Source organism: Anarhichas minor, unplaced genomic scaffold (assembly GCF_050575085.1).
Source record: "Anarhichas minor isolate MPS153535 unplaced genomic scaffold, ASM5057508v1 ptg000023l, whole genome shotgun sequence".
NCBI lineage: Eukaryota > Metazoa > Chordata > Actinopteri > Perciformes > Anarhichadidae > Anarhichas > Anarhichas minor.
Genome location: NW_027466469.1, coordinates 1,670,118 through 1,742,206, shown reverse-complemented (window position 1 = coordinate 1,742,206; position 72,089 = coordinate 1,670,118). Strand labels below are relative to the sequence as shown.

Sequence of the window (72,089 nt, the reverse complement as noted above, 5' to 3'; positions counted from 1 at the left end):
TTCAGTAAAAGGGATGCTATTTGCATTTTTTGGGGATATCAAGTACAGGTGTTTCACTTTTCTCTCTTCAGACTTCACTTTAACAGAGGCAACGGCAAAAACGACCTGCTGTTAGCTCAGAGTGGCTAAGGACGCTGCTCCTGTGAAAGCTTTCCAACGGGCACGAACAGAACTGACCTCTCAGCGGGGAGATGTGAGGGCAAGTGTGCATGGCTGAGTTAAGACGTAGCGCTGGATATCCATCAGTGTTGGAGAGTGGGAGAGAGACAGAGAGACTGGAGGGTGGAGATATTCTCTGTTCTCAGTGTCTTACTGGGTTTAGTTGCTAATCTCGCCGGGTTAGTCTGTGAATCCCGATCAAATTCCCTTTTATCAATAGCATCGGCAACATCTGTGGGTTATGAGAAAATCGATATGAGGTTCCCCACTGAGAAGGGATCTGACAATTCTCTACTGGTGTAGAGTGGTTTACTGGCGTTTTGGCCACGCTTATGCCACGGCTCCATGGATGGAAATGTTGGTTGGTCCGTTGAGATTTCTCAACATTTATTGGATGTATCACCATGAAATTTGGAACAGACCATCATAGATTATAGGTGATGTTTAGCAATGACTTCGGTCAAAGCTTTCACTCATTCTGTGATTTATCTTCCCGATGGATTGGCACAAAAAGTGTTGTACATTCACGGCCCTGTAACGATGAATCCTAATGGCTGTGACTCTAGCGCCACTATAAGGTTCATATTTGTGGTTTAGGGTGGAATATTCTTGACAAAGACGAAGGGATTGCCGTAAAATTTTGGTGATCCCGTCTTTTTATCCAGCGCCATCATCAGGTCAAAATTCAAACCAGTACTTTGTTTTATGACTGAATATTTGCTGAATCATTCTTAAGTGTACTTTAAGTTTTATGCAAATGATAGCATTCTAACATGCTGAGCTAAGATGAACATGGTAAACATACCCACTATACATCAGCATTAGTTTCAAGGTTTGAATAAGTTTTTGATAACCTGCAGATGCCTTTGAACAAGATGCATTGTTGTGACAATGCGAAATAGAGAGCGATCAATCCCGAGCGGGACATTCCAGCATTGTTGCCATGAATTCTCACCTTCAAAAACTGCTTATCAGCGCTGTTATTACAGCCTTTATTCTGCATCCTTTTCAAAAGAAAACTATGTTGTGTTTTTTTGGTCTGGTGTGATAAGAGATCGCTTGTTCTTTCCTGGCGTCACGTGCCACAACAACCGCTGCCGGCCACGTAAGGATAAAGATACATTTAACAGATAAATACAGCATGCTGGAAAGATCCAAATCAAAACCGTGGAATCCAGCTGCAGTTCATTCACTTGTACTTACACACGAGAAACGATGGCATGAAAGAGGTGTGTGCGTGTGTCTGTGTCATGCAAGTGTGTGCTCACCTGCAGTGTATTTATATATGCACGTGAGTACACGTATGTGTATGCATTTGTATGTATGTACGGAGGGGTAAAAGTTTGTGTTGAAGCCAGAGGCACGCAGGACTTCCTGTGTTAGGTTACTGCTCTCTGTGCTGCTCTCAGTGAAAACAATGGGCACAGCTCTGTGTTTCTGAATTTCCCTTCAGGGGGGGATGATGACAATGGCCACTGATGCAGTTGTTAGTTGTTAGTAGCACTGTTTTTATTGCTGTATGATGATTTTTTTTTTAAACATGTAAATTCAATCTAATATCTAAATTATGCACCGTGTTTTATCAAAGGTACGTGGGGAGAAAATGAAGGAGGGACACATTTGAATTCAGAGGGAAGAAAAGGACAATGGGGAATAAGAGGAGAGCAGCTGGAGCGAGCACTTCTGATGGAGCTCACCGGCCCCTTAATTACTCCACAGATAATGCTGACAGTTCACAGGCAGGTCACTTTCAGCATAACACCACCATGATAGCTGTTCTTGACAAGCTCCATATCCAGAGAGTACCGGAGATATATGGCCTAATGATAGTAATGATATTGGCAGTCATGAATCAATCAGACATGCTTGATAAATTCAGCTGAGGGTCAAGAAATTTATTCTCAGGGAAGTGATGCTGTAAGACAAGCCACTTCCATTATTAGACGGCGAAAGATTAAGAGCACACAACGAGAATAAAGACATTAATGACTGTTCATAGTTGAGAGGACATCTGGCTATAAAAGAGGAGTTTGCATGTCGTCGAGGTGCAAAATACTACAGGATCTTTTTAAGTCATTCTTTTATGTAAACAATGTGTTGTTAGGGTTAAATCTGCCTTCATCTTTAGATACACAGCGCTTAGCCAAAGGCTTTTAGGCTTTTTAACTTTGGTATATCAAAGAATTGAGAGAGTAGGAATCTTTGCTTTCCTTAAAAATAGACCCTGCCCTCGACTCTATATTGAGCACATTTTTAGAAGCAATTTGACTTGTTGCTGGAGTAAAAGGCAAGATGGCACTCTAGTATTCAGTCCTAGCTTCAGTCATGACTACCTCCGGTTTACAAGGTGACATCACAGGAGGTTTTTTTTCTTTTCTTTCTTTTAGCCTTGACTTACCTGCTTGTTCTTATTTTTTAGAAAGAGAGCATGGTGTTATTGTTTTGTGCACACCAAATGTTATTTCTTTATCTCGGAAATCTCAGTCAGTCATAACTATAAAAGTGAAAACGAGCAACTCCTCAGAGAAGCAAGACCTGGCAACACGATCGCTCATATGGCAGTAAAAAAAGAAAAGTCAGTGAATTGTCATTAAGTGAATAGAAATGTTCCTGGAAAAAGGGTTGAATACCTTTAATTAGTAGAGAGCTGACTAACTAAAATCTTCGTCAAAAAATGTATTTAAGCTAAGAACAATACAGTGGAAAGCAGTCTCTCTCAAACTCTGATAAAGTCAACTTTTGCTCATTTCTAACAAGAGCTGAGTCGTTCAATCAAAAACCATTACATCCATGAATGAGACAGTAACCGATGATGGGTTTTCCAATGCCACCTTGGGCGCATATTGACTGGCAAGAAGCGAGCAACAGAAATTTCTGAGATAAGCTGAGAGACACTTGATTGCAAAGAGAACTTCCCGATAGAAACAATTTGGGATACACGAGGCAGTTTCCTAAACGCTTCCGAGGCTGGACAAGAAGTGATTTGTGAAGCTTCTCTCCTCTCGGCTTGCTGGTATAATCTTCCACGATCATTATGGATAAAACTGCACATTCATTCTGGATTAATCATGTACAAGTGCTGAACTGAAGGGTTTTTAGATTGTTCATGCTTCTCCTAATGAGAAGACAGACAGAGAATGTGTGAGGAGGAGGACTGAGAGGCTGCACAGCACACATGCATGACAGTTTAAACTCAGAAATCCATTAGACGACTCTGTCTTCTGGAGCTAGGCTGAATATTGTAATTTTCAGCATTTTGGCAGAGAGCTGTAGCCTATAGGCTAACTATAGTGTGAACCAACATTTCGCATTACTTCCATCTGGTCGGAGATACAGAACACTTAAACGGAGAAGAACTCGCTTCAGCAGGAGTTTTGTTCCTTCTGCAATAGCAGCCCTTAGCAACTTTTCTTGAATAACTTTATTTTTACCAAATGAGAAGCCTTGAACAATCTGCATTGCTGACACTGTTGCAAGCTGGGTAATTTAATTTACGTACATTCAGATTTTGGGTAGCCCTACTGTCTATATCTGTAATTTCCCATATAGCCTTAATTTGTCTGTGAAAACATATATCCCTGGAACAATAAATTTGACCAAAAAAAAGAAGGTTGCATGCCTTCAATTTATGCCTTTTTTGTCCAATTATTATCCTAAAAAATAGATTTGGGTAATCTTCACAAAATGCAACACCCACCAACAAAATGTCCATTCAGCTATTGTTTAACGATTCTTTAAGGAAAATAAATGTTATTTTGTGTGGTTACAGTATCTCTTTTTTGCTTGGTGTCTGTACAGTATACTATTAATATGTAGCTATATTAAAACGATATCTATCACATACCATTTTAATACACCCAAATATGTGATTTAAAGGCAGCTAAACCTCACAAATGCCATGAATTCCACCAGAGTCGAACCCTGAGATGTTACTTTGCGGCTAAACTAGCTATGTTAGCTTAAGCAGAAAGCTAACATAGCTTTTTTCTCCTTTCATCATCATGATTGGATTTAGCTAATGCTTAACTTAGTTATGTCGAATAAAACACAGAATTATCAACATGTCAGTTTATCAAAATTGATGACATCAGTTCATCAAAAATAGATAACAAATGTAGTTTTACCGTTAGCTAAGGCTAGCCCCTAAGGTTAGCTTTCACTAGATATATAGCTAAGAGTGCAGTTACTGCCTTAAGGCTTGGTTTTTAGCTGTTTTGTATTTACTGCCAATTTATCATGCTGTTTTCAAAGAATCTATACATTTCCACGGAATAATATATTTATTAAAACAGATGTCACATGGTTAGCTTCTCATCTCAAGTCACTTTTTGAGCGAATATAGTTGCTAAAAAGCATAGTTCTAAGAGTGGTGCGGAAATAACTGTTAACCTTCAAACACATTTCCAGCTTAAAAGGATAACTGTGTGTGCATGTTGTTTTAGAATAGAAATCAAACAAAACTGGGTCAAGAAGTGCAAGAAATCAGGTAAAGGCAAGTAAAACATCAGGCTACACGAACACATGCAGAATGAGCTTTAGACAAAAAAGGAAAGAAAATACAATTTTCTTGCAACAAAATAAGAAAGGTAAAAAAATAATCTTTGTGGTGGCACATCAGATATGGGACAGGGACAGTCATTAAAGGCAGACATTTTCAACTACTTTAATATGCATGTATGGATAAGAACCATATGTTTGAGATGATGAGGACCCTGATAAAATATTCAAGTCCTTAAGTTGGAGGTGAGGTTACATGAAATATTCATCAAGGCAAGTTATTCTAAATTTAGACTTTCAGAATTGGAGAAAAACAAAAACACACTCCACTTCAGCTTCTAAAAATGACCTTTTACTGTCAGTATGCACAATTGTGACCACAAACAGCTCTTCTTTCTAACAGAACAAAACAAGAAAGTTGCTTCAAAATGAGTCAAAATGAATTATAGACAAACAGTAAACTACAAACAGTATCCAATAATTCTGTAAAACAAACACTATTTAATGGCGAAAAACAAACTCACCTCCAGCTCCATTTAGTAGCTGTTCTGAAGCTATCGCGTGATATTTATCAGACGTTTTGCCCATTTAAGATGAAATTGTACATTTAAGCACTTATAAGTTGAGCATCATAGTTAAAACGTTAAAAATCCCATTGGAAAACAAAAAATAGTGAGATTTATTTGGAGTAAACCCTCAGGCAAATCATTTGAGTACTGCGAGACAGAAACCATGAAAACTTTACAGAATGTAGTTGTCTAGAGTTTAATTGGACTTATAAGCAATATAAATACTAAATAAAAAATATAAATATTTACTGATGAATATATTTTCATATAATATTTTACATAAACTCTAAAATGTGTGTTTAAAATAAAGGTGGGGCGTTTGTTTTGGGTGATTTTTGGTTCAGTAAAATCTATTAAACTCAATAGATTGTTCTGACACATCTCTTTTTAACGTCTTATTTCACACCAGTATTTATAATCGTTTCACTAAACAGTTGTGCAACTTCTTTGCCTGTCCTTTTGACTTCATGAAACTCAGCTGTGAAGTACAAAATACTCAAAGGCTGATAAATGAATATTTAACACGGCTATTTATAAAACATGGCGACGCACAACGCAGTGGAGCAGGTGAAGGAGAATCACTGTCAGCGTGCACAGAGCGTACAGCTGGCCGGTGGGAGGTCGCTGCGGGGCGGGCTAAAGACAGTCCATACTGAAGTAGGGTGGCTAACCATGTTATGTGCGCTCAAAATGTTCACCCAATGGCAGCGAGTGACTAATTCTTACAGTCACATATAGACTTTTAGCTGATGGCATGTTGTTATCTCGCTCGAGGACACTTCGGCAGGCTGTCGTGTGCTTGCCTGTGGCGATTGAACCTTTTTCATTGCAGTACAGTAAAGCCTTCATCCGCCACCCCGCTATGTTACACTGTGTCGACAGTAAATCAAATCCTGTGAGAAATAATAATGCCATCTTTCTTCCTGGTCACTTACAAGGCCACTAATCAAATTAGCCTTAATTCATTAATTTGCTTTGCAGCCGGGGCGTTGCATTTCAACGTCTCAGTGGAAGAGAATAATGATAATAAAGAGTCTTTTTGCATTTTAACTGACGCAAAGTACCTTACAAAATGCACATATAAGGCTTCAACACATACAGCTGTGTTTTGTAGGTTCGTGAGAGATTAGACGTATAAGCTTTGCTTTGTTTTCTCAGAGCCTGTACATCTGTATCGGCCCTGCAGGCCCATGGGAGCCCCTGCTGGCCAACACAGCCACTGTTTGAAACAAGCAGATTCAAGAGGCTCTCCCTAAGGCCAATGAAAATGAATATTGATCTGGAGCCATGACTAAATGGATTAAATTACAGGGTAGTGTTGGTAGCAGGGCCAGCAGAGAGAAGGAGACGAGAGGAAGGATGAGGTGGAATAGAGGCAGAGGGAGAGACAAAAGGGAGGAGGAAAAGGAGAGGCAGGGGGTATTGAAAGATTCCACTAAAGTCTTCGCCTTGCAGCCGGCCCTTCTTTCTCTCCGATTCTTTTCATCAATAGCCCACCCAGCAGCCCTGCGCAATCATGCCGTCTACTCCTCAGCATCATCCTGGTCTTTATGCAGTTTTGAGCCAATTGGCTTTGGGGGAATCAACAGTCGGGGGGATTATCATTTTCCATTCAACCGAGGCTGTTGAGTGGTACGAATGCCAACTGCATGTCGGTAGCAAAAAGAAGATGCATCATCTTGAATACAAAAGTCAAATGATACTTCGGAGAATGTAAATCTGGGCGGATGCGGCCCGGCCAGCGGTCGCAGTCGAACCTGTTCGGTATAAACAGTTAATCAATCAGCTGTCCTCCTCAGGCCCCCTCTCCTCCACCGCCTCGCTGATGGGTCCGGGCGCTGCAGAGAATAGCTTTGTGAGTGGCTCTCCTGTGAGCCCTGGCAGTTGATATTCGGGACATTAATGCGTTCACTTGTACGACAGGAATATCAAAGAGGTGAGTGTGAGCTGAACTGTAAAAAACACTAAAATAAAGAGAGTGAGGTTTCACAAGTTCTGTCTGCATCCGATTTAGAATTGTCATTTCTCTTCGCTTGTTCCAAGTGTTCAGTACACGAAGAAGTCTTAGACTCAGAATTTTAAAACTGAATCATCGTTTTCACTGAGTCTGTTTACTTAACCCTCCTGGTTAAAAACTTACTGGAAGACCGCAACAGCCACGTAAATGACGTTATGCTCGGTTGCAAATAAGTGGCTGCTGAGCTTTTATAGGATAGATACACAAATAGAAGTTTGGCTTTCAAATGATCAGCTAAAGGTATTCGGTTTCATCAGCCTGAGTTAGTAAAATCAAGTAGGAGGGAATAACAACACAAAGAGGCAATTTCAAAATTGTAAAAAAGCAGTAACTTTGGGAGATGTGGATCATTTCTATGAAGGTATATTTGTGTCTTTATTACGCAAAACAAAAACAAATGTTTTAAAAGCAAATTTCTCGCACTGCAATCAAAAATCAAGTTTGTAAGTGAAAATATATAAACTGAGAATAATAACTGGCCAGCCAGCGTTTCTCAGATTGGAGTGAGACGAGGAGAAAAGGTGATGTCGTGATCTTCACAATAGAACATCTTTGATGTGTCGAGTCTTGGTCAATCAGGTTCAGATGTCTACAGCGTCTTCATTTCCCTCCTTACAGTTTAAGTTCCGTTATGTTCCGTTACCGTTCAGACTTGCTGGGTTAAGTTAACGTCCACTGCATGCGGAACTTTGTCGACTGTTAACGTTCGTCATTATCACGATTTAGGAGGAAAAAACGTAACGTGATGAAACATGCAGCCCCCCCGTGTTCCGGTTCAGTTCACGCGGTCACTCATTAACGTTAAACACCGGCGCATCTGCTGGCAGGTTTTTTTTTTAAACTCAAAGTAGAATGAGATTTCGTGGTCAGAATAACGTTTAAGATAACGAAACATGAGGCCCAGATACTGATGAGATGATGAGGTCAAAGAGCTTCATGAAGAGGAGGCTGGTTGTGTAGCGCAGCTTGACGCAGGGCTGAGATGTGGGTGGAGCTGGGCCTGGATAAAGGTGGAGCTGGGCCTGGATAAAGGTGGAGCTGGGCCTGGATAAAGGTGGAGGTCTAAACAGACGCGAGTACAGCTTCCCGCTGTCACAGTGTTTTAAACACATTGATAAGGCAGGTATGCTAAATGCAGCCTCTGCTCCAATGAGATGAACTACAGCAACAAGGGCTCACATGTCCTCTCATCACACTGACAGACATGTTCACTGTAATGACCACAGCCAGTGTACTAACAGTCCCAACAGTCCCACGTTGCTCCCAAGAACCCTGAAGTAATGAGGTGTTAAGGAGCCTGTACCTTCATTTCAGCGGGTTGCTAATGCAGAGGTGTGTATAGATCACAGCTATTATTTTACTCTTGATAAGCTACCTTAGCCAGAGCAGATTATCATTTTCATTTAAATAATTTAACTGGATTGAATGCATATTAATTGCAAATAGAAGATAGGCCACAATTCTACCAGCTGTACAGTAACAGTGGAAGTTAATATTAAGCCGTACAGTAACAGGGTTCAATGAAAACTAATCACTTTATTTTGTACAGGCGATGGTTCTTGCTACTCTTGCATATCTCTGTTTTTATGACTAAAACTTTTGAAAATGAGACCTCGGTCTCAATTGATTTTGTCTAAATAAAGGTTAATAATAATAATAATAATAATAATAATATTGATTTAAAAAAAAAAAGAAGCTACCTAGCCAGCTGTTCAACTAGAGCTGAAATACTGATTAATCACTGAATAATAAATTAGTTTTTTTGCTTAAAGTAAATATTGTCTGATCACTTAATTTTATTCTCAGAGTACATCAGAATGCTACATTTTAAAGCTCATATTTAAAATAACCCCCCCCCCCCCCCTTCAGGGTTTCGACCTTTTTCACCTCTCATGATATTAAACACAATCACGTTAAATTAGCATCGGTTGCTCATTAACCGTTTTCTCCTGGCATCGATATGATTGGCAGAGACGTTGGGGTATTTCTTTACTATGATCTACTTCAGATAGTCTAAAATGACAATATTTTTGCAGTAAATACCAACATTAGGGTTAATTTACAGAGGCAGGGTCCTATGTCTGGAGGAGGGACTTAATACACATTTGGTGAACTGTCTTCATCCACAGCAATATTTAACACTCACTAAACCCACAAGTGTCAACATTTTTTAAAGTAACTACATAGATAACTTATGTTAGCTTAGTTAGTGATATCATGTAGTGAAGCTGAGGCACACGTTATTCATAATTTGCTTGGTGTTTTCAATCAAATAATTACACTCAAACATTACATTGATACTGTCATGGTAATACTTACTTTTTTTCTTTTAATGTCAGAATGGAAACCAACAACAAACACGACCTCAGGTAATTGCATAATTTGTTTCGATACTGCCTGTGTGACAGTAATGCATTACACTGTAACGTCCTTTTACCGTGTCCATACATCTAAAAGCCCTTTCCAGTATGATGCACGTGAAGCCACGGAGGCTGCACGACATCTCCTGTCTCTGATTTCAAGGGCCATACCTGAAGAACCTCAGGGACAAAGGCAGGGACAGAGTCAGGTTATGGAGAGATCCTCAGTGCAAACTGAAATGGCCAGGTAGACAGGCATGCACTCATGTCAATGAGCCAGTTAAATGTGTCATTAGTCTGGTTTTTACCATGATGGCAGCAGTACAATTACGCAACTGTCATATAACATTAATTATGCCTTTATTTACCCAAATCAGTGTTGTTGAGCTTTTTAGAAAGTTATCTGGTTAAGGGCAACTGTTGTGTTCTTTACTCTGGTATACTTGGATGTGGTGCGCTTGGTTGAGAAGTACAACAATTCAAAAGTAATATTATTCTTCTAAAATCATACAGGTCCTTCCCTGGATTCTTTAGGGGCAAGAAACGACTTCAACCCAGAGGTCACATGCCTGCAAAGGTTTTGAAAATGTGGAAGCTTTTTGAGCTGACTTTTTTTTTTAATGGCATCAAAAGTTGAAATGACTCCGTCCTCAGCGGATGAGTTGACGTTCATGCAGGCAGGCTTGGGAAAGAGGACTTTGTCAGTGACATCTGACTTTACACATGCAGAGGTATTTTATAGGCTGAAGCAGGCACAATGCCTAATGTGTTGTCAAGAGTAAGAATTTTGTCTAATGTTTTTCACGTGATAAAACTGTCCCAAATTGTTTTTATTTTAATGTAGTTGTCCAGTCTACTAAAAACCAACTTTCCAAAGATGGCACATCTCGAGGACAGATGGCTACTTTACAAAGCATCAGGTTCATAATTACTGTACTTAAATTGAAACATATTTTATGTTTATTGTACCTACAACCAAAAGAGGAGGAATACATCATGCTTTGGGGTCATCCCCAAAATCAGTCGTTTTAATTTGTTTGTGTTTTCACAGGTGGAAATGGAAGGAGAAAACTCTCTGCTGTTCCTCTGGAGGCTGAGGGCTACACTGGGTCCATACTGAGATGTTCCTCTACTGCAGGAAAGACCATGCTCTATATTGTTCCTCTCCAAGATGAACTACAGCTAACACCTCTTCCTGCAAGTGCACCAGAGTTTGCACTGATGCCGAAAGCAGTAGAACTTTAGTCCTTGATAAAAGTTTTTAACAGACTTTAATACAACTAGAATTGTAAACGTGCCTGCACTATTTCACATTCAGGATGAAGATTTGGTGTTTGTTGAGGAAGTGACATCTGGACCTGTTTCAATATCTGCTGGATCTGCTTCATCATCCAGTGAAGACCACTGCCCTCAGAAGGTAGAGTAGTTAAGATTAAGATTAGCCATCTTTGATGTTACAGTTATTGCCCATAACTTTGGTATAAGTCCGTATTTCATATGTCCGCATGTAGGAAGAAGAGGTCCAATGCCCGATATGCACCCATGTCTTTCCTGTCTCAGACATCGAGGGACATGCAAGCTGTTGTGGACAACGGTAATTGTTTTTGACTGGTTTGACAATTTTTCCTACTCTGAAGATAAGCCATATAAATTGGTTTGTGTCATGTCGATTTATTGCATTTACTATATTTAGGCATAGATGGCAAGATGCAAAAGTCTGGTTTACACACCCATTGACAGCAGTGTTATCATGCAAGATTTGTGTGTGAAGATGAATAACTATTGCCTTTATTCTTATAGTAGTGAGGACAGAACCTGTCAAAGAGACACACTTCATACTGATATGGATCTTATTTCATGGTAAATTATTTCATGGTATATTCATTTATTATGAAATACTGTATTTATATGTTGGTATTAAATACATTCCAATGTGAGGCTAATTTCAAGATTTTAAACTTTTTACAGCGAGGAAGATGTTATCAAGTGGGTAAGATCACAGGTGGACTCCAGCAAGACGTTTGAGATTTGTGTATCCAGAGACAACATGGTGGAAAGAGGTCTGAAGTTATGGAAGCGTCAAAAAAATGGCAGTCCTGTGAATCCCTTGAGGATCACATTCCTGGGAGTACCAGGGATCGATACGGGGGCCCTGAAGAAGGAGTTTCTGTCAAGTGAGTAGTTGAGCATCACCCTAATAAATAAAATGCAATATAAGTGTGAAGGACACAGTGAAGTTACTTGGTAAGTAAAGTAAAAACCAAATAAATTTAAAAAACTACATTTTGATCACAAAAAAAACCTTCCTCCTGGTTTCTTTTCTGATGTTGTAAACTGTTAACTGTTAATATAAAAGCTTTCGTTCAATACTGCTTTGATTTTATTTCCTTTATTCATTCATTAAGCTTTATATTTCAATTCAAACTATCAAGTTATCTACATCAGTTATATTTGTAAATTAATTTACTGTATACGCAGTATACAGTATACGTTTTTAGTAGACTGGACAACTACATTAAAATAAAAACAATTTGGGACAGTTTTATCACGTGAAAAACATTAGACAAAATTCTTACTCTTGACAACACATTAGGCATTGTGCCTGCTTCAGCCTATAAAATACCTCTGCATGTGTAAAGTCAGATGTCACTGACAAAGTCCTCTTTCCCAAGCCTGCCTGCATGAACGTCATTCTAGTTTCATAAGCAAAACTAACAAATAAATTATTCTCAGTTGATAGGTCTAACAGACAGTGGTTTTCATTGGCTGGAAATGAGAGCGAAGCGTCTTGACATTCCTGATCTTTGGCTTCCAATAGCAACTGGATTGTGTTGTACCGCTTCATGTGCTAACAGAGTATTTCATTGGATGTTACCGCACGGTCCAGCCCGTGGGTTCCGCGTGTACTTTGAACAGTGATGGGGCGTTGGAGGTAACCCCCTGTTCCCTCGTTGTTATCATTTTTTCCAAATATGGCATTACATTAAACTAACTAATAAACAATTTTTATATCAGGCAAGGATCACCCTACCTAATTTTACTGAAATCTAGTAAATTCTGAGCTGCAAGGGCTGAACAACAACTTTAGCTTGATTCAGTGATTTAGTGAGTACACTGTAAAATCTAATTAGTTAACCTTACTTAAAAAAACCATGCAAACCGATTGCCTTGAAAAAAGCAAGTAAAGTAAGGTACTCATTTCATTCAAGTATAAGTATACTTACACTCGAGTTTCAGTAACTAAAAAAAACGAGTGAAGAGTACTTGAAACTTTACTTAAGATGTACTCTTGACTTAGTAAAGCCTACTCAGAATTACTATTTCAAACAACTAAATAATTTCAAGTGAACTATACTTTGTGTGTATTCCAAGCAACACATTTATTTAAGTCAGGCTAACTTATGTGACATTTACTTCTACTTAATATTTCTCAGTTGTATTTACTTGAACACTAAAATCATTTACTTGGTAAAACCATGCAAACCGATTGCCTTAAAACAACCAAGTTCATGTTACTCGTCTAACTTAAGTATGTCAAACATCCTTTAAACAATAATGAAAAACAGGTTCCATTGTCTTCAAACAATCACATTTACACATAATAAATCAAGGTAGTGACAGTTCAAAGTTCTAGTATATGATTTTTTTATTTTAACATTTGGATTTGGTTCAGATAAAAACATTTAGTAAAATGTACAATTTGATCATCAAATAGACATGTACTGGAGGTTCTATATTTCACAGAGGAACAACTTTTTCACAATAGCAATTTAAAACACCAAATGCTCAGCTATGTTACACTGCTTTGCCAACTCACTGCTATAGGAGTATTGTGAACAATGGAGTCTGCTGGACTGTTTTTTTTTCCCCCATCAGCCTACATATGCCAGCATCAAAATCAGTGATGGTACAGTTATCTGCCATCAATACTTGCCAGCTGTAGTATAAATTGGGCTTTATAAAAATAAATGCAATTATAATACTGAAAAAGAAAAATCCAACCCTGATCTTTAACCTAACATACAGTCCTGAAACAACAACGTTAATACTGTAATAGCTATAAAACGTTGTTGATAGACCAAACTTGGTAAAGAACCAACGGGCTGACAACTACAAAGTGGCTTCATTCAGTTAGCAGAACAGTATGAAAGAGAAAGGACTCTGGCATTGGATCACACACTTTTTTAACATACACTGGCACACCGGCAGCCTCTGGACATGACTTGCTGATGAATCCATGGGCTAACTATTTGAAACGAGTGCCTTAATATAGTTAACGTAACAAAAAGCAACTGAATCTAATGCCAAACGTCAACACCTTTATACAGTAATTTACGTTCTAACTATTTTTAAGAGTTTGCAGTTTTGGTGGGAGTTTGTCTTGTGCCAAGCGTCACTCTTTGAATGAAGTTGAAAGTGTTTTTCATGGCTTTAGGGTATTCAGTCCAAGTGTAAAGAAAATGACAACCCAAACAAGAGGCAAAGTGCTTGAGGTAGATTCAGGAGATCACCCATTACAATACCTTCCTCAACAATGGTGGAAGTAGACACTGGGTCAAGGTGGAGTTGATTTGGAGAGAGGGACATCTTCACTGATGTTCGTCAGCACCCCAACAGATACTTGTGCCCAGGCATCATCCCTGTCAGAATCCTGTGTAAGACCAAACGGAAACAACATTACAACAAGGAAATATAAATTGTCACTGTGTCATATGTCCCGTCTACGCTGCCTTCCAGCCTTGCCCATAACGTTTTCCTTTCACACACCTGCATTTAGTAGTTGTATCCACATTAGTGAGCCTAAAACAGTTTTGACCAGTTTACAGATGTCCAGTAAAGAAGATGAAAGAAATTAAGTATTGAAGTCTTCCTCACACTAAATATTCTTTGCCATCCTCGTTAGATTGTATTAGCTAATGTATTCGAGGGAGAGATATGATCTACCTCTTGTGCATTATACACAACCGGAGATGGCAAGCAGGCTTAGCACCGTTGAGCTGAGCAGTGCAACCCGGTGGCATGGACTGCGAACGGAGTTAGTTCAATATATGGCTGCTTCACCTTATGGGTGATGCTACCAGTCTAGCTCATGTGAAGCCAGGAAAATACACCTTTATCCATATGCATTAAAAAAAAATGTTAACACATTTTTGGGGGGCATTTCTGCATTAACAGTAGACAGTAACAGTAGAGAGACAGAAAAGGCAGGGATGAGAGAGGCGATGACATGCAGCGAAGGCCTCCATCCAAATCAACTTCCGGCCGCTGTGGTTGGGACTCAGCCTTGCTGGTCTATTAATTCTAATAAAATTGTAGCATTAACGCTTTGTCAAAAACTGCTCTACCGCTGATTATAACTCCTTAAGCCTAAATATCCTCCAAATTATAGGCTACTGGCATCTCACCTTTAGTGAACCGGCATCCAGTGTTGACGAAGCAGCTCTTTAAGAGCCCTCAGGCAGTTACCGTGAGCACTTCTTCTGAAAAGGACAAAGAATATTTAAGTTAAAAGGAAGTTGTACTTATATGTTGTTATTTAGAGACAAATCCCTTGATAAATGCATGCTTTACCGGCATCACAGGAATAAACATTTGATTTTGTTAAACTAATCTTTTTGACACAGGTGAAAGAAGCTAGCTAAGACCACCAATATCCCTGACAGACAAAATAAATGACTGGGTCATAACGTATACAAGCCTCCTCGATATAATTGTGGGATTTTTTTGTTTTAAGTTACCATAAAAAGGAGATTGAGATGATTTCTCCTTCATTATCAGTCTCAGACAGCTTAATGTAGCTGACAGCTCGAGAGGGGGAAGGAAAGGTCGTTAATTTGCGCATTCAGTGAGGCTAAAGAGCGGTGTGCGCGCGCAGCTGCAGCTTTTAAGCACTTTCACTGGAATCGAATTAACGTTGAATGAAGCCGATGGCTACTCGCGTCCATGTGAAAAACTATGGGTGTGTTGGAAAGACTCTGTTACAACGGCACTAGTCATTAAATACACAGACGTAGCATAGCCTACCCTAACTGTTGCGTTCACTCCCGTGATATTATCGTTTCCTTCAACCACGCTTTGCATGATATATAAAAACATGTCCGCTAACGTCATACACCCATCACGTGACGTAAAATAATATAACTAGACCGCTAACGAAACAAACAGTACTGTTAAATAGTCTTCTAGTTGTCTACCTAACGCGGCTGCAAACTGCACGTTTCAACAACACCGTGTTTAACGTCGCTCTCAAAGCACGGTTCATGCTGCATTCACTTGTAACTCGGAATTTCCAAGTTGTAATGTCGTGCGACCTGCGACCAAAATACGTTGGCTGTGTCAACTCGAAGAAAACCGAACAATTAAAATGTACATCGGACTTTCCACTTTCGTTATGGAAAAATTAAAATATGTTTTCAGGCGAACCTGGAGCAGTGGTGGGAACAGCTAACGTTAGTCTTTAGGCTACCGCTAAAACATGCCTGAACAAGTTTAGCTAAGCTGATGTGCAGTGACTGTTAGCTAAGTCAGCTAGCGTTGGCTAGTTAACAATTAAAATATGTTTGCAGGCGAACCTGGGGCAGTGGTGGGAAAAGCTAGTCTTTAGGCTACCGCCAAGACACGCCTGAATAAGTCTAGCTAATAGACGAAATGTGCAGTGAGTGTTAGCTAAGTCAGCTAGCGTCGGCTAGTTAACGATTAGCAAGCGTTAGCTCACGCTAGCTAACATTGGCAGCAGTCAGAAACATAAACATTTTACACACAGTTACTGTTTGCTTGATGACTTACCTTAATATTCTCCAAAAGACAAAATGAATCTTCACAAAAGCCAAGTGGTTTGTCTTTCTTGCCTCAGCTACCGAGTCCGCCGATCCACCATCTTGAGCGCACACATGGACTGAATGTGGGCTTCTGCGCATGCTCAGACCTCAGACGTTTTTTGTTACTTGAGTGTTTGAAGTTAGCTTAACTCCAAACAATAAAGTAAATAGTTTTTTTCCACCCGCAATTAACGCTGACTTAGTAAAATCTAGTAAGAAGTCATATTTTGGATGACAAAGTAAAGTTAACTAATTAAATGTAAGTCTGGACAACTATTACATTTTACAGTGTAGAAAGGTACTCGTTAGCATATAAGATACAAAAATATGTATTTATTTTATTGTAGGTATGCCTATATACACTTCCTGCATAATTCAATCACACATTTTTACAAATTGGTTGGACTTTTTATATGTCAACCTTGTCTGCTGACGGACCTCATGAGATGACTGTGATCATAGCTCCCAAATAATAAAACTAGTGTATTCCCTTGTTGCATTTGTTGGCTCAAACACTTTCCCAGGGCACTCGGAAGTTCCCAGTTTGGCATATTGAGCACATGTGTCATCTGAATGAAGTAATTCACAGCCAGATGCTGACTGGCTATGGCCTCGCTGCCTTCATCACAACAAGACCACTGTTCTCACACTGGCTCTCTGCTCTATGTGATCTCCCTCTCTCTCTGTCTGTCTAACACACACACACACACACACACACACACACACACACACTCACACACACACATATGATGAATAAATAATCTGTTCACCTGATTTTTAAACTATAACTTGAGTTCCATTTATCTTTTAGAGACAGGAGGAGAAGAGAGAGGGAGGGGAGAGGAGAGGAGGACAGAAGGAGAGAGGAGGTTTGGGTTTTCAAATTCCCTTAATTGATCCAGGAGACACCAGATCACTGTCACATCATCAATTAAAAATAAATAAATAATAAAACAACTCATCTGAGGACAGAAACATATAAACGTATCATAAATAAACAATCAGCTCTCCCTTCTCCCCCACGGAGCATGACACCGCCCCAACAGCCCAAATGCGGCTGAAAACCTGCACATTGTCCATCATCTGATAGTAAGTGTATTCCACACTCAGTCGGGCCTTCAGCAGTCCCTCCAGAACCGGTACCAGCTCCACACTGCCCGCACTCTGAGCCCGGTTCCTGCGTGTTAGCCAAATGGCCAACTTAGCAATACCAGACAAAAAGTTCATCAAAGTGTGTACAGTGTTCATCCTAGCAGAGTATTTCGGACCAAAGAACCCATTCGTGCACATTACTAACTTTGCTTCTTCCCACAAGTACTTGTTAAACAACTAATTTAACATGTGCATACATGCCACTATGCACAATATCAATTAGTAAAGTTACATCAAGTTTCTACTTTAACAAAACAAAATGGATCAAAGAGAGTAATACAGGTGTGATGCAGGGGTGTGTAAATGTAATGTCTCTGGAGAGACATTTGTCCAACGATGGCCCAAAGACAGACAGGATGTGGACGAGTAAACAAACCTCAGAAAATATGTTTTCATTTTATTTCAAACTGATGTTTGTGTCACTTATTTTGAAAATCTGGCTTCCTGTCTCTAATATATCACAACAATGCAGGAAACCTGTGAAAACAGCAGGTCCACGTGCTGTCAATCTGTGGACACTGGAGGACCACATAGGAACAAGGACAGGGTCCAACCTGACACCCTCAAACCTCCATGCAAACATGCATCTCTATATTATTGGACATTATATGAGACCGTGTTTTTTAAATAGGCCTGAGTGGAGACTTAATGTGTGGTTAACCCCTGGGCATGTCACGTGACTCTCAAACGCGACAGGAGAGTAGTTGTATTATTTGAGCTCACGTGGATATGGATATTCCTCTTAAAGTTGTATTTAATGTCTGTTTGTGCAGCGGAGGACTTTTGAGGACCTGATGGAGACTCTGAGGTGAGAACTAGCTGTTCTCAGCAGGGACCTGAACGTTCCATCGTTACCATGTTCACCAAATTTTTCTAAATTCAGTCTGTTCCAAGTTGATCAGTCAGAAAAAGCAGAAATATCTACTTTCACTCGACGAAATCTCCCAAGAAACACCTTCAAACCAGGATTTATTTGCATCGCTCACTTCCTGATAAAGGTTTGAACAAATTTGCAGGAAAAAAAATTTATATACTTTTTCCACCACTGTTTTTTGTGTTTCTCTATGTATTTATAGACTTTCTGAACCGATGTTTATCCTAATATTGATAATATTTTCAGTTATCAGTGTATATTAATCCACAAGGACTGACTTTTGACTGTTGAGACCAAGTTTAAACAAGTTTATCTGAACCAAAGCTGCTTTCTTCGTTAGCTAACGTTAGCTTCATAGACCCGACCGTCCAGCGTTAGCTTGAACTGAGAAATGCTAATAGAAATATTGTTTCTTTATATTTATATAACTTCTAGGTGATACGGATCACAAGTGATGCACGCATGATAATATATTTAATCCATATTAACTCACAATTCACACATTTCCTACATACTTGTGATATTTTTCATATATAAGGCTATTTTACACGTAAAGTTGTTCATAAATGTGTCAATTTTATGTCTTCGTGCCCTGAATATTAACACGATGAACAGCAGAGAGTGAAACAACCACTAAAAGATATTTTCTATAGAAAAAGTGCTGATATGTTTCTGACTTTTAGTCAATCAGCAAGACAGCTCTGGCGTAAACCTCGCTGTGTAAAATGTATCTGAGTGTAGATGTACTCTGTGTAAACTGTAATAAAGCTTCCAGACTGATAGTAATTATATACACACGTTTACAATAAACAGCTGATAGAAATCAGTACAATACACAGCCTAATCCATGTGCTCATGAATTATGAAAACAAAATGGTGGTGTGAATATCAGAGCAGGTCAGGTGTCATTTTAATCATGTGACGGTAAACTGTGTTGTGTTCAGTGAAACTGTATCAGTGGTGACTGTGTTCATGCAGCATGTAGACATATGGAAGGCCTCCTGCAGTAACAACACTGAAACAAATGCAAACATGTTGCACTGTACTGGGTTTGTTTCTGCTAATACTTTTGCGAGCGTATCATTTATTGTATGACATTTACTTTCTATCTAGTCACACTGCTTTGTGCTACTGATCCTTTCAATGTGATATGTGATGTGAGAAATGACTATGATATGGATCAGTGGTCTGAGGGTTGTCTGTGTTTTTACCCTCAGATGGCATTACGGTGCACCTACGTCCAGGTCCAGGTCCCGGACCCTTACCGGCCCGGCGTCTTACGGACCATCCTCAGGATCAGAGATCTGATGAGCTCCTCACCTAGTCCCCCACCAGACTACAACCCTGGCAGCACGGACACAGTCCCTCCAACCGGGAGCACGGTAAGAACAAAGAACCTGAACGTCACACAGTTATTTTAACACTTTGATAAGTTTCTTCATCATCTCCCATTGAGACTCATATTCCGAATGTGCTGTGTATGTCCAAAGAAGAAGAAAACGGTTTGCTCATCTTTATTGTTTTTGGACGGTGTGTTTGGCTAACAGCTAACAGAACTGCCTGCAGAGACAGAGTTATTCTGAGCCTTTTTATCGGGCATCAACATCACGTTTACTTCTGTATTGTCAAAAGAAATAGACTTGAAGTCTCGGTTACGAGCACAGAGCTGATTCACACGTCTGCGTAGATTAAATTGCGATTTAAAACGCGTCTGATACACAATTTTGGGTTGTATTTATTCAATCAAAAATTACAGCAGTGGTCGTTGCACACACACCTGGGAGAGATCTATTACTGCATAGGGGCACTGATCCTCCTTAATTCAATATGTGATGTGAGAAAGTCTATATGATGTAACAGTCCTTGGTTTGTTTCCATGATGTGGAGCAGTGGTCTGATGGTTGTATTTTGTTTTTTTAAACCTTCAGGCGGGACGACGCTTCACGTGGAGGACTTTCCTCGTCCCGGACCCCAACCTCCCCGACGCCCCACGGTTCATCCTCCGTAGGATCCCAGCCTCACAACGCAGGACTCCTTCCTCCTCTTCTGTCTTCTCCACTCCTATCTCCTCTCCCTCTTCTTCTAGCTCCTCCTCTCCCTCTTCTTCTAGCTCCTCCTCTCCCTCTTCTTCTAGCTCCTCTTCTCCCTCTTCTTCTAGCTCCTCTTCTCCCTCCTCTTCTAGCTCCTCCTCTAGTTCCTCTTCTAGCTCCTCCTCTCCCTCTTCTTCTAGCTCCTCCTCTCCCTCTTCTTCTAGCTCCTCCTCTAGTTCTTCCTGTACCATCCCCCCAAGTTCCCCTCAAGGAAAGAGAAGGTACGTTTATTATTATTCAGCACATTTCTGCAACAAGGCCATTCAAAGTTTTCTAAACAAGACATCAAAAGCATTGAGACAAAAGTAACACGACACACAATGACATTTAAATACAATTAAAAGCATTAAAGAGCCAAGACAACAGGAAAGTAAGAAAAGCTAAAATAGAATAAGAGGAATAGAAAACAAGACTAAAGACAGCGGTGAATAGAAAGACTTCAGCCTTGATTTAAAAGAAGTGACAGTTGTAGCCGACTGGTAGTTTATACCAGATAAATTAAGTTTTTATAAATCCTGCTGAGACATCAATCTTAAATCCTTGAGATATTCTTATGGTGCTAGTAGGCCGACTTTGTGGTTGTCTTCATGTGAGTCCATGACTACACCTAGATTTCTGTCTTGGTCTCTGGTTTTCAACATTGTCGATCTAAGCAGAGCGCTGACTTCTACTTTTTACTCTAAAACAACTACACCAGTGTTGTCTTTGTTTAATTGAAGAAGAATCTACCACATTCAATTGTTGATTGGTCCAATGCACTCACTCTGTGCTTGTACTGGACAATAGTCTCCTGGTGATATGGTTATGTAACATTGTGTGTTATCTGCATAATTTTGGTAACTTATTTTGTTGTTTTTCCAAAGCTCCTCTAATCAACCTCAGGGACCAGGTGAGCCTTTGAAGGTAAGTCCAGGTAAGCGTCAGCTAGTATGTGACCACCTTGAGTCGGAAGAGGTAAGGAACAGGAGGCTTAATCCTGCGTGGAGGAACCAGTTTAACAGCTGGTGGTGCCACACTGGACCTCCAGGTGGGTCTATCAAGGTAAGTCCCCCTAAACCGACTCAGGGACCCGGTGAGGCTTTAGAGGTAAGTCCCGGTGAGTTACGGCCGTTAGAGGACCATCCTGAGCCGGAGTGGGCGAGGAACATGAGGCTGTATCTGGAGTGGAGAGACCCGGTTGACAGTTGGTGGCGCAACAGACACACAGCACCTCCAGGTAACCACCATCACACACACAAGCACCATTATTCATTTGAGTTAAATTTAGGTGACTTTGAAGTTACTTATTTAGAGTCTTGAACTGTTGAGGAGGAGAGTGTGTTACGTTTTATTAGATTGTGTTAAGTTTTATTTGAGTGTATTAAGTTTTATTAGATTGTGTTAAGTTTTATTTGATTGTATTGTCACTGCACCGAGACTCAGGCAGGGTGTCTGCACACAGCGAGTGGTCTGGGGGGAATAGCGTGAACCTCCAACGTGTTTCGACCCTCCAGGGAAGCTCCTCTGTGCAGAGAATTAATAGGATGTCCACAGCATATCAAGGGGGTTCACATGTCTGTCGACGCCCACCCTTAGTCCGACAAGAGTCCTCAGTGACAAGGAGAGGAGGAGAGTGTTAAGTTTTATTAGATTGTGTTTTATTAGATTGTGTTTAGTTGTATTAGATTGTGTTTTATTAGATTGTGTTTTATTAGATTGTGTTTTGTTGTATTAGATTGTGTTTTATTAGATTGTGTTGTATTAGATTGTGTTTTATTAGATTGTGTTTAGTTGTATTAGATTGTGTTTTATTAGATTGTGTTTAGTTGTATTAGATTGTGTTTTATTAGATTGTGTTTTATTAGATTGTGTTACGTTGTGTTAGATTGTGTTTTATTAGATTGTGTTACGTTGTGTTAGATTGTGTTTTATTAGATTGTGTTTAGTTGTATTAGATTGTGTTTTATTAGATTGTGTTTTGTTGTATTAGATTGTGTTTAGTTGTATTAGATTGTGTTTTATTAGATTGTGTTTTGTTAGATTGTGTTACGTTGTATTAGATTGTGTTTTATTAGATTGTGTTTTGTTGTATTAGATTGTGTTTTATTAGATTGTGTTTTGTTGTATTAGATTGTGTTTTATTAGATTGTGTTTAGTTGTATTAGATTGTGTTTTATTAGATTGTGTTTTATTAGATTGTATTGTGTTGTATTAGATTGTGTTTTATTAGATTGTGTTACGTTGTATTAGATTGTGTTTTATTAGATTGTGTTTTGTTGTATTAGATTGTGTTTAGTTGCATTAGAGTGTGTTAAGTTGTATTAGATTGTGTTTTATTAGATTGTGTTACGTTATATTAGATTGTGTTGTATTAGATTGTGTTACGTTATATTAGATTGTGTTACGTTATATTAGATTGTGTTTTATTAGATTGTGTTTTGTTAGATTGTGTTTTGTTGTATTAGATTGTGTTAAGTTGTATTAGATTGTGTTTTATTAGATTGTGTTTTATTAGATTGTGTTTAGTTGTATTAGATTGTGTTTTATTAGATTGTGTTTTATTAGATTGTGTTTTGTTGTATTAGATTGTGTTAAGTTGTATTAGATTGTGTTTTATTAGATTGTGTTTTATTAGATTGTGTTACGTTATATTAGATTGTGTTGTATTAGATTGTGTTTTATTAGATTGTGTTACGTTGTATTAGATTGTGTTTTATTAGATTGTGTTTTGTTGTATTAGATTGTGTTTAGTTGTATTAGATTGTGTTTTATTAGATTGTGTTACGTTATATTAGATTGTGTTGTATTAGATTGTGTTACGTTATATTAGATTGTGTTACGTTATATTAGATTGTGTTTTATTAGATTGTGTTTTGTTAGATTGTGTTTTGTTGTATTAGATTGTGTTAAGTTGTATTAGATTGTGTTTTATTAGATTGTGTTTTATTAGATTGTGTTACGTTATATTAGATTGTGTTTTATTAGATTGTGTTTTGTTAGATTGTGTTTTGTTGTATTAGATTGTGTTAAGTTGTATTAGATTGTGTTTTATTAGATTGTGTTTTATTAGATTGTGTTACGTTATATTAGATTGTGTTTTATTAGATTGTGTTTTGTTAGATTGTGTTAAGTTGTATTAGATTGTGTTTTATTAGATTGTGTTTTATTAGATTGTGTTACGTTATGTTAGATTGTGTTGTATTAGATTGTGTTTTATTAGATTGTGTTTTGTTGTATTAGATTGTGTTAAGTTGTATTAGATTGTGTTTTATTAGATTGTGTTTTATTAGATTGTGTTACGTTATATTAGATTGTGTTGTATTAGATTGTGTTTTGTTGTATTAGATTGTGTTAAGTTGTATTAGATTGTGTTGTATTAGATTGTGTTAAGTTGTATTAGATTGTGTTGTATTAGATTGTGTTTTGTTGTATTAGATTGTGTTGTATTAGATTGTGTTTTGTTGTGTTAGATTGTGTTTTGTTGTATTAGATTGTGTTAAGTTGTATTAGATTGTGTTAAGTTGTGTTAGATTGTGTTTTGTTGTATTAGATTGTGTTAAGTTGTATTAGATTGTGTTAAGTTGTATTAGATTGTGTTTTGTTGTGTTAGATTGTGTTTTGTTGTATTAGATTGTGTTGTATTAGATTGTGTTTTGTTGTGTTAGATAGTCTCCTCCGCGAATCGCCACCTTAACGTGGTGGAGGAGTTTGAGTGGCTCAGTGATCCTGGGAGCTATGTTGCCCGGGGCATTAGCCCCTGGTAGGGTCTCCCAAGGCAAACAGGTTTCAGGGGAGAGCCCAGACTAAGAGCGGTTCAAAACGACCCTTATGATAAGTAGCCCACGGACTTTAGCCACCTCGCCCGGACCAGGGAAGATTTATTTGATTGTATTTTATTAGATTGTGTTTTATTAGATTGTGTTAAGTTGTATTTGATTGTGTTTTATTAGATTGTGTTAAGTTGTATTAGATTGTGTTAAGTTGTATTTGATTGTGTTAAGTTGTATTTGATTGTGTTAAGTTGTATTAGATTGTGTTGTATTAGATTGTGTTAAGTTGTATTAGATTGTGTTTTGTTGTATTTGATTGTGTTTTTTATTAGATTGTTTTCCAAAGCTCCTCTAATCAACCTCAGGGACCAGGTGAGCCTTTGAAGGTAAGTCCAGGTAAGCGTCGGCTAGTATGTGACCACCTTGAGTCGGAAGAGGTAAGGAACAGGAGGCTTAATCCTGCGTGGAGGAACCAGTTTAACAGCTGGTGGTGCCACACTGGACCTCCAGGTGGGTCTATCAAGGTAAGTCCCCCTAAACCGACTCAGGGACCCTGTGAGGCTTTAGAGGTAAGTCCTGGTGAGTTACGGCCGTTAGATGACCATCCTGAGCCGGAGTGGGCGAGGAACATGAGGCTTTATCTGGAGTGGAGAGACCCGGTTGACAGTTGGTGGCGCAACAGACACACAGCACCTCCAGGTAATGTGAAGCACCACAATCCAGACAAGCACCATTATTCATTTGAATTAAATTTAGGTGACTTTGAAATGACTTATTTAGAGTCTTGAACTGTTGAGGAGGAGAGTGTGTTAAGTTTTATTAGATTGTGTTAAGTTTTATTTGATTGTGTTAAGTTTTATTAGATTGTGTTAAGTTTTATTTGATTGTGTTAAGTTTTATTTGATTGTGTTAAGTTTTATTAGATTGTGTTAAGTTTTATTAGATTGTGTTAAGTTTTATTAGATTGTGTTAAGTTTTTATTAGATTGTGTTAAGTTTTATTTGATTGTGTTAAGTTTTATTTGATTGTGTTAAGTTTTATTAGATTGTGTTAAGTTGTATTTGATTGTGTTAAGTTTTATTTGATTATATTGTCACTGCACCGAGACTCAGGCAGGGTGTCTGCACACAGCGAGTGGTCTGGGGGGAATAGCGTGAACCTCCAACGTGTTTCGACCCTCCAGGGAAGCTCCTCTGTGCAGAGAATTAATAGGATGTCCACAGCATATCAAGGGGGTTCACATGTCTGTCGATGCCCACCCTTAGTCCGACAAGAGTCCTCAGTGACAAGGAGAGGAGGGAGTGTTACGTTTTATTAGATTGTGTTTAGTTGTATTAGATTGTGTTTTATTAGATTGTGTTACGTTGTATTAGATTGTGTTTAGTTGTATTAGATTGTGTTTTATTAGATTGTGTTTTATTAGATTGTGTTACGTTATATTAGATTGTGTTGTATTAGATTGTGTTTTGTTGTATTAGATTGTGTTTTATTAGATTGTGTTACGTTGTATTAGATTGTGTTTTATTAGATTGTGTTACGTTATATTAGATTGTGTTACGTTATATTAGATTGTGTTTTATTAGATTGTGTTTTGTTAGATTGTGTTTTGTTGTATTAGATTGTGTTAAGTTGTATTAGATTGTGTTTTATTAGATTGTGTTTTATTAGATTGTGTTACGTTATGTTAGATTGTGTTGTATTAGATTGTGTTTTATTAGATTGTGTTTTGTTGTATTAGATTGTGTTAAGTTGTATTAGATTGTGTTTTATTAGATTGTGTTTTATTAGATTGTGTTTTATTAGATTGTGTTACGTTATATTAGATTGTGTTGTATTAGATTGTGTTAAGTTATATTAGATTGTGTTGTATTAGATTGTGTTAAGTTGTATTAGATTGTGTTGTATTAGATTGTGTTTTGTTGTATTAGATTGTGTTGTATTAGATTGTGTTTTGTTGTGTTAGATTGTGTTTTGTTGTATTAGATTGTGTTAAGTTGTATTAGATTGTGTTAAGTTGTATTAGATTGTGTTTTGTTGTGTTAGATTGTGTTTTGTTGTATTAGATTGTGTTGTATTAGATTGTGTTTTGTTGTGTTAGATAGTCTCCTCCGCGAATCGCCACCTTAACGTGGTGGAGGAGTTTGAGTGGCTCAGTGATCCTGGGAGCTATGTTGCCCGGGGCATTAGCCCCTGGTAGGGTCTCCCAAGGCAAACAGGTTTCAGGGGAGAGCCCAGACTAAGAGCGGTTCAAAACGACCCTTATGATAAGTAGCCCACGGACTTTAGCCACCTCGCCCGGACCAGGGAAGATTTATTTGATTGTATTTTATTAGATTGTGTTTTATTAGATTGTGTTAAGTTGTATTTGATTGTGTTTTATTAGATTGTGTTAAGTTGTATTAGATTGTGTTAAGTTGTATTTGATTGTGTTAAGTTGTATTTGATTGTGTTAAGTTGTATTTGATTGTGTTAAGTTGTATTAGATTGTGTTTTATTAGATTGTGTTAAGTTGTATTAGATTGTGTTTTGTTGTATTTGATTGTGTTTTTTATTAGATTGTTTTCCAAAGCTCCTCTAATCAACCTCAGGGACCAGGTGAGCCTTTGAAGGTAAGTCCAGGTAAGCGTCGGCTAGTATGTGACCACCTTGAGTCGGAAGAGGTAAGGAACAGAAGGCTTAATCCTGCGTGGAGGAACCAGTTTAACAGCTGGTGGTGCCACACTGGACCTCCAGGTGGGTCTATCAAGGTAAGTCCCCCTAAACCGACTCAGGGACCCTGTGAGGCTTTAGAGGTAAGTCCTGGTGAGTTACGGCCGTTAGATGACCATCCTGAGCCGGAGTGGGCGAGGAACATGAGGCTTTATCTGGAGTGGAGAGACCCGGTTGACAGTTGGTGGCGCAACAGACACACAGCACCTCCAGGTAATGTGAAGCACCACAATCCAGACAAGCACCATTATTCATTTGAATTAAATTTAGGTGACTTTGAAATGACTTATTTAGAGTCTTGAACTGTTGAGGAGGAGAGTGTGTTAAGTTTTATTAGATTGTGTTAAGTTTTATTTGATTGTGTTAAGTTTTATTAGATTGTGTTAAGTTTTATTTGATTGTGTTAAGTTTTATTTGATTGTGTTAAGTTTTATTTGATTGTGTTAAGTTTTATTAGATTGTGTTAAGTTTTATTAGATTGTGTTAAGTTTTTATTAGATTGTGTTAAGTTTTATTTGATTGTGTTAAGTTTTATTAGATTGTGTTAAGTTTTATTTGATTGTGTTAAGTTTTATTAGATTGTGTTAAGTTGTATTTGATTGTGTTAAGTTTTATTTGATTATATTGTCACTGCACCGAGACTCAGGCAGGGTGTCTGCACACAGCGAGTGGTCTGGGGGGAATAGCGTGAACCTCCAACGTGTTTCGACCCTCCAGGGAAGCTCCTCTGTGCAGAGAATTAATAGGATGTCCACAGCATATCAAGGGGGTTCACATGTCTGTCGATGTCCACCCTTAGTCCGACAAGAGTCCTCAGTGACAAGGAGAGGAGGGAGTGTTACGTTTTATTAGATTGTGTTTAGTTGTATTAGATTGTGTTTTATTAGATTGTGTTACGTTGTATTAGATTGTGTTTAGTTGTATTAGATTGTGTTTTATTAGATTGTGTTGTATTAGATTGTGTTACGTTGTATTAGATTGTGTTTAGTTGTATTAGATTGTGTTGTATTAGATTGTGTTTAGTTGTATTAGATTGTGTTGTATTAGATTGTGTTAAGTTGTATTAGATTGTGTTTAGTTGTATTAGATTGTGTTGTATTAGATTGTGTTAAGTTGTATTAGATTGTGTTTAGTTGTATTAGATTGTGTTAAGTTTTATTAGATTGTGTTTTATTAGATTGTTTTATTAGATTGTCTTTTATTAGATTGTGTTACGTTGTATTAGATTGTGTTAAGTTTTATTAGATTGTGTTTTATTAGATTGTCTTTTATTAGATTGTGTTACGTTGTATTAGATTGTGTTTAGTTGTATTAGATTGTGTTACGTTGTATTAGATTGTGTTACGTTGTATTAGATTGTGTTTAGTTGTATTAGAGTGTGTTAAGTTGTATTAGAGTGTGTTAAGTTGTATTAGAGTGTGTTAAGTTGTATTAGATTGTGTTTAGTTGTATTAGATTGTGTTTTATTAGATTGTGTTTCGTTGTATTAGATTGTGTTTTATTAGATTGTGTTTTATTAGATTGTGTTGTATTAGATTGTGTTACGTTGTATTAGATTGTGTTGTATTAGATTGTGTTTAGTTGTATTAGATTGTGTTTAGTTGTATTAGATTGTGTTTAGTTGTATTAGAGTGTGTTAAGTTGTATTAGAGTGTGTTAAGTTGTATTAGATTGTGTTAAGTTGTATTAGATTGTGTTACGTTGTATTAGATTGTGTTTAGTTGTATTAGAGTGTGTTAAGTTGTATTAGAGTGTGTTAAGTTGTATTAGATTGTGTTTAGTTGTATTAGATTGTGTTTAGTTGTATTAGATTGTGTTTTATTAGATTGTGTTACGTTGTATTAGATTGTGTTTTATTAGATTGTGTTTTATTAGATTGTGTTGTATTAGATTGTGTTACGTTGTATTAGATTGTGTTGTATTAGATTGTGTTTAGTTGTATTAGATTGTGTTTAGTTGTATTAGATTGTGTTGTATTAGATTGTGTTTAGTTGTATTAGATTGTGTTGTATTAGATTGTGTTTTGTTGTATTAGATTGTGTTTAGTTGTATTAGAGTGTGTTAAGTTGTATTGGATTGTGTTTTATTAGATTGTGTTTAGTTGTATTAGATTGTGTTTAGTTGTATTAGATTGTGTTTAGTTGTATTAGATTGTGTTGTATTAGAGTGTGTTAAGTTGTATTAGATTGTGTTTAGTTGTATTAGATTGTGTTTAGTTGTATTAGATTGTGTTTAGTTGTATTAGATTGTGTTTAGTTGTATTAGATTGTGTTAAGTTGTATTAGATTGTGTTAAGTTGTATTAGATTGTGTTTTATTAGATTGCGTTTTATTAGATTGTGTTGTATTAGATTGTGTTTTGTTGTATTAGATTGTGTTGTATTAGATTGTGTTTTGTTGTGTTAGATTGTGTTTTGTTGTATTAGATTGTGTTTTGTTTTATTAGATTGTGTTGTATTAGATTGTGTTGTATTAGATTGTGTTTAGTTGTATTAGTATGTTTTGTTGTATTAGATTGTGTTGTATTAGATTGTGTTGTATTAGATTGTGTTGTATTAGATTGTGTTTTGTTGTGTTAGATTGTGTTTTGTTTTATTAGATTGTGTTGTATTAGATTGTGTTTTATTAGATTGTGTTGTGTTGTATTAGATTGTGTTGTATTAGATTGTGTTTTGTTGTGTTAGATAGTCTCCTCCGCGAATCGCCACCTTAACGTGGTGGAGGAGTTTGAGTGGCTCAGTGATCCTGGGAGCTATGTTGCCCGGGGCATTAGCCCCTGGTAGGGTCTCCCAAGGCAAACAGGTTTCAGGGGAGAGCCCAGACTAAGAGCGGTTCAAAACGACCCTTATGATAAGTAGCCCACGGACTTTAGCCACCTCGCCCGGACCAGGGAAGATTTATTTGATTGTGTTTTATTTGATTGCGTTAAGTGGTATTTGATTGCGTTTTTTATTAGATTGTTTTCCAAAGCTCCTCTAATCAACCTCAGGGACCAGGTGAGCCTTTGACGGTGAGTCCAGGTAAGCGTCGGCTAGTATGTGACCACCTTGAGTCGGAAGAGGTAAGGAACAGACAGGTTAGTGTGAACCCTCCCATATAACAGGTAACTATTAACTTTCATAATTTCATCGTTACTGATGGATAACTTATATGATCACCTTTATTCTGTGAAGATTTTAACTCCACTTCCTCTTGTCTGTATTTGTTTTTATAGAGAGGAGGAGAGGTGGAGGGCAAGTGTGAATCCTCTCATAAAACAGGTAAATGTTAATTTTCATATTTTTTTTCTGATACTGATGGATAATTTATATGTTCACCTTTATTCTTTAAAGATGTTAGGTCTACTTCCTGTTGTCTATTTGTTTTCATGAAGAGAGGGGTGTGAACCTTTTTATGCAAAAGGATCACATAAGTATCATTTCTTATTTTCAGATAAGATAACTTGTGTTCCATTTGTCTTTTAGGGAGAGGAGGTTTTCAAATGCCCTTTATTGATCCAGGAGACACCAGATCACCGTCACATCATCAATTCAAAAAAATAAAAATAAAACTCATCCGAGCCCTGACTTTTTCATGCTGTTTTACTTCACATTAAAAAGGGCTTTATTTTGAAAATAAATTTACCCGGAAGTCGCTGTATTCTGACATCGGCTTGACGTTGGTAAATCCTCTGTCCTGTGGAATAATTAGAGTGGCATTCAAGCTGATGTGATTAATCCTTGCGACTACTGGGAAGCCCGTCGACCCAAACGGGTACCATGCTGATAATAGTAGGAATAGAGTGTGCATGCCCGGCATCGTAATTCAATGTGTAACGTTCACCATGCAGGCTGCGTTAACAGGGACTGACTGATCTCACTGGGAGTCTTTAACGTGACAGACATATTGCTGTAGATTTTTTTTTAATTATTAGAAACAAATTGAGCATGTCTATATTCCTGCACCATTAATGGCATGTCTCTTTATATATCTTCACTTACAAACTTGATTTTTGATTGCAGTGCGAGAAATTTGCTTTTAAAACGTTTTTTTGTTTGCGTAATAAAGACACAAATATACCTTCATACATTTCGAGCTGCATAAGCCTCAAATCAACCTCAGATAAACTTTGGAATATATTTGTGTACAGACCTTCGGAGCTTACAGTATGAACAAGAGGAATGATAACAGCAAGCGATCATTTTAACACCAATACTTTGCATGCTGGGAAGTATTTCCCAATAAGAAAGCAACACTCCTGAGGAATTTAATTTGTAAGTGAACGAATTTTAGTTTCTGAAATGATAACACAATGAGGGCTGATTTGAAACTTACAAACCTATCTAATTACACTGATTTAATGATAAAAGATTGAAGAGAAAAGATAAAAGAAAAGATAAAAAAAACAAGTAAACATCTGAACATTTTGACTTTATAATGAATCCCTGATAAAGACTAAGTTATCAGGTTAAGTTATGTTATATTTGTACGTCTCAACAATAAAAAATCGTAGAGATTTTACAGTGCAGCACACATGCAGCAATAGCAACATCAAGGGATGCTGTTTGCTCCTAAAGGTCACTTCTCCTGCAATTGTTTTTTTGTTTCAAAACCAAATTTTCCTCATCTAACATTCAACATATCTGATCACGCCCTACAGTGTCCATTCACGAGCAGTCTCCCTCCTGTTAAATGTATTATAATACATATTTCTCATGATCAAGGCTTATTTCCTCAACTCCTGAGCTCTAATCATAAACACTTTCCTCCACTCCACTTCACTCCCTTCAGGGCACCGTTCCACTTCATGGCTAGATGGAATATTCATAAAGACTCTTCAGACTCCAGCTGACACACACGGACATCCGCATATGCTCGACATATGCATAAAATGTGCATTAGCATGGTTTTATTCCTGTCTTGCTGATGTGGGGAGTGGATGTTTACAGGGCTTTTAATGGAATCCATCCTTTAGAGTGGCCATCACATTGCATGTAATCTCCCAAAGTCTCTTTGAAGATCACAATTTACAACCCGCGTGACTGACAGCTACCCAAATTTATCTGATGCACAGCAGCAGAACAGTTTTGGATCGTCTTTGCAGAGCTTTCCGTCCGGTCTGCAAGTATATAAATTGGCAAACACGGCGTGAAGCATATGCCCCCCCCCCCCCCCCAACAAATGTGTTTCTTTTTTGTATGTGGCCTAGAAATTTCATAAACCATAAAGCCACAAAAATGTCCTCTGGGAGTGTGAGATACAAGGGAATTTGACAGTTCATGGAAGCACATAATCAGTCATCGCACATCATTCCAGTGTCTTGGCTCTCAATCGCAAAACATGACGACTCTCTAGCTCCATCTGTTGAGACGTTCTCATCACTATGGACAGGACGCCAGTGATTATGGATACAGAAGTTACAATCCAGCTAGAGGAGAGTGCTGAATTCTTGCAAGGCATTGAAGAACACAAATGTCAGCTGAGATAATGATTCACTTGCAGCCACAGATTCTTACGTAAGAGCAGTAATTCTTCAAACACGCTCGACTGGATAAACTAATGAGGGCCGGGTCAACGTTCTCATTTGTCTCTCGTGAAACGAGATTTAAAAAATTTTACTATCTGTATAATTCATGGTCTGGACAGGGTGATGCGCATCCCAGAATGCAGTGGGCAGGACGCAGAGTTCACCCTGAATAGGTCACCAGTAGGTTACAGTGTTAACACACTAAACCACAGTCACACCTTGAGGCAGAGAGGACATGTCGGGTCCACTCAGGAGAAGCTCAGGTGGCTGTTTTGGGTTTAAATCAAGGCTGTGCAGCGACAGAGCGAAGCTTAATTACTTATCTTAGGTTTGACAACTTGAATCTTTTTTTTTTTTTTAAATCAAATGCCAGGTACAAATAATAGGCCTAATGTTTTTAAGAATGTTTAATAAGTCTGTTTGTCATTTTGCTTGTAGTCTCTCAAATGGGAGAATTTGATGCTTTTCCTTGTCACAAGTGATAGTTAACTGAAGGGGTCCCCCTGGGCTGTGGAGAATTATAAAGGGCATCTTTCTCTCTATTGTCTCGATCCAGAAAATAAACATCAGATGAATTGCTAATGGGAAGAAGCATTAACTGCATCCCTATTGTGAAAACACTTGAACGAGCACACCTTCCACACCGTGTCATTTTCTTCAGCAGATACACTGATATGCTTTGTCATATAACTTTAATATATTACCTTATTAAGTTTATGTGTCAAACCTGTAAACAAACAACGGTCTTATGCATCCAGGAGATACAAAGCAACGTAAGCATGAAGTTAGTTGTGGATCTTTCCATGCGATGGATGAGAGTCCTGTTCTCTCTTCTTCTGAGTCTGTTGTGCCAAGTTGCACCATGGCTCTCTCGCAGACTTTTTGAGCCTGTTTTTCAGCAAGTCTGCATTTCTGCAGTCTGCGCCTGAGGGACTTACCCACAATTCATAGTGTTGTGACGCTAAACACAAGGCTTAAAAAAAACGAATAAGGTAAACAAAGAACTGGAACACGAGTGTTCAGCACATACATATATTGGGGTAAAGAGTACCACTTGACAATTACCATTTGGCTCTCTCTCATCCCAATCCCACAACTGTATACAGGTGCTGGTCATATAATTAGAATATCATCAAAAAGTTGATTTATTTCACTAATTCCATTCAAAAAGTGAAACTTGTCTATTATATTCATTCATTACACACAGACTGATATATTTCAAATGTTTATTTATTTTCATTTTGATGATTATAACTGACAACTAAGGAAAATCCCAAATTCAGTATCTCAGAAAATTAGAATATTGTGAAAAGGTTCAATATTGAAGACACCTGGTGCCACACTCTAATCAGCTAATTAACTCAAAACACCTGCAAAGGCCTTTAAATGGTCTCTCAGTCTAGTTCTGTAGGCTACACAATCATGGGGAAGACTGCTGACTTGACAGTTGTCCAAAAGACGACCATTGACACCTTGCACAAGGAGGGCAAGACACAAAAGGTCATTGCAAAAGAGGCTGGCTGTTCACAGAGCTCTGTGTCCAAGCACATTAATAGAGAGGCGAAGGGAAGGAAAAGATGTGGTAGAAAAAAGTGTACAAGCAATCGGGATAACCGCACCCGGGAGAGGATTGTGAAACAAAACCGATTCAAAAATGTGGGGGAGATTCAGAAAGAGTGGACTGCAGCAGGAGTCAGTGCTTCAAGAACCACTACACACAGACGTATGCAAGACATGGGTTTCAGCTGACGCATTCCTTGTGTCAAGCCACTCTTGAACAAGAGACAGCGTCAGAAGCGTCTCGCCTGGGCTAAAGACAAAAAGGACTGGACTGCTGCTGAGTGGTCCAAAGTTATGTTCTCTGATGAAAGTAAATTTTGCATTTCCTTTGGAAATCAGGGTCCCAGAGTCTGGAGGAAGAGAGGAGAGACACACAATCCACGTTGCTTGAGGTCCAGTGTAAAGTTTCCACAGTCAGTGATGGTTTGGGGTGCCATGTCATCTGCTGGTGTTGGTCCACTGTGTTTTCTGAGGTCCAAGGTCAACGCAGCCGTATACCAGGAAGTTTTAGAGCACTTCATGCTTCCTGCTGCTGACCAATTTTATGGAGATGCAGATTTCATTTTCCAACAGGACTTGGCACCTGCACACAGTGCCAAAGCAACCAGTACCTGGTTTAAGGACCATGGTATCCCTGTTCTTAATTGGCCAGCAAACTCGCCTGACCTTAACCCCATAGAAAATCTATGGGGTATTGTGAAGAGGATGATGCGAAATGCCAGACCCAACAATGCAGAAGAGCTGAAGGCCACTATCAGAGCAACCTGGGCTCTCATAACACCTGAGCAGTGCCACAGACTGATCGACTCCATGCCACGCCGCATTGCTGCAGTAATTCAGGCAAAAGGAGCCCCAACTAAGTATTGAGTGCTGTACATGCTCATACTTTTCATGTTCATACTTTTCAGTTGGCCAAGATTTCTAAAAATCCTTTCTTTGTATTGGTCTTCAGTAATATTCTAATTTTCTGAGATACTGAATTTGGGATTTTCCTTGTCAGTTATAATCATCAAAATTAAAAGAAATAAACATTTGAAATATATCAGTCTGTGTGTAATGAATGAATATAATAGACAAGTTTCACTTTTTGAATGGAATTAGTGAAATAAATCAACTTTTTGATGATATTCTAATTATATGACCAGCACCTGTATATTGTACGTTTTGGCGTAGTATCGGTAACGTGTCCCTTTCCTATTTTGTACAATTTGGAGCCCTTGCAGCCTCCTACACTCAAGCGCATTCACCAGGTGACGTTGACAACGTCCCTGAAACTTCAGGGTTGAGGGCAGACATTGGGCCTCTCATTTTGTCCCTGTGATGTTTGATGCAGAGCTGGACGTGTAAAGTGTCTTATCAGCTGGAATAATTGAAAAAGACGCCTTTAACACATGAAATATGAGCTTTGTTGATAAGGATACAATCTACAAAATACATTGGTTTGAAATCACCGTTTTATTTCTCAAAGCATTGCAATGAAATACAACAAAAATATGTAAAAACCCTAAAACAAAAAAGTAAAAATATACCAACAAATATTGTCTTATCGAACACGCTCTTGTGTGCTGAACAGTTTTGTCAAAGTGAGACGAGATATTTCAAACTTGAAACAGGGATGTAAAATCAATTCTAATGGGAGGCGTTTAGTAATAAATACCAGCACAAGAAAATGAAGTAATTATACAAAGTTGACATAATTACATCGGGGACTTCAGGTTTGAGGTTGAAGAAATTAGACTTTTGAAAATTTAAAAAAGGCGCAAGGAAGAATCCAAGTGTTGAGCCAAGTGTCCTCAGTCGACAGTGTCTGTTCGTGGCAACAAAGAGTGGAGAAAATGCAGCCGGTCTTATCTGTCCGGTCGCATCATGCCCGGCCTGACTGGCATCATCATCGGTCGAGGGTGACGCATCATGTGTGGTGGTCCGGGCATCATCTGCATGGGTCCTCCCATCGGCGGCCTCATGCCTCCTAAGAGTGACAGTGAAGAGATGCACAGCATCGGGTATTAATTCATAACAACGGCTTTACATAAAAGAGTCGTGAAGACTTCACAAGTCATTTAGAACGACCTGGTTAAGAACAGTCTAGCAGAAATAGGCTCACGCCTGCAGTACATTAATGTTGAAAGTAAGTCTAACTTACATTATTGAATAATATGTTAATTATTATTAAGATATTTCATTTTGTTTCAGACCCACAGTACATTTAAAACAAAATACATGTAAAAAATATGAATTAGGAAGGGGGCGTTTCCTTTTATTTTATTGTTTTAAAGACAGACTGTTACCGTTATATCAGGCGAACAGGATTATTCATGCAACTTCTTTATTTGTGACGACATAAGAACAGATGAAACCCAGTTAACCCTTTAATGGCCGACTGAACTGCTGCGAGCACTTTAAATGCTACACAACGTTAGGAACGAGTGAAGCGTCGTCATAGAAACACGTGTCTTACCGGGTCCACCGGGCATCATCCCATGTGGGGGGGGCCCCATCATGGGCATCATAGGAGGACCTCCCATGGGGGGCGTTGGGAGCATGCCTGGCCGAGGAGGACCGCCTGTATTACAAACAGCAAATGTTAGTGTTTGATCAGATTCACATGCATCACATTTTGTATTTTAGCTTTATTTGTATTGACTTCTGACTGAACTGAAAACATGCACCTGTGTTACTTACTACTCTAAATTATTACGCAATGTAACTGTATTTATCGTGTAAACACTATACGTGACAAAATGACACCACTTTAATGATTTTTGGCATGGTCATCATCATTTGAGACAACCCCACCTGACACTAAATAAACCAAGTTGCCAGTTTATTAGGCACACCTAGCTACAACTAAAGCCATGAAATAAATCCTACCACCATGAAGCGTCAACTTTTTGTTCCCTTTGGAGGTCTGTGGAGCTGAACTGCGTTACACAGAGAGGTGTTTCCGTTATTTAGCTCACCCTCACTCATATAAACGGGCTGGACAAAATATTAGAAACAGTAGGATGCAACATCATTTAACAGCACCATCAACACCTCTCTCTCAGTTTCAACAAAACACATCATGAAGGAAGGATTTATTGCAGGACTGTTGAACATCTGCAAATGTGGCCACAAGCGATTTGGCCATCTGTTGTTTCCTTTAGAAACACCACAGTGCTGAAGGCAAGACCTCTTTTATTACTTACAATTGCTGTTACTTTGTAAAAAAAAAAGTGGATAATTTGCTAGTCACATTTACAAATGTGCTACATGATCTCTCTCTCTTTCACACTCTCTCTCTCACACACACACACGCAGTGGTGTGCTCATTTTATTAATTTGAATTAGCTGTAATCCCACAGGAACAGCAGCTTCACGGCCTCTGTTGATTGATAATTCTAATAAGATTTATCTCAATAATCCCTGATGAGAAGCGAAATGCTGACAGCCGTTCCCCATTGACTATGAATCTACCTACCAAGAGCCAGAGTCTCCAGTAAGGGTTAGTGACTCAAATTACTGCAGAGCTGAAACGGACTCACCTGGGGGGGGGCCACCAGGGAACGGCGTGGGAGGAATCTTTCCCTGCTGAAAGGCGGCCGCTGTCGGGAGAGAAGACAAAACATTAGGCACAAAGAAGAAGAATGAAACACACACCTCCGCGTTCAGCACTCAAACTAGTCTTTGCTTTTCTCGTGTTCAGAAAGAATGAACTGAAGCCTGTTTCATACGCAACGCAAAGAACGACACAAAGTGCACATTTCTGCACAGCAGAATACACTACTCTGTTTAAAGTTCATGCTGCAATGCTGCTGTCCAATGCAACAATGAGTGTTTGGGGTAGCATGCTAAATAATAAACAGAATAAAAACACTACTAATAAAGCAGTCTACTTTATTAAAATAAAAAACATGTATCATAGCCTCTTTGTGTTTCAAAGGATAATTTAGCCTCTAAAAACATGTTCCTCCACAGTGGACAATACTGCATCTCTCATGTGGATTAGCGGTTTGTAATCTCAGAGGGGGCCCAAATAAACTGGTGTACAGTGCACTATTTAAGCAACGAGCTTGGCGGTCCCACACGCATGCATAAGCATGTCTTGTGTGGGATACGAAGCAGGCTTTACTCCAACGCCTACTTTTATTTTCTATACAAGGATATTAAATATGGAGATGAAAAATCATGCTGTATCATGAGTGTGAAAGATCAAATAACTCATCAATAATGCGTTAGTAACCACTAGAGGTTCAGTTAAAGAGCAGACACTTTGTGTTTTACTCGATTAAAAAAAACATCGTCAGACATGCAGGTTAGAGGATATTTAGCACTCGAGCGGTTTAGGAAACGAGTTTTGTCCGAGTGGCAAAGTGTCTTAAACAGTTAACAGCGAGTGCAGTTGCTTGGTTCTTCTAGAGTCACTCAGCCGTGTTCTCGGGATAATTGAGCCAATGATCCGCTTACTTGTTTTATCGATGAGGCTCTGAGCCTGCTCCTCCATCCATTTCTGGTAGTAATCTTTCACATTTTCCTTGTGCTTTCGGCCGCTGCAGTGGGTCTTCCTCACTGATGGCTACAACAGATTTGTGGAAAAATATTTAACCGGCGTGAAATACAACAAAAAAGAGATTACCTCATGCTTTTCAACAATTTGATTTGGTGCCGCACAAGCACAACTTACCGAATCATGAGTAAGGTAGGTATCACAGTAATCACAGTAAAACCTGTTGGGGGGGGGGGGGGGGGGGGGGGAGTTTGAGGTAAACACGAAAAGTTCAGAGCTGTAGACATGACTTGTCCCAAAGCTGTATACTTTAAATTGGAGCTGCGAAATATTAAATCACTGTAGAACTAAAAAGGGCAAATTATAGTTCACGCTGACACATAACCAAAAAGATGGTCTTTGTCTGGTTTAACAAGCTGCAATATAGATATACAATTGTGTTAACTACGGTTTGGTCTGTAAACGCTTTTATTTAGCCATAGTGCTAATATTGCCTTTAAAAATAAATCCCAACAAATATGTTTCAGTCGTGAGTTGGAGTCCTGCAGGAATTGTAGCATGCATATTGTACAGATGTTACTAAATGTGCTGCAGGAAAGGTATCACACACTGTAGTTCACTGCTCAACAGGACTTCTGTGCCGTGTGCAGAACAGGTCAGCACACTGTCTTGTATACATTTTCACCCTGAACACGGATAACCTCGGTTTAGATCACAGTCGTAATAAAATAACGAAGCAATACTTGGTTTTATTAGCATCATACTCGTTATTAGTAGTGTGTAGCCACTTATTTGAGGACGAGTTGTTCTCTGCAGCTTCTCCACTTTACAGAGATGTGTCGACGTTCACCCCGGAGCTATCTGAACGTTACTGTGAGATAGATGACGTTTTAGAACTTGCTACACCATCAGTATAATCAGCTCCTATTTCTGAAAATTGAATTGATTTAACCTGGTAAAAAAAATAAATAAAAAAAACCACATTACAGACTCATTCAGATCCGGCGTAAACGTCACCAACTCATATCTAACAACAAAAAGAAAAGGCTTCATGTTGAAATCGACGTGGGTGGCAAGTCCTAAAAATAGCCAGAATCGTGGATTTTATCAGATTAATTGATTGTATATCGCGGCGTTGCGATTGTCTTTTGCTGGTCTCTGTTAGCTCTGTTCACATCGAGGCTGAGTCCAGCAAATAGACACAGCCCACACAAAGCGTACCGCGTCCATCTGGAAACACACTGGTCCGTTTCACTATCTATCAGAGGAGGCTTTGTATTACCATCGTTCGTTGCTTAATTCAAACACCAACTAAGTTCGTTGAAACGTGGATATTATAGATTAAGCATGAAAGGGAATTAATATCTATACTTACTTAGGCATGTTTCCCGGCAATCTCCGTCTTCCGGTGTTCCCAATAAGTGTTCCTAACCGATATAAGACCTATCGACAGTTAGTTCCGCCTGAAAGTGACCGCCACTCGAAAGATACCTGTAAATAAAATTAAAATATTATGTATATATATATATATATATATATATATATATATATATACTGTATTTGTCCCAGTAGCATAAAATAGAAACACGCTAGAACAATACCCACAAACTTGTATACTTGTCACCACCCAAGTATACAAATGAAATCTAAACCAAAAACAATCAAACTCAACAACAGCAAATACAATCTACAGCACATCCAAACAAATAAAAAAATATGACTTCTAGTACATAACAAAAGAAAATTGCAGACAAAGCATTGTACTTACTTTACAAGAGCATCTACATAGTTATATATATTTTACAAACTTCTTCATTTATGTCCACATGTACACACATCAAAAAAGAAAAGGAAATACCCGACCAATTTCTTCTTCACTTTCTATACAAATAATATGTGTCTTTATAGTAGGTGTAAAGTTGTTGATACCAACAGTTACATGATTCTTGTAAAAATGTGAGAAAGGGGTTTGAATATTATTCTGAAGGGTTTTGTAGTTTTTATGAATACCAATACATCTCAACGGACTTTAGAAAAACTGTCAAGCCATTTTAAATTTAATGAAATGCTTAAGATAGCCCACAGGAAGAGATTCTTTAAACAATGGAATTCTAAATTTAGATTTTCCAGTTCACGAGTACATTGTTCAAGAAAAACCTTCGGAAAATCTACAGCTATAAAATTAGTGTGTTCTAATAATAAAGTTACAATGTTACAAGGTTCCTGTCATTTTACAACACAGGGTTGCACATATACAATTTAAAAAATCATGCAAACAGTAATTTCCATACAAATCCTTATATAATTATAAAGAGTTTGGTTCATAGTGGGAATGCCGGTAGTACTAAAGGAAATAGCCCAAACAATTGAGCAAATATTACATCCACTATCAAACATATGATGTAGGTTATCTACTGAGCTACTAAATGAGCAAAATTAATATAAACTAAATGATAAATGATGATTTGTTTTAATAATCCTGGATTTAAAGCTATATGAATTGGTTGTGCCCTAGGTCTATTCTAAGAAAAATGTATACTGGTGCTATCTGGTACTGCACTTCATAAGGAGCAGAGACGATTCATTGATAAACCAATGAAAAGGTGGCTGCAAATAGCAACAGATGACGTCGACGCCCACTCCGTGATTGGCGAAGGTGACGCGCGGGCTGTTGCAACGTCAAACATCGTCCCCCTGGTCGTGCCATGCGCACTGACGGTTGTTGTTGTTGAGCTGGTTGTTATGGCTGGACAAGGCCTCGGACTAAACTGAGAGTGGTCCCCCCCTCCCCGCACCACCCCGTCTCCGCTACGGGACACCCGCCACCCATGGAGGGCACCGACATGGACGTGGACCCGGAGCTCATGCAGAAGTTTAGCTGCATGGGAACCACGGACAAGGACGTCCTTATTTCTGAGTTCCAGAGGCTGCTGGGATTCCAGCTCAACCCGGCCGGCTGCGCCTTCTTCCTGGACATGACCAACTGGTGAGTTCGGGGATCCGAGGGGCCTGTTGTCGGACAGCAACATTATGCTAACATAGACTGTATAATTAGCTAGTTAGCATACGATAAACTGCTAAAAAAATGGAGGCAGACACACACGGTTCTAAGTTAGCGTTGTTCAAACCCAAGGAGATAATTACACCATTCCTTCACGGGAAATGGCAGTTATAGTTAACGTAACTCCTGACGATCGTTGCGGGGGCAAGCGGAAGTGAAACGGTAAAGTTTAGCCCCAGCTATGAGTTATAATAATATTAAATTACTTTTAAAAAGCAAAGAGCAAGCTGGCTAACTAGCTAGCAGGCTAATTTAAGCACAGGGAACTCTCGTGTAGATTATCTGCCATATTACATAAGAGTGTTTCACAGCCAGTTACACCGAGCTGCTCCGGGAAGACACAACTCACGTTAGTCTGATGACGTAACCAGTCGTGATCTATCGACGGTGGACAATAAGTAGTCTTTGATCAATTCATTTTAAGCTTTTAGTTAATCAATTGTTAGTGGCCGTGATCACATCATTATTTTAAAGGGAGGACCCAACCAGAAACACAATCTTGTTCAAGTTTCATTTTGGAGTCTGGAATTCGTCACGGTATACAAGGTGACATCATCACGTGACAGTTGCTGGGATTTGACCACTGAAACTAGTTCACTTGTAACATCACTGTGTAGTTTTATTTTAATCCAGAGTTTATAATTTCCCATGATTATTTTAGGATATCTTGTCCAACTTCAGTATAACCCTTTTTTGTACATGATCAGGATTTCCCCCAAGATATTCTAAGGGGATAAAAATAGCTCCATAACTAGCTCCTGATGCAGTTTGTCTCATAATGAGTTAGCAGATGACACAAAAGTCACTTTCATTAAAGGGTTTTCACCAATTCTACACATGAATATCTGTTTGATAGTCATAGCATGTACGGTTTAGCCTGAGGGAACAGTTGTATTGTGTCTTCAGTGGCTCTGGAAGCGTTTTCTCAAGGCTGAGCATGCCAGGGATGTCATCAACTTGGATACTAGAATTGATATCAATACGTTTGCAAACTGTGGGTGTGGAGCTTTACAGACATGGATGGCAAGAGGGTCTAGTGAAAGACGTTATTGAGTGGCATTATGATTCAGTGTCTTTGCATGACCCATACCGGGGATTAAACCGGTGTGTTTTACACGTATTCAGATATTTATTTAAACAGATATCTTCCTCTGCCTTATGGCCTCTTGTCAACACACAAACAGAGTTTTAGGTCACCAAAACGGATATTTCTGAAAATAATAAAATCTAAAAAAAAATCTACACTGAAACAGAGGTGTCTCATGCGCCCAATGTTATTTGGTCCACCTCAGCTATTGCTTTACTATGGTTTACTATTTGTTGACAAAGGGAAATAAACCCTAACCCTACGCATGCTCACAACCGTGTTCTCGGGTATTTGACGTATCGATGACGTAGCCTACTGGCCCGGTGAGCGCTTGGAGTCGTTTTTACGCTCTAATGTGGACGGAGATATTTTTTTAAACAAGGGTCGTGTGGACAGAATTCTATTTTTAAAAGTAGAGGAAAATATCTGTTTTAAAAAAACAAATCCGTATACAGACAGGGCCTAAACCAAAGTGCTTGTTGTAACCAGCGTTTGAATCCCCCTCCTCCTCCCACGTCTTTCCGATGTTTGATTTGTCAAGTGTCCGACGATTCTTGTAACTTTCCAAACTGCCACCTGACAAGTATGCCCACTTTTCACGACATGTGGCCAGGTGTGCTGATGTGAGCATGTAATTACGGTTTTCACCTCTCTCAAGCTCTTTTAAAAGAAATGTCCACACAACTACTTCCGTCACTTTTGTGTATTCTGTAAAGCAGAGTCTCTGCTTCATAAAAGTGTATTCAAAATGGCCATTCCCAGAGGCCTAGTTGAATATTTAAATGACTTGTTGTGTTCCACCAACAGTCCAAAGCCCAAAAATATTCTGTTTTGTATCATGGAAGTCCAAGAAAAAAATCGAATCATTAAATTTTAGAAACTGGATTCAGTAATAAATAAAAGTAAGCATATTTATTTAGAAAATGACCTAAACAATTAATCAGTTTTCTGTATGATTCCACAGATTAATTTTCTTTTTGGTTCAGCTTTAGTATGAAGCGCTTCACACACAAATGGAAGAAAATGGTTCAATGAAAGAGATGAGAGATGCTCTATTGACGTCTGAGCAGTTCCAGTACGTCTCTTGATGCACGGATTAAAAAGAGTCATGATAATTGTAAGGGAGTTACACAGTCTGTGAATCCTATTTTAGGAGTGATCCTCTTTTGTAATTGTCAGTATCAGATTGGTGGATTGTCACATTTGATTAAATAGTTTGTGAGGCAGGGATTAGAAAGACAAATATCTTTTATTATTGTGCATTGAGAAAAGTATTCTAAAAACAGCACAACGTACACAAAAAACAAATGTTTTTCTTGATTAATTAGCTTACATTCTAACTGTCAGGGTCGCATGTTTAATGTCCACTCCTGTTAACACCTTGCTCTTCCTTTTTGTGTTGGAACAGGAACCTGCAGGCTGCTATTGGTGCATATTATGACTTTGAAAGTCCCAACGTCAACACGCCTTCCATGTCCTTCGTTGAGGACGTGACGATTGGGGAAGGAGAGTCTGTTCCTCCAGATACACCGTTCACAAAGACCTGGAGAATACAGAACACAGGTGCAGAGCACGTCACCGCATTCACATGTGTAGCTTTCACAGTATGAGTAGCGTTTCTGAATCTGCATGCAAGAAGACCGAATGTCATTTACCACGTCATGGTTTTGTCGTTGAGCTGTGTTTTGACTGCACTCCTCTTTGTGTACTGTAGGTGCAGAGTCGTGGCCACCCGGGGTTTGTCTCAAATACATCGGCGGGGATCAGTTTGGGCACGTAAACACAGTAATGGTGAAGTCACTAGACCCCCAGGAAATATCAGATGTGAGCGTGCAGATGCGAAGTCCCACAGCTCCAGGCATGTACCAGGGCCAGTGGAGGATGTGTACAGCCAGCGGATTATTCTACGGAGGTAGGAAATCACCAAAGATTTCTGTATGATCAGGACATTTATTAGAGCTACCATGGAGCCCACACTGTCACTAACTACAACTCCATGAACTGCTATTATTGGGAAAGCAGAGAAGGCGATGTCAGAGAGAAGTAGACCGAAGGGTCTCTAGACTACTCGTCTGAAGGATACGTCCAGAATGTTACATTGATTCAGCAGCGAGAACGGGTTAACAAGATAAAGGTAGAAACTAAAGGCTACAGATCACGACGTAGAAGTGAAACCACCACATCACCTGGTGGTCATGACAGAAAACAATTAAATAAAGCAACTTAAGATCTTTATTCACTGTTACTGCTTTTGCCTTTCAATGAATGTATGTGTATACATTCAGTAGCTCCTGAGCATCGAAGTGCTAACGTGCTCCGCTAATGTTAGCTCCACAGGCTAATGTTAGCTCCACAGGCTAATGTTAGCTCCACAGGCTAATGTTAGCTCCACAGGCTAATGTTAGCTCCACAGGTTTTTATGTAGAAACATAACGTTTTAGAAAAGTATATCCCCTTCCAACCTCTCCGGGTGACTAGTATCACTATTACACAACATTTAATCATGACCAGCTCCAAATCCACAATGCCAGCCTGATAATGAAGAACATATGGAACAATTGCATGAGAGTCTATGGAGCTGGCCAATGCCATGCAATGATTGGCCAGTCTGCTTTTTAGGGGAGGTACCTGGTGAAGCGTCAATTCACAATGATACACTGCAATAAGCGTTCTGTGTCTGCGAATGCTTCTTTTCTCCTCAGATGTGATCTGGGTGATTCTCAGCGTAGAGGTCGGCGGTCTCCTCGGCGTGACCCAGCAGCTGTCATCTTTCGAGACGGAATTCAACACCCAACCCCAACGCAACGTGCAGGGGGACTTCAACCCCTTCGCCTCGCCACAGAAGAACAAGCACGACGCCACCGACGACAGCTTCAGAGATCCTGGCGGAGCGTGGGAACGCACACAGGAGCCAATCCAGCAAGATCAAAATGGACTGTCTCATAATGCTGTAAATAGGGCGTCTAATGGTCTCCAAACCAATCTTTCCGTGGTGACTTATGGTCAGGTATGTATGCATCAAACTTAGGGTTTTGCACTTCACAAAACTGCCACTTTAAACCCGTAAGAACTCATTTCACTACATAGATGAGTTTAGCTCATTTAAGTCTCCTTTCGGATTTATTGTGAGGGTTCATCTGCAAAATACAGTTTCCATTAAGCCTGCAATATGACAGTGGGACTCTGGTGTGGTGTATATGAAGTGCTTCTGTAAGAGCGTGTATTGAGCATGAAGGAAAAGAGTCTTCCAGTTAGTGTTTGACAAACTGTACTTTGCCGTGGACCAAAGTGTTGGTCAGAGAACGGTCACATCTGTACCAGTTTTCATGGCAGCTTGGTCTGCTGCTGTTGAGATATCTCTGAGATATCAGGTTCTGGACAGTTGGGGGTAGTATCCAGTGTTGAGGTTGCAGCGATACAACATTGTTGTGTTCACACTGTTGAACAAACTGGTTTAACTGCAATAGTTTCACGGCTTGGTTAGTTATTGCTCAGCCATGCTAGAGACGTGGCTCTTGGTCCTTTGAACCAGAGTGAAATATCAGGACAGCTGTTTGATGGATTGCCATGACGCTTAGTACCTGACTTATCTCAATTTGTCTTACAACTCAGTTTTAGATTGTCAATATATGGCATTTATATTGATATAGCCTTTCCTTTGGCTGCACACTCAGGCCACACTCAATTTTTGTTTTGCCCTGCTAGTGGTATTTTAGGAAGTTGTCAATTTTTTTTTTTTTTCACCGGTGTATAATGATCATTACAGCCCAAGGTGGCGGCTGCCATGGCTTTCAGTTTTGCTAAATAGTATATCAAAGATGATATTAATGTGAAGGATGTACTGTGACTAAAGGTGTGATGATGGAGTATGAGACGAGTCCCTCACGTGAGTATTAATGATATCCATTTGTGAATTGCTTCTGTTGCAAATTCATTGAGCTACAGCTTCTTTAAACGTACTTTTTAGTTTGCGTAAAGGAAAAGTCCATCATCAGGGCACCTAGCTGTTAGTTAGTAACAACTCACCTGTGTGTCTCAGGTGGGGCCACATCAGTGTAGACACACGTATCGCCTCATAGCTGAGCCAGTTTCAGCTAACAGCCTCTCCTGGGTCATCGTCATTTACATTTACATTGACTGAGCTTCTTTCATGTAATGCCGCTTTTGTTTCCGCCCTGAAACCGATGATACCATCAGAGAGCGGTGGTGTGTGTGTGTGTGTGTGTGTGTGTGTGTGTGTGTGTGTGTGTGTGTGTGTGTGTGTGTGTGTGTGTGTGTGTGTGTGTGTGTGTGTGTGTGTGTGTGTGTGTGTGTGTGTGTGTGTGTGTGTGTGTGTGTGTGTGTGTGTGTGTGTGTTGATTCGGTTTTAAATGACTTATCTTCACATATATTCATTCTCATTCCGTATAAACTACTCTTAATTCCCTTTCTCTCATTTTTTTCCCCAGGGTATTCACGGACCCTATCCATTTGGACAGAGCTAGAATGTCAAAGACTCCCCTCCCCCCTCCATCATCGTGGATGATGAGCTCAACACCCTGGGAGTCCTTAAATGCAGAGGAGTCAGAAGGGGGGGGAGGAACTGTTGTTTTATATTGACTCATGACAACCTTCTCCCCAACCCCCCGAGGCCCTTTCCACAGAGACACAAACTACAGTGAGGTGATGGATTACATCCGCTACAGCGAAGCATCCCACCTGACATCAACACCCGGATTCGCATGTGTGAATGCTTCATTTAAGAGTGCTATAAATCCGTGAGAATAGAAACACGACCATTTTTATTTCCACTGTAAAACACGCCTAATTAAAAAGGGAAAATCAACCCTCAACAATCTACATACAATTTGGTACAATTGGATACTTTGTCTCTTTTGGGGTTCCTACACGGGGGCTGGAAATGTTTGGAAAACTGCTGAGAATAGCACAAAACTAAATGTGATCATTAATTCACGAAAAGACCATTACTGAACCACAGACTAATGCCGCGTTCACTTCATATGGGACGGATGGTGGCGAGAGATTCCCATGTTTACATCTTGTGAGCGTTCACATGTTCGGACAACTTTAAAACGGTTGTATGTTTACAGATTTTGCCGTGTGAGGGTTAAATATATCCAGTAAAATTTGGGTTTAATCACCTTAAAACATCTGACTTTGACCAACGGTGTATTTAAGTGTAGAGAAGTTTCCAGGTGCAATAACAAGGTTGATGTTGATGTGAATGCTATTTGCAAATTGGGAACTGTGAATCTATAAAAGAATATGAGTCAGGTTTAGCATTACACGCACCTACCTGGTGTTATTTTCTTTATTCAATCCGTTCAACAGCTCGAGCTTAAAAATACTTTGAGAACATGTGACGTACTGTCAGGTTTCAAGTATTTTTGTGATGGAGAATAGTTTTATTTATGGCAGAGAGTATTAAAAGTTACCACCTATGTCTGGTTATGTATTACATTTATCATTTAAAAGTTATAAACAGTGTTCACCTATTACGGTTAAACTGAGCAGTTTTTGACCCTCCTTGAACCCAATGCTTAGCCGGATCAGATAACACATGTGGACCCCAAGAAAAATATATCTACTTTTTACTCTCGTAAAGAAAAACAACCAGAATAAACAAAACAATTGTTATTCGACACATTAGACCTTTTTTGACATAAACTCACCGTCTGTAACTTTAAATAATCTATGACACATTTAAAATGATGTCACATTATAACATTAATAACACATATTGAATACCACATTCAAAGATACTCAAATATGGTGAGGGCAAATATTCTCCATTTCTACTATCGCAACAACAATATGGACCATGCCTGTGTAGGAACCCTGTCTCCCCCAAAGATAAAACCCAGAGAACCCAGACACTAATCTGTTCTGTCTGTAGGTTTCTCCATCCAGACAGCATGTGACGTGTGTGTGTATGTGTATTTTTTTTAGGTTGGGTTTTCGCTTTAAATAGATGCTGAAGCGCAAAAGGATGCGAGTGAGTTTGAGCAAGTGAGGTGTGAGGAAGGGTTTAAAAAAGCCATCTAAATCTATTTTGCCTGGTGAGTGACTGTAGTTTCTGAGTCGATGTCTACAGTAAGTGTACTAGATATATATGTGTGTGTGTGTATGTGCCTGTTAAGTGTGCATGTACGTTATGGTTTCTCTGGATTTAACTGACATAAAAATGGTGTATACTACTTGGGCAAAGGACGATGTGTCTATTGACATGCGCATCGATATGGAGAGCGCTTTACTGGGCGTGTACCTCTGGAGTATTTGTTGAGTGATTCTGCACCGTTTGGATGAACTGACTCACTAATTGCCCCGTTTGTTATTATTTATTTGCGGTCGTCCTGTGCGCTGCACATGCAAACAGTCCCATTTACAGCCAGCAGGTGGTGCTAAGAAATCAAAGAAAGAAAGTGACGAGTTGAAGACTATTTGAATATGAAAATGAATGGTCTGCATCAGTTTTTACTAGCACTGATGTTCTGTTACTGCTATTTGCACAACACTGTCCGCTTCATCTGAGGAGGCAAAGTGATTTTTTTTGGGGGGGGGGTGGGGGGGTTTATTGAGGATTGTGATGCCAGCATTTTCCAGAAAGTTTTGTTTGTTTTGCTTATCAGCTCTCCTCTAAAGGCCTTTGTTCCTCACAGCTTTAAGTTTTGTTTCCATTGTGTTAACCACAAAGATTTAAACTGTAGTTTCATCACTTCACCAATGTCTCATTCTAAACATTAACATTGATTTCCGTTTATATTGATCAGGCATTTAGGCTTTGCATACCTGCTATAATCACACCTGGATTTTCACTTCAGCTCTGCTGGGTTCGTCATGTCAGACGGTGCATTTCATCCTGTATTTTGGGCTTAGAAATACAATGGGGAAAAGTTGTTGATGGAACTTTTTCTATTTTTTGTCTAGGAGGATATTTTAATTTATCAAATATTATCCTAGTTGTAACATATGAACATATTCATGACATTTGGAGTTCATTGCTTCTACGATCACGTGTACCCGACTCGTGAAAGTCACCAGCATTCTGTTTTGCAGCGCTGCTGTGTTTGTTTTTGAGAGTCAGCTGAGAGTTCTCCTCCCAAACAGTATACACTGTTCTCTGTTGCCTCTTTTAGTCACGTCAGTCTTTTTATTCTTTATTTCTTCCTTTGTGTGTGTGTGTGTGTGTGTGTGTGTGTGCTTGCTTGCTTGCTTGCTTGCTTACTTCTTGTGAGCTTGCTTGTGTGTGTTTTGGTGAGCGAGAGAGAGACACAGGTGGTGAGAAATCTGAATATTGCTGGATTCATTTTTTTAGTTTTAGTTTGTGACTATGTACAGATTTGAGATGGGTGGCATGGTGAATGGATGAGATGAAAGTTTACATAGTCCTAAAATAGCACATTTATCTGAAGAGAAACTGTCAAAATAAAGCTTCTTTTTTTTCCTTTTTTTTTTCCTGTATCTATAATTAAGCATTTGTATGATTAAATTAACACTGAAACAATGAGTAAGTTGTCTTTTTCTATATTTCAATTCCTCAGACATTTTGCACCAACTGAAAAGCTGCAGTGTCACAATCGGAACTGTTTACTGCCAAGTACATACAGTACGTCACACATACAATAAATTTGACTCGGTGAATGGTGCGTAACAATAAACACAGTGCAATAGTATGAGAAGCTTGGAGCGGAGAGTCCACCCTGTGCCTCCTAGTAGTGAGATGTCCATACAAATCTAGAGTGGTTCGCTCTGAAATTTGTCCAGATATTCATGTTGGTCAAAGGAAGAATCCCTCTGACTGTTCCTTTAGTGCCACCATGAGGTTGATACTGAGTGTTGTTTTGTGTGAAATTTCTCTAAAACTATTCGGTTACAGATATCACTAATGCCCAGTTTATCAATTTGTCTGGTATTTTGGTTAAAGACCAAACACCTGCAAATATAATGACATTCCCAACACCCTCAGCTGTGTGTTTAGCGCTAATTAGCAAATGTTAGCATTATAACCCACTAAACTAAGCTTTGAACGGGGTGAACATTAGCATCCGCTTGTTAGCGTTGTTATTGTGAGCATGTTAGCATGCTAGCATTAGCATTTAGCTCAGAGTACAGCTGTGCCTATGAATACATCCTCACAGAGCTGCTAGCTGCTGCCTTATGTACTCACATGTATCTTATGTGAAGCTGCGTTTGTGTGTTTTAGGTTTTATATCTATACATTTCAAACCTGCAAAACAAGAGTTTTGTGTACAGGTATCCATTAACTCAATCCTTATCTATGTGCACAGTATCTTACTCCTGTATGAGTATAAACGGACAACATTGACAGGAAAAAGGAGGTCTGCTGTTGCAAATTGGAGCTAGCATGTTATAAACTGGGTAAAACGGCCTTCAAGTTGGTTTGCAGAAAATAGGTCTGATCATGAGTGAACAACAACTCCTTGTGGAGATTCTGCAGCATGTTAAAGTGTTAGTTTCTGCATCTAATAGACAGAGAAAAAAACCCAAATTTTGGTTTACTTAAGGTTTCCTACATTTAGAGAAAGACGATGTGGACACGTGGCGCCACAGTCTACACCCACTTTATTTTAGAGAAAAAACAAATACAGGAATATTTTGAGGAAAATTTACTTTATGTGGTTGTAAAATCGATGAATGCCAGTGTATTGTGCTTCATCATCAGTGGGCATGAGCTAACCTATAATGCTTATACTTCCATATTAGCTTATTATTTAAGATCTGGGAACACAGCGTACTGTTACAACAGTTGTTGATTATACAGCAAAGTCTTTGGCTGAGGAAATGACGAGATGTAAACACAGAATTGTCTTTTTCTTTTCTTTTTTTCTGATATTCAAACTTCTTTGAAAGGTGTCCAAGCAAACAGTTTTGGATATCAATCTCTCATCCTGACAGGTAAAAACATTTCCACACAAATTTTTGTGTACATAACCAAATATTCACATTCCTCTGTTTGTTTACTGATAGTTAGGGGTGGGGGAAAAAATCGATACAGCATAGTATCGCGATATTTTGCGTGGCGATATTGTATCGATACACGGACGCCAAGTATCGATCTTTTATTATATAAACTATAAAAAAATATATATATATATAAGAGACCCCGGGGAAGACCCAGAGCACGCTGGAGAGATTACATCTCCCAGCTGGCCTGGGAACGCCTCGGGATCCCCCAGAATGAGCTGGAACATGTTGCCGGTGAGAGGGAGGTCTGGGTCGGCCTGCTTGCCCTGCTGCCACCGCGACCCGACCCCGGATAAGCGGTGGAAAATGGATGGATGGATATATATATATATTTTTTTTTTTAGAAAAATCAAGTCAATTGCTTTTTCAGTCCACTAGATGGTGCTGAGTTGTTTTCTGGTGAGGTCAGCAAAGGTCCCCGGTCAGCGTGATTGGTAGGAAGTTGGTCAAAACAAAGAGACATCTGGCCTCACGACGGGGTTAAATCTGCCAACAGTAGCCAGGCTCATGGGGAGAGTGCAGCGCATAACTGTCTCTTTGCCCTCGACGTCCACGCATCGCAAGTTATACTGAGTTATATAACTCTTATATCCTACTTATATAAGTTATAGTTCATATACTGAGTCCACACGTTTGCATTTAGTTAAGTTGGACTATGTAGTAATACAAACAGTTCAGTTTGTCAGGTGCAACATTTATGACATTGTTGGTCAGTCTGTCTGCTTGACAATCCTATTTTGCTGCAATAAAAATGATTGAAGTGAGATGAACAGACTGAAAACTTTATCTTATTAGATAAAACATGTTGACAGTTTTCCTTTGGGGACATAATTTGAAGTTGAAAAAAGTAATAAATCGCAATATAGGCCTATGTTATCGCAATACTCAGAATATCGCAGTATCTTGATAATATCGCCGTATCGTGACCTAAGTATCGTGATAATATTGTATCCAACAGGCCCTTTGAAATGCAAAATAATGGATTGTGCACAAATAGTCATTTGTTGGTCTTTTGAGTGCAATTCCTCCACTACAAGGACTAAACACTAAAATATCAAGTATAAGAACATTATTCTTTCACAATTCCCGCTTTGGTAACGAACATAATATCTCTCAACTTAAACGGCACTGAAATTAAGTTAGTTTTATCTTATCTTCAAATCAAATCTTCAAATGAGTCTGAAGGTGCATACAGTAATACTGGCATACGGTATCTGTGTGTGTGTGTGGGGGGGGGGGGGGGGGGGGGGGGGTGATGTCAATGTTCATGCAGGTGGAAAGCACTGAGGCAATTATTTGAATGGGGCTTGTGTGACATCGTGTGACAGGGTAACTGAGGACAAATATTGACTTTTGCTTCAGCGAGGGTTCTCCAAAGCTCCCATCATATCTGAGATCTCTCATCGCACTTCAGTCAATAGGTATGTTTTGTTAATGATGGATAACTGCCCATCATTTCTGCAAAGACAAACAGACCTTTAGCTCGAGGCTTCGAGAGCAAAGTGAAGGAATGAAACACAGGTGTCAGAGGAGGGCGGTGGGAAGCGAACCATAAATTACTGAACGTCCTTTGTTTGTCAGCAATAATGTGGAAAACCACTGTAGTGCTTTTTAATAATTTTTTAGTAACTTCAGTGAGCAGAGAAAATGAACGCATGTATCGGTAAAACAACAAAAGTTAAAAATAAATATCAGTCTCTGCTTTTTCCTAGTATTCAGGATCACAGGTGATTTATTTAAAATACTAAGTTAAGTATAATATTTAGTAAATAACTGGTTTCTGGAAGACACGGGAAAATGCTTGAGGCAAACTTTAATGTTGAATTTAAAAATCTCTTCCGCTTATCTTTTTTCTGTCAACACGGAAACTAACCTTTCCATACTTTCTTGCCCCCCAGCAATTCACAACAAACACCACTCACCAAATACACATATGACTACACGGCAGTGATAGTACAGTTCACTTCCTCAAAATCAGCAATTTCAAATATATTAAAAGATGACTCTCACATTGATTCAATCAGTATAATGTAAAAACTCTACAGTGAGCCTGACGGGTCAAGAGGTGCAGACGGTGTCGGAGACAGGAAACAGCCGAGTGTTGTCATACGCCATCTGGTTGATGGAGTTCCTTCTGGCTCGGAAGTATCAGCGTGATTAGATTGCAGATGTTATTTGTCTGGGTGGGGAGCGCTGCGGGCATCATAAACGACGACCAACGTGTGCCAAACTTTTTTGTGAGGAGATAGCTCCGAACATCAAGAACAGTGGGAGATCATATACTGAAGTAAAAGCTGGGATACATTGATGCAGTTAAATAAGGCTGCTATAGCAAGGCAACATATTTTATGAGACCATGACAAGTTTTGTCTGTAAAATCTTTATCTCCAAAGGTAAATATTCACGACAGCTGTTGGGTAATCATAGTTTATTAAAATGCAGATCCGTCTTAAACGTAGCAAAGTGGTCGCATAAAGTTGCACAAGAGAGAAATACTGAACTAAAGTAATTAAAGCACCTCAGACGCTTTATTTCTGTATTTAAAGTTGAACTGATCCATATCTGTATGTAATACAATTGGATTAAATGACATGACATGACCAGCTCTGCAGTTTGCCTCATCTCGTGTTTGTATCTTTTGTTAACTCATTGACCCAAACAGAGCTAAAAGCAGAGTGAATATTTAAGTGCATGAGCATGCATGTGTGTGTTCATGTATTAGAGACTATTGTGTGTCTCTCTGCCTTGGAAAAGTTAGTCCTATTGCAAAATGCAACATGGTGACTATATTTGAGGATGGTTGTTTAACTCACAAATGGCCGATTGCATTCAAAATATTACCAGAGCAATGTTTAGCAATGTGAAATCAACTTGTCTATAGACTATCAGGGGCACAGAGATAATATCCATTCATCAGTTTATTATGTTTGAATAAAAGCACAATCAATTATAATTTGCATGCTCAATAATCCTGAAACCAGATTCATACTTTTTGTGTGAAGTTTTTTCTAAGTCCTGCTGCAAAATGTTGGTAATCTTCTTCTGATTGTTTTGTAAAAGCATTCTAACTCAAATGCCACTTTCATATCCTATTTGTTTGATGGGATTGGACTATTATTATTATTATTCATTTACCAAAGTAGTCAAAAAGGAAGGTTGTCTCTGCTGCTCTTGCAGTAATTACAAACTGTCGGGTGACTTCATGCAATTAACTGGAATTAAGAGGTGTAGACGTTTGAGGTTTCAGGCTTCCTTGACATGGATCCAAACCTCATCAGAAACCTGTTTCCAAAAAAAGCGTGAAGCCTTTGAACGTCTTGTTTTACCAGTTTCTGTTCCAATCCAGGAACAAAGTAGTGAGCCTTAATATAGTCCAAAGGGGTTTAATTTGTGCAAGCTGCTTCCTATGTGAGCATGGTTCACCTGCAGAGACAGTTACAACTTTAATATGCGTCTTTTCACCCCGAGGCAGGAGGTGTCCCTCCCTTTTCTTCATCGTTGGTGAATACAGTTGCTGTATGTTGGGTGCTGTGGGCTTGGAAACAACTATTGTTCTCTGAAATAGACATCTGTGTTTGGGGATTTTCTTCTGTTGGTAACAGCTCTACCTTCGACTCCTGAGATTCTTATTTTCATTATTTTGGCCGTTTCGTGCAGGATGCCGTCAGAAGTGAAGTCTCCAGGTTACCTTAGCTCGTTGGTCGAATGGGCAGCAGTGGTATCGTTGCTTGTGGCATTGTGATTGAATGTCTGGCAACACAATATTAATGTTTGTGTTTTCAGGTGTCTATTCCTGCGCTCAACAGTATGACACCAACTTACAACTATCTACTGCTTCAGTCCTTTGTCTGGGGACATGCAAAGATGCATCCGGTAAAAGTTTTATGGAGATAGAATAAATAAATAAATACACCGACCAATGTAAGTTGAGAAACTAACAGGATGTGATCATGATTTAAAACTGTAGCTTTCAATGTTCAAACAGCAAAGGTGACAGAGTATCTAGATTTGCATTTAGGAAGTTGTTTCTTGCTGTTGGTCTGGAAAATATCTTTCGATCCAGTTACGTGACACTGTATAAATGATTTTGCACTGTTAAACAAACAGGTGAACGCCTGAACATTTTTCAACAGCAGACTAAAGACCGTGAAGAAAACATGAAATGAACAGACATGTATAGGAGCTAAAGAGAGGGCGGAAAGTGTTCCATCTCAACACTTCTTTTTTCATTGTTTGGTCTTGGTTTGACCAAACAATGAAAACTAATAATTGTTAAATTTGTTTATCACTTAAAAAAAAAAATCAATATCACGAAAGCAGCTATAATCAATGTTTCCATTAACAGTGTATCACCTGACATGACTATGACAATAATGATCCAGCAAAGATTCGTCACCTGACCCTGCACTTCCCCATGACTTTACGGAGCTTTTTTTTAGCGTCCTTCAGCTCATTGTTTTGGTTCACTCTCACCGCTCTCATCAGCGTTGTTCACATTGGACATGCACATTGACATAATCATGTATGGGTAGCAGGGATGGCGGATGTTTTGATTAATGAAACGCGTCAAAATTGATGGGAGAAGGAATTATCCTCTGTTGCAAATCACAGCTTTTCTTCAAATTTGTTGAAACAGGTTCCTGTTGTGTGAGGGCCTTATTAATAAGACAAACTCTGGTAACGTTTCAATGTTTTTCATTTGGTGCACCTGCTACATACATACTAATATTTGGATTTATACACAATAATATTTGTTAATTACATCTTTCTACCTCTTTCTATATGTTCTTTCTTTGACACTTTCTTATGCGTGTCTGTATTTTTTAAGCAAGGTGCTTATTGTTCCGTATTTATATTAAAGTTTTGTGTCAAAAAGCACATGCTGGCAGACACACACACACACACACACACACACACACACACACACACACACACACACACACACTCACACACTCACACATACACACATTTTACATGCTTTAATTGAGTCCAGCATTCACATCAACAAGCACATTTTGTGACACATGCGGGTAGAGAAAACCCTGCCTCTACCTAAAACTGTTAGAGTTGACATGGAACAAAAAACCTGTCCAGCTCTTCTTCTGGTTTGCCAGCCGATCATTCAGCTTGTTGTATAGAACATGTATATTCTAGCTCACTGATATTTGCAACTTTATGGGCCGGTATTTGATAAGCTTATCATAAGCTATTTGATAAGCTTTTCACTATCATAAAAACTCCACACACTTCCACCACTGCATGTCACATCTGTGCCTTCTATTACATAACACAACATAGCATTTGCCCTCACATCAGTTGTTTTGTTGCACATCTGCAGGACCAGGCACGCCTCTGCAGCGCTAACTGTTTTACATGCAGCACCGTGCTTTGGCAAGCTGCCCGGTTGTTGAAGTAGATCATCAGGAAGTGGAACTCGATCTCAAACTGTCCTTGAGACGAGCAACGTTAAAGTCAATCTGTCAACAAACCTCTCTGTCTGTTTTCGAGAGAAAAACATTTAATAGGCCTTCATTACTCAAAATGCACCATTTAAATGTTATCAGTTGTATTCATTACTCCTGTCATGTATTCTATCAGCAGCAGTTATGCATTTCTGAAACATGCCTGACATAATGCCACATGAAGGTGAAATCATTTTTACAAACTGACTCTATCGCCAAAAACAGTTGGAAGAGCTGTCATACAATGAAACTCTCATTCACTCAACAAAGCTTATTTAACAAAGTCAACATAATATTGACTTTGCTAAAACAACTCAGTTATTGACACCTGTTTACAGTAGGGGCACCTGCACAAAGCGTCACTTATTTCAAGATCACAGTGGGCCAATTGTGGTTTGGTATTTGATATCCAGTCTGTTGCTTTTCTTCACTCGTTGTCTTTGAGTCATGCGATTATTGTTCCAGAGCCAAGGTAAAGGTCAAACACTTGTTGAAGAAACTGCCATGCAAATTTTATTTAAGGACTGGATGTAAGTCAAGCCAAAATCAAACAGACGTTTGCTCTTCATAGAAATATGTAATTATTTAATATGAAACAGTTTTGATTACAAGGCGTTTAAAGTGTACCACATCCTAAACTACAGATTTGTGCGTGTAAGCACGCCTCACACAGTATAAATTAAACACATACGCAGGGGTTCATGCACAAGCACACACAAATACATACAATTTCAGGTGTAATTGTCCAATGAAAGGAATTTGTCATCGCTCAGAAGATTAGATGTGCAGTAGTCAGTACTTTTATTGTTGTAGGTTACCACAGTTTTGCTAATACCAAGGTGTTTTACAAACACCTGTTCTTTCTCTGCTTTTGACGGAGACACATTGTTCAAACTGGCATAAATTGCGCAAAGGGCTCCTCTAAAAAAGCAGTTCAAACAGAATTACACAATACTCACATTTGTGGCTAAAATACACTTAATTAAAGGCAAATAATCAAAATGTCAGAGGTGAGATGTGGTGTTGACAACGCTTTCTTTGTCCGTATAAAAGTAAATATTTAAATGTACTGTGCAGTGATAAAGATCTCAATATGTGCTTGTTTTTTGTTATTGTTAGTCATGAAATGACCCATGCAACTGAAATGCTGCTGGGAAACCACTGTAAATGAGGCATAATCGTATCATCCTATAGTCTCAAATGGAGTCACTTTATGATATAGCCTGTATGTAAGATGACGATAAAGCTGAATCTAAATACAAGTTGTGACACCTTTTTAACAATCATCAAACTTCCTATATGAATTATTGCACAGACAATGATGTTTAATACAAAATATTATAGTATAAGCGCAGGATGTAATCAACATGGATTAGAAGTACAGTTGTATGATGATTATCAGCACTTATAGGCCTATGCAGGCCTTAATTAACAAGGAGAAAGACATTGTTTTTTTGGCTGTTTAAACAGATCATTTTTCATGCAAGCAGCTCTTTGAAAGTTTTTTTTATTGATTAATTAAATTGATATTCACAAGTTTTCACTTAAATCGCAATAGCCATACTGTAATGTTTAAAGAGTATTATTATACGACTAAGTCCTTGTTAACACTTTCATACTTAACATTAACTCAGGGTGTGTAAATAAATATGAATGTCACTTCGAGCGACAGAACAAACCATTAAATTCGGAGCGCCACACTTGGACCGGCAGAGCGTCAAGCACAGTGAATGTGTAAAAGTTACTTTTTCCCCGTACTGTTTGATAAAATGTTTAGCTAAGCTACCTGGGTTACATTTTCCCTAACTCCTAACGTTAGCTATAGCCCAAGTTTTCGAACTTATTTTCATAGGCATATTGTTCCAGTCTCCCGTCTCATCACAATCATTCGTCATCCTCACCGGCAAGCACGAGAGGCGTTATTTTGTATTATAAATATTGATAGGATTATTTTTCCTTCGTCCATTTTAACTTAACCATTCATTAACTAGAGCTCTGTTTCTTAGAACAGCAGCAGTCTCATTTTAGTGCACAGCGTCAAATTGGATTTACGAACGCACCCTTAATATCAATTTACCACCGCTAGCTACCACTAGCTACCAGTAGCTACCAGTTAGCTAGCAAACATAACCACAGCATAGCTAATGCTAACCACAGATGAATCTTAACATTAGTCAAGTTGACACTCAACTCAGCTGATAACATTTTGATGGTTAACATTAAACTGTCGAAAGAAATGAAAAACAATAGCAAGACATGTTGTTTTGTGATAAATATAAATATAAGTCACAATGACTGATTAAATGATGATTAAACAGCTAGCCGCACATTAACTGCTACGCTAGCATCCATTACCACGGCATAGCTCACGCTAACCTATCTCTTGACGATTCTTACCATTTGTCAAGATGACACTTAAGTGACTGAACTCAGCTGATAATAAGTTTTCTACAAACAGACACTGACGAAAGTGAAAACTTGTATATAAGTCACGTTGTTTTGTGATAAATGTAAGCAAACATTGCCACAATGACAACATTATACAGCTACCCGCACGTTATAGCTGACGCTTACGCTAGATTTTGATAATAAACATTAAGCTGTCCCAAGAAAGCAAAAACAAAAGCAAGTTGGGTTGTGTTGTAAGAAATGCAGAAATAGTCACAAAGACAAAGTTACAGCTAGCCACACAAAAGGAAATCATTTTTGGGGAAATAATACGTGTTGAGGGTGTGGTAGGGCAGCGGTGAAGTGGAGTAAGCTGCACAGTAGTTTGAGATATTTTCCATGGACATGTGGATTTTATTTTTCATTGTATTGGACATAAAATCAGACTGACCACAGAGACTAGGCATCTACTTACTATTTAAGTCAACAGTAGGTAGGTATTTTGATAGCCTTCCAACACATGCAAGCTATATACATTAACTTAAGTACAATTTTTGACTTTACATGTATTTTAATAATTACATTTTATGCTACTTTACTCTTAACATTTAAGAGAGGATTTTTTACTGAGTTGCAATATTTCTTTGAGGGTTTTAAATACAACATGATGCTTATGACATATGATGCATTGTTAATAGATTATCTGAACATTATGCAATCTAAAGCAGTTAGAATTATCTCCACCTCCATCAGCTACATTATTGTACTTGGCACACCCACACAGGTGTTTTTACTTATTCCGGTTGATTACACATCAGCTGATCAGGAACCAGGACCTGTAGGACTGAAAGTGTTGTTACTGAGTGGTTTATCCTGGTGAAATAGAATCAATTGAAATTAGTTTAAAGTTGGCCATAGCTCCTCTGGAAATCACACGAGGTCACTAAACTTAATCTAGCCTAATAAAAGTTATTCTACAAAAGTGCATCACAGTACTGAGAAGAAGTCTTATCCTGGAGATTAAATAAAAACACCTGTAGGCCCTAGTGTTTGCTTTAATTGTTCCTCCTGTCTATACTGGTTTTAAGACAGACTTGAAGTAAATGTATCTATCAAGTAAAGGGCTTTCACCACATAATCTGTTAATGTTTAATTTTAAAGCTAGTGGTTCAAGTTTTCTAATAACATATTAATATCTTGGGAGATGAAGTTTTTCAAATGTTGTCTGAGCCTAATCACCAGACATTTATTTCTCGTAACTGCAGGTCACCTGAGAGTCTCCGTGAAACCAGGAAATGTAGACACATACAGTGAAGTATGAGAATATAAAAACTCAAAGTATCAATTCCACAACGTAAAGATGTCCCATTACATTGAATAAACGGTAAAGCTGCATTGGGAGTATTTCGATTGCCTCTCAACGGCTCTCAACATGGATACACCTGAACCCGTGGCTCATAGCTAACGGTGCTAACAGCGCTAAACTTACAAACTACGGTAAACATGCTGACAGAGCCAACAGTGTTTACCCGTGTCAACTGTAACCGCCGTATGAGAGCAGTGCAGAGCGGCGGCTGTGAACTAACCTGTGGGGCACGCTCACATGTGCTCACATGCGCTAACATGCACTAAAAGCATGCGTGGTTGGCTCGGCTATGTCATCAAATCAAAGAGAAGCTCGGATAACAACCTACACAGAGGGAGAGAGTCATTCATTCTCTGCTCAGGTTGACATTACTCCACTATTTGCTGCAATAGTAATGTTCAGAATGTGGTATATTGCTCCTTTAAGTAATAGTGCAAAGTATTGTTAGCGAAATGTACTTAAAGTATAAAAAAAGTAAAAGTACTCGTTCTACAGAAAAAATGGTCTCCTGTGGCTGATATATCATTATGTATGCCATAGATTTGTAATACGGATGGAGTGGTTTCCAACCTAGGGGTTGGGCACTTCCGAAGGGTCACCACGTAAACCTGAAGGGTCGTAAGATGATTAATGGGGTAGAATAAAAGTTCTGCTGCAAAAATTTGTATTGATATTTTAGACGTTTCTGTAAAATTTGTTTTTATTAATGAAATATAAATACAAATTTTTGGGCCTCTGACAGTTATTTACATGGAACCATGTGAGACGTTTAGAGCGGGAAAATCTCATAGACATCATCGTCGTCATCATCATCTGAACTCATGGACTCTTGGGCGTTTTTTGTGGGAACCACTGGTTTAATCTTTAATAATGTATTGTATTTCATAAGCTTGTGCTTTTTAAGTGTTAAATATAATTCTAAGAAATAGCAGTTACAGCTGTTAAATATATATATATATATATATAGTTGAGTAATAAGTAGAATATTTGCCTCTGAAATGTTGTGGTGTTGTGAATGGAAATACTCAAGTAGAGTACATCAAATTTGAAATTAAGGAGGTCCATAGTACTTGGAAAGAAAGCTTTTTGTTTTCATAGACATTTTTACTTTCAAAGTATATTCTTTAGTCTCTTACCATCTTGAATTGTCTGTCACCTAAGTACTGAGGTCAACTAGTAGTGTTTGAGAAAGTTTAATCTGAAAGATACATGGCACTTCAGACACACACACACCAACACACGCACACACACACACACACACACGCGCGCACACACAGAGTAAACACGACTGGCCTATAAATATAAATTGCAGTCAATGGAGCTGGAATTCCTTTGCACTCACTCACCGAGTCACTTGCCCTCACTTCTTTTCACTTTGTACACACCCCCAGCAGGTGCTTTCACTTGAAGTTTAGTTTGCAGTTGAGCTTTAGGCTGTGACTTTCAGTTTAAGCGTGATTCCACTAAAGAGCCTGGGAGGATCCGAGGCCTCGAGGCTGGTGGGCTCTGCTGACACTCTCTGGGGGGGGGGGAGAAAAGATTGAAGGGCGCCCACTGCCATACTGCACCTCTTTCCTCAGGTAACACCCGGGCATCCCGTCTGAGCTGAGCATCGGTCTGCAAACGGGATCAAAAGGCAGTCGTTCATCCTTCAACAGGACCAGAGCTGCATCGCATCTTTTATCACCCAGTCAAGTCTCTGCCTCTGGCCATCAGAGCATCTTTGCCTCGGTAAGAAGACACTGCTTGACACAATCACCATCGTATCTTTCAGAGAGCACAAAGGGCATCTTCTGTGCAACTTACCTGGAACAGGATTAAGAATATCTAGAGAGGTGACTCATGATTGTCTATGATTATTAATTTATGGTTGTACACACTTAAATCTTTGGCAGTCAGTTAAAAATATTATGAATAATATGATTTATTGCCAGAATTTTGGAACTTTCTTGTCCACAATTGTCTTTAGCTTCAGAACACAGGATTAAAAACAACAAAAGACAATTGATGAGGACAGAAAAGCTGTTATCTCATTAATTTACCTAATCATTTCTGTTTAGTTTTCTTTGTGTTTGCTCTGTATATCTCTGGCATGCTTACTTGTTTTTCTTGTTTCTGTACATGTATAATTTGTGTCAAAATGTGGACAGATAAAAGGTGTCTGACAGTGTAATTGGTGGTTTGATGCCCAAAAAATGATGAGCTGACATATTCAAAATAAATGTTTCACTGCTGTCAGGGAGATTTAATTACGATTTTTATTAAAGGTGAAAATTTAACACAGATCCCCCAAGACAAGACTGTAATAAGAGTATACATTTCAAACAGACAACATGATTGGACTGTTGTTTCTGAATGTGCAGGTGTCTGTTCCCCCCCTCAATCAGATCTTTAATGTCAAGCTGATCTGTATCATTACTCCACAGCATCACTCTGGTTTAGGTTATTAAAAAACAGATTTGGATCTTATTTATGGAGCATGTTAAGCTGCTGTGACTCAGTAATAGACTAAATGAGGTTTTACTGTTGGACAACAAACACACCATAGAAGGCTGAACTTCAGCAAAAAAATTAAGTTTACAGCAGCATCCACCTTTTCTGAACCTCACTTAGCCTCTGATGACTTTTTGTACCACAGTTATATATATAGCACACTCAAGATTTCAACACTATTATGTATTAGGAATCAGTATTGGGTTACAATCAATCAGAGAACAGTTCTAATGACATCTTAAATATGGAGATATTGGTGCACATTTTCTCTATTCCTCGTTTTGCACTTGGTTGTTCACATAAAAAAATGATGGAAATAGCGAAAAAGGGGAGCTTGAGAGAGAGAGGGTCAAACCCAATCACGTTGTAAATATTACATTGTCGGTTTCGAAAAGTTATAGAAATGGTCAGACACAGAAGCACTGGCATTGGGCCAGTATCAGGAACCAGTGAAAATCAAGGAGACCATCTGACAAACACCTCTGATGAAGCATACTTTAGTATAGAGAAGATTCTGTCCAAATTTAGCAGAAATTTAAAGGAAACGTCCATCATGTCAACAAAAGAAAACGAACAAAAATGATGAAAACGTGATGGAGTATAGCATTTATGTTGGTTTCATAAATTGGAGGAAAGTCTCCTAATTGGTCCACACAGATGTGATTTTTGTCTCTTCAGTGGACGTTAAATTCACATTTTTCATGCACATCATGATATATTTACGAGGTCACATTTTGCTTTTCATGTGACATTTTATAAGCGTCTCCACTGACTTTTTTTTTTTAAATGTACAAATAGAAAATATGCACAAAAAAAGAAAAGAAATGGATAGAAGCTGACTTGTGTCAGTCTGCACTATCAGCCCATAAATCAATCATAAGGTAGTTAAATCTACAACTGGGTTTTAAATGACACCTTTTAAAGCAGCTGCAGATTATGCCAGATATTGTGTTACCTTTTTAAACTACTATTAACACCCTGCTCCTTCTGATCTTCCAGCTGCGTGAGCAGCACAAGCCTTAGGCCTCATGGTGAGTCCGTATCTTCACTATCTCTGCAGGTGACAGGTTTATTTCTCCATCCGTCCGTGCTACGCCTCCAAATCTCAAGGTCCAATTTCAGCCAAGTGAAGTTTATTATCTGCATCAAATTCATTTTCACCAACAGTAAAGCTTTTGCACTGGTTCCTGATACTGGCCCAATGCCAGTGCACCTGACGATCAGCAGAAATTAATCACCGGGTGCACCAATATTGCAATAGTGTTTTCCCCTTGTTGTTGGGAACAATGACTTCCTTAGTGGATCCAAGTTTCCCTTAAGAAACAATAACAAGAAAAAGAAAAAGAAAAAGTCTCCCTTTAACGCTCTCATGGCAAACAGTCACGCCTGGCTGTACACACTTTAACTCCAGACTCAAACAACACAGAGCTTTTCTTTTTCTTTTTCTTGTGACGAGCCGAGGAGCTAATAAACATTTTGGTTGCTATTAGATAGACGATCTCAAATCTCACACATGACCTTTTCTTTTTTTTCAGCTCAGATTGAATCATCCAGGTTAAACAGACTTTGGAAGAAAAGGTTTTTGCTTGTTTTAATCACTACTCATTAACTTTAATCTAAACACTTCAGCCAACTCCTGTCACAAAACTGTTTCAGCAACAGTGATGAATGGGCTAACGCGTTCATTTCAGGCTAGATTAGTTTGTATTGGTCTGCAACTTTTAACCACTTTCACATTGAGAGAGGGTTTGGAAGGTCTCACAAACTCTTTAACTCAATTTAAACAGCTGTTTCCTGTCTGGTTCTGCATCAAAACTCTTATTTGGGCTTTTGATTTTTTTTTTCCTGTTTTTTTTCCTGTTGAAATATAACATGTTACACTTTGCTCAGTTTTGTTTCGTTTTTTTGTCGAACAAAAAAAACAAACATGATTCCAATAACACAGCTCCAATCATATAAAATCCAAGGTGATGATACCCCTCAAATAATCACCCTCTCCATGTTAAATGAGACCAAGCATGTGGGAGAAATATGGTTCCCAGGGTGGACGCCAGCATGGAAGGGAGTCCTTTTCCGTCGGTGTCAAAGGGTGACTTTGCTGAGTAAATGGAGCAAGCTCTAATGCTCCCGAAATGAATATCAGCGATCTGACCAAACTCATTTAGAGATCAGTCAAGGTCTTAATCCCTCTCTGCAGGGGTGTGTGTTTGTGTCTTTTTATTGTGCTCCCTCTTCCTTTTGGAAGAAGGTAATATGGCTAAATTTGCTTCGCTAATGGGCTTAGCGCAAGCTGTTACAGAGCACAGTTGACGCGAAGCAGCCAGGCTGGGATACCAGTGGCTTTTAATCTGACTCCTGGTGGAGTGAAAGGGAGTGTGGGTTATAGTTTACGAGGAATTTGGAGATAAAAGGAAGACTGGGTAGGAGGTTTTACAGTGGGGGGTTCAGGACCAAAGTCTGGAAGGGTAATCTTTTTTAGGGGCGGGGAAGATAACTTCACTTCACTTTTGGGGAAGTTTGGTAAATGTGTCAATAAGAAAAAAGAAAACAATCACCTGATAGGTTTTTAATATCAGCATTAGGAAAGGGTTTGGGCCAAAATCCTACCAAAAATGAAGAGACTCTTAAAGTACAATTAGCGAAGAAATGTGCAACAAAATGGGAAAAAACGTTCTCCTGGTGATGGTACAATGATCAAAATGTTCCACATTTTTTACTTCTGCACAGTAAATTTACATTGTTTTGCATCTGTAGAGCATTTTCTTGTATAATAAAGATTTAATGTCACCTGGATTACTTTCAAGCTCCCTCGCAAATGATTTTGCGTGATGGGTGTTTATCATTTAGGCAATTTTACGATACTTTTAATTTCATTGTTGTGTCTTGACAAATAAAGTCGTGACCCTCCTTGAACATGTGTTCTGTGGGAGCACACTTCCTTTACAGTGGCGTGAGCCACAACCACCGATAACCCGGTGTGTGACAGCAGTGGGCCCTCCCATGTGCCAGCTGTGGCAGGTACACATTATGGGAGCCATATGCGAGTTCGCCCTGAGATTACAACACTTGTGCTACAGCTGACGTCCATAAATGCTTATGACGGCAATTTCCTGTTAAGAGGAAAGCCGTCGCAGCTATCGGTCGAGTCTTCATAAAACTTGATTGTTTTGAAACATGTGGTTTCAGTGGACGCTCTTCTCCACATTATCTAACTTGATTAAAAAACTCCAGCTGACAGTGGAGACAGAAAGGCTGCAGAGACGGCACCTTGAAAGCCGAGGCAGGCGGCGGAGCTGCTTCAGGTCTCAATACAAGTCACCTACCCCCAACGCATCAGCCATTCTGGGCCACTGACCCACAAATAAGAGACTCAGTCAAATCCATTTTGCCCCATGCCTGTCAGCGCTGTGTGTGTTTTAACTCTCTTGAGGGTCATTTCCCCAGAACCTCCATCAGGCTCAGGGTTCTTATAGAGCGTCGAGCAGCACGGCCTCAACTCAGTTCTGCTCATAACACACTACGAAAAGGGGACTCTAGTCTGCAGCTGCTCGGATGGAGTTTATTACTAAACTAAAACAGTTGCTGGTTTAGCAGCCAGAGAATTGCAGGAGAGGAACTGTCTGAGAAGGTAGTGTCTTTTTGACTTGAAGCATGAAATGAATATAATCGAAGCGACGATGAACTGCTTGAATGTTTTAAAGTTTTTCAGATTGCAAATTTAAATGTTATATCTACATTTAAAACATATTCTCCTTTCAGCATTGCTGAAAGGAGACTTTAAAAAGTTTGCACGGTTCTCAGTTCATGTGCAGGTTAGAAATATAGAGTTTAATGTGGCTTTTCCTGTCTCCAGGTACCAGTTATGTCAAATCCAGGGGGCAGTTTATCTGAAGGCACAGTGTATGGATCACGGATTGCGATGACAGAGGACTCCCTCGCCCTCCTGGAGCGGAACAGAGGCTCTGCAGAACCCTGGGACCTTGGGGAGACCAAACCAAGCGGGGAAGCCCAGTGTGGCGTGCCGGGCCTCTACCTGTCCTGCTTCGACATGCTCCTCACCGAAGACGCCACCTGGCTGGTGAAAGTTTCAGATGCCTCCCCGGCGCTGGCTGTGCCCATGACTCGCATGGAGGACGAGGACGAACCCGAGCAGTGCCCCGTCATCGATAGCCAGGAGCAGGGACTCTCTCCTGGGCTGGAGGGGCAGGAGGAGGAGCGGTCTCTGGAGCAGGTGCAGAGCATGGTGGTGGGAGAAGTGCTGAAGGACATTGAAACAGCCTGCAAACTGCTCAATATCACCGCAGGTAGGCTGCCTTCCACCACACCCACTACTGCAATCTGTCATCTTCAAAAACCCATTATTTGCAAGTAAAAGGATATTGATTTAACTTAAGCTACTGGATCGTGACAGATCTCCTAGGTCATATTCGTACTGACGCAAAGCCGTGTTTGCCTGCTCCAGGATCTGTTTAATCCTGACATTTGCATGAGTTCTCCTGGATTGTGACAGTGATGTTTCTCTACTGCCAGTAAACAGTGTACACAGTCTTAAGGGCGAGGTCTCCCTGCTGCTTGCAAAAAGCAAACAGAGGAAGCAGTATGTATTGTAAGGCTTCTGGCTGTCATAAAGCAGGCATCTGATCTACTGATTAGAATTGTGCTGGCATAAAAGTGTGATTACCTCGTGGTTTCAGTGAACGTATCTTGCGTAAATGTAGCAGATCATAATACACACAAACTTACCTTGACTCAATATGACTTGGATGAACAACCTCACGCCGGGTTAGTTTTCTCACCGTTTTCCCACCGTGCTCTGTTTTCGTAGACCCTATAGATTGGAACTCGGGGAACGTCCAGAAGTGGCTGCTGTGGACTGAACATCTGTACAGGTTGCCCCACGCAGGAAAGGCCTTCCAGGACCTGATAGGAAAGGACCTGTGTGCAATGAGCGAGGAGGAGTTTCGCCAGCGCTCGCCGCTGTGTGGCGACACGCTGCATGCACACCTGGACATATGGAAGTCAAGTGTGTGATATTTATTTAACATAAAATAACGTTTGGCTGTTTGAGTGTGTCTTTGTGTGTTTTATCTTTTTTATTTATTTTTTTACTTAAATGTCTCTTCTCTCTCTCCAGCTGCCTGGATGAAAGAAAGGTGTTCAGTTGGAGAGACGAAAACTACCGGTAGGTTTGGTTTCCTCATACACCCGTCATTTAATGACAATAATAAACTCTACCAAATAAAACATTGTGACTTTGCTCGGAATTACGCAAAATGAAATGATATGAACATTTACCACTAAACATTTAGGTTAACTTACTTTTTAGTGAGTACAAGATTTGGACTGTCATGCAAAATCAAGCTCCTGCTTTGTGAAACTCCTGGTTAGTTTGGAGACGACTTTGCCTCGTACTCCTTTGGGCCTCTGGCTATGTGTGATTTTCTCTGACAATCCTTAAAGTCTGAATGTTGTTTTTGTGTCATCTAGGCGGTGAGGATCTTTGGTCCGAGGCAGATTCGTCTTGTTCCGGTCAGCCCATTCATCTGTGGCAGTTCCTCAGAGAGCTCCTGCGTAAACCTCACAACTATGGACGCTGCATTCGCTGGCTCAATAAAGAAAAAGGTATTTTCAACTTTTTTTAAGGCTACAGTATTGGAAGTACTCTGAGGTTTCACTTTGGGAATTGTATTGCTTCATTTTAACATCAGGATGCACGTTGGAATGAAGGGGAAAAATAAAGTGGCCCTTATTCAACATCTCACAAGCAAAAATGTATATTCATACTTTAGGTTTAACTTGTTCACATTGTTTTAAATTGTTAAAATTAAGAAAAATATTTTCAGTAAAATGATCTGTAATGCTTCCTTCTTAATCAGGTCAGTTTAGACACTTTCTTCTCAATGAGACTATTGGTTTGAATAAAATAAAATAAGTGTGCATGTAACTGGAAGACATTTTTCTTTAAATTGTAAACACCGGCCGTTAAGTTCACTTTGTGGCGCATCGTTACGAACTCCGTATCTCTTGTGATTCCCACCAGGTATTTTTAAAATCGAAGACTCGGCTCACGTTGCGAGGCTGTGGGGGCTCAGAAAGAACCGACCTGCCATGAACTATGACAAGCTGAGCCGCTCCATACGCCAATACTACAAGAAGGGCATCATCCGCAAGCCTGACGTGTCTCAGAGACTGGTGTACCAGTTCGTTCACCCAGTATGAGGCAGCTGCCTACTGGGAGGAGAAGGAGGAGACGGAAACCTACAAAACTAAAAGGACCCACTGTCTCACCATGCACTTGAACACCTAAGCCGGAGATGAAAAGGTGACAGTAAATGCGTGCACCGACCAACCCCAATTGGTACACACTTCCACTGCCAGCACTGAAGCAACAGCTGCTGCTTGAGGGTTTATCTTTGGCGAGAGGAAGAGACAAAACTATGTGGCTGTTGAGGCTTTTTTCTACTGCAGAATAAAAACAACCACAAATTTTTAAAAACAAAAACAGAAACTGCCTTTGCATGATCTGCCTGTTTATTTTTCCATAATGTGATTCTCAATTACAGTTAGAACTGATTGCACTTACGTACACGCCTCAGGAAAACGCCCACAGCTACATTTGTTTTGTCTTTTCGTTCCACTCAACTTGATCAATGTCTCTGTTTGAATTAGAGTCAGTTTTCCTGCCACAGGTGGTTAGGAAAATTTTGCTTTTTTTGGGGGTTTGGTCCTGGCTCTGCTATACACACAAGCAGTGAGTCAGCTCCTGTAATCCATCAACCATCTTTTCTCTCATCTGAAACGTACAGAGAGGGAGACTTTTGACAGTTTGCCGGATCCAAGAGTGAAAACCTGTTATCAAAGGATCTTCAACACTAGTAAATTGTTTTTTTAAGGTGTAGCTTGGTAAGGAGTGATGCATTTCCTAAGTATTGTTTCACTGCTGAGGAGCCCTGCTTTATATTGTATGCTGTAAACTTCTATGTATTGGTTTGTATTGCTGTATATTGCATTTTATATTGTGGATGTTTTATTACGAAGATCCAAAATGTTCAGTAAAATAAAGTACAATGAATAAACATGAAATAAATAATCATATAAATAAATAAATAAATACAAACAAAATGATACAACCGTGAAATTGTAAAGTCATTTAATGAAGGCTCTTAATTAAAATGGCTTTATGGTCAGTACACCACAACTTTGGTGGAGTGAAAGTTCTTGACATTATACAATTCGAAGTTTCTTATTCTGCAGAAGGCGACTCCTCTGGTTGTAAAAAGAAGTCTGATTGTATATAAGTCTATGAGAAAATTACTCTACTTTTCTCTTGATTTATTCCCTCAGTAAACATTGTAAACATGAGTTTATGGTCTCAATCTCTAGTTCAAGTCTTCTTCAATACAGCATGATGTTCATTTTGTAAATTATGGTCCATTTAGAGTCAAATAGGTCATAAAGCAGGGTGTGCTTTTGAATACCTTGATTGAGTGACAGGTCGCTGGCATTGCTTTGTCCAGTCTGGAAGTTGTCCTTGTTCTCCTCATCGATCTTTACCCCCTTTTAGTGTGTTTTCAGTGAGTGAAAGTTAATTAACTGTAACATTTTGGTCGCATGAATATGTCTTATTCAGCATTTAGTTCTTCTGAGCTCCACCCTCTCGTGTCGCTTCTGGTTGCAAAAAAACAAGATGGCGACGGCCAAAATGCCAAACTCAAGGCTTCAAAACCGTAATCTACAAACCAGTTGGTGACCACATCCACTTCTTATGCACATTCCTGATTGACAAACAAAGACGTGATTAAAAGTAACATTATTGAACAAAATGCTAATTGGGGAAAAATACTGTTCTGAAACAACAGACTTTGAAAATAAATGATTTTGACAATGAACGGATTGAATGCAATAAAAATGACCTGCAATAGTCTTTTTATTGGATTATTTCATAATTTCACAGTTGTGTTTTATGTTTCACTGATTCATCAAATTTTTGAAGCTTACTTTCAATTATTAACATCTGGATATTGCCTTAATTAATGTCTGCCTGAGGAAGGAAAGAATATTCAAGCTTCAAGCAAGACTTAATAAACTCTATATTTAAACTGAATATGCATCTGTGTGGTGTCTCTAAGTCATAAAGGGTTTATAGTGCATGTAAATGTAACCAAGTGTGCTTTATAAAGCAGGCTAAACAACTTTAAACAGTTATTAGGAGGCACTAATACATTTTCTTCTGACGACTAACTGTTTCTTTCATATCTGCCAAAAAAAGCTGGCCTTCGGCTATAATGAGCAGTTTAATCCTGCAGGTAAGAGTGTGTTGTGGAAGGTATATGCTCATCCCTGCATACAATGTAAAGGCTTTAATTCTCATAGGAGGAAACATGGATCTAAGATTTAAGTCTTAAGGTGATTGTGTGATACATGGTTATGTTAGTTATCAGAGCCATCGGGATGAAAGACCCGGAGAGCACACTGCGAAAAACAACAACCGTTTTTCAACATCCACCCTGGAAAGATGAGTCCATGCCAACACACATCCTTCTCAACTCCCTCTGTAGGGAGGGGCAAACACAGACAATATTAAAAGAGAAGAATCTATCCTAATACCCTTTTAAACCCGTTTAATTTGAATCGTTTTCCCTGCATTATCTTATCCTTTTTTTTTAAACATCAACTTAAATGCCCAGTTTGCCAAAGTTCTT

General features: G+C 39.0%; 3 protein-coding genes and 1 pseudogene across 4 annotated transcripts; 3 read left to right on the top strand and 1 right to left on the bottom strand.

Moving 5' to 3' along the window:
• Positions 1-19,610: 19,610 nt before the first annotated feature.
• LOC142955246 (uncharacterized) lies at positions 19,611-27,949 on the top strand (annotated as a pseudogene).
• Positions 27,950-35,495: 7,546 nt separating this feature from the next.
• On the bottom strand, positions 35,496-40,032 carry snrpc (small nuclear ribonucleoprotein polypeptide C). 2 transcript variants are annotated; one of them, XM_076096769.1, is made up of 6 exons: positions 39,921-40,032; positions 38,723-38,765; positions 38,506-38,614; positions 37,586-37,643; positions 36,518-36,625; positions 35,496-36,028 (listed from the first exon to the last, which is right to left on the bottom strand). In XM_076096769.1, the coding sequence occupies exons 1-6, from the start codon at positions 39,926-39,928 to the stop codon at positions 35,689-35,691; spliced, it is 666 nt and encodes a 221-aa protein (XP_075952884.1). In that variant the 5' UTR covers positions 39,929-40,032; the 3' UTR covers positions 35,496-35,688. The 2 variants fall into 2 exon arrangements, with proteins under 2 accessions (XP_075952884.1, XP_075952885.1); XM_076096770.1 differs by having other exon boundaries at positions 35,767-36,028; positions 36,518-36,622; positions 37,584-37,643; positions 39,921-40,031.
• A 1,192-nt stretch (positions 40,033-41,224) lies between these two features.
• ilrun (inflammation and lipid regulator with UBA-like and NBR1-like domains) lies at positions 41,225-50,200 on the top strand. Its single transcript, XM_076096768.1, has 5 exons — positions 41,225-41,531; positions 44,102-44,256; positions 44,408-44,605; positions 45,396-45,700; positions 47,142-50,200. The coding sequence occupies exons 1-5, from the start codon at positions 41,374-41,376 to the stop codon at positions 47,175-47,177; spliced, it is 852 nt and encodes a 283-aa protein (XP_075952883.1). The 5' UTR covers positions 41,225-41,373; the 3' UTR covers positions 47,178-50,200.
• A 17,049-nt stretch (positions 50,201-67,249) lies between these two features.
• Positions 67,250-69,606, top strand: spdef (SAM pointed domain containing ets transcription factor). The gene is made up of 5 exons (XM_076097078.1): positions 67,250-67,691; positions 68,213-68,410; positions 68,522-68,569; positions 68,875-69,009; positions 69,428-69,606. The coding sequence occupies exons 1-5, from the start codon at positions 67,250-67,252 to the stop codon at positions 69,604-69,606; spliced, it is 1,002 nt and encodes a 333-aa protein (XP_075953193.1).
• Positions 69,607-72,089: the final 2,483 nt, after the last annotated feature.

Bases quoted from the DNA above. Each gene is read 5' to 3' on its own strand.
- snrpc (XM_076096769.1), bottom strand. The intron at 37,644-38,505 runs GTAAGCGGATCA...CTCTCCCGACAG, and splicing joins GAGCCTCATCGATAAAACAA to CGGCCGCCTTTCAGCAGGGA. The intron at 36,029-36,517 runs GTAAGACACGTG...TGTCACTCTTAG, and splicing joins GATGATGCCCGGTGGACCCG to GAGGCATGAGGCCGCCGATG.
- ilrun (XM_076096768.1), top strand. From the start codon at position 41,374: ATGGAGGGCACCGACATGGACGTGGACCCGGAGCTCATGCAGAAGTTT. The intron at 41,532-44,101 runs GTGAGTTCGGGG...GTGTTGGAACAG, and splicing joins TTCCTGGACATGACCAACTG to GAACCTGCAGGCTGCTATTG. The intron at 44,257-44,407 runs GTGCAGAGCACG...TGTGTACTGTAG, and splicing joins CTGGAGAATACAGAACACAG to GTGCAGAGTCGTGGCCACCC.
- spdef (XM_076097078.1), top strand. From the start codon at position 67,250: ATGTCAAATCCAGGGGGCAGTTTATCTGAAGGCACAGTGTATGGATCA. The intron at 68,411-68,521 runs GTGTGTGATATT...CTCTCTCTCCAG, and splicing joins CCTGGACATATGGAAGTCAA to CTGCCTGGATGAAAGAAAGG. The intron at 69,010-69,427 runs GTATTTTCAACT...GATTCCCACCAG, and splicing joins CTGGCTCAATAAAGAAAAAG to GTATTTTTAAAATCGAAGAC.